The sequence below is a fragment of the Xyrauchen texanus genome, chromosome 35, assembly GCF_025860055.1.
Source record: "Xyrauchen texanus isolate HMW12.3.18 chromosome 35, RBS_HiC_50CHRs, whole genome shotgun sequence".
Classification (NCBI taxonomy): Eukaryota; Metazoa; Chordata; class Actinopteri; order Cypriniformes; family Catostomidae; genus Xyrauchen; species Xyrauchen texanus.
In genome coordinates this window covers 6,682,585-6,746,423 of record NC_068310.1, presented here as the reverse complement: position 1 = coordinate 6,746,423, position 63,839 = coordinate 6,682,585, and the positions used below count along the sequence as shown (strand labels likewise).

General features: G+C 40.2%; 1 protein-coding gene and 1 long non-coding RNA gene across 4 annotated transcripts; both read left to right on the top strand.

Moving 5' to 3' along the window:
- The first annotated feature begins 3,298 nt into the window (after window positions 1-3,298).
- On the top strand, window positions 3,299-7,275 carry LOC127628470 (uncharacterized). The gene is made up of 3 exons (XR_007968670.1): window positions 3,299-3,388; window positions 6,410-6,610; window positions 6,797-7,275. It is a non-coding gene; the product is annotated as an uncharacterized LOC127628470 (long non-coding RNA).
- A 7,054-nt stretch (window positions 7,276-14,329) lies between these two features.
- Window positions 14,330-37,656, top strand: LOC127628464 (cadherin-like protein 26). Of its 3 annotated transcripts, none has more exons than XM_052105219.1 (17): window positions 14,330-14,487; window positions 16,127-16,249; window positions 16,811-16,969; window positions 17,990-18,134; window positions 18,540-18,712; window positions 18,887-19,018; window positions 20,216-20,398; window positions 22,905-23,224; window positions 23,335-23,477; window positions 27,695-27,919; window positions 28,769-28,990; window positions 31,825-31,943; window positions 32,071-32,142; window positions 33,250-33,342; window positions 33,433-33,474; window positions 33,572-33,664; window positions 33,861-37,656. In XM_052105219.1, the coding sequence occupies exons 1-17, from the start codon at window positions 14,452-14,454 to the stop codon at window positions 34,065-34,067; spliced, it is 2,487 nt and encodes an 828-aa protein (XP_051961179.1). In that variant the 5' UTR covers window positions 14,330-14,451; the 3' UTR covers window positions 34,068-37,656. The 3 variants fall into 3 exon arrangements, with proteins under 3 accessions (XP_051961179.1, XP_051961180.1, XP_051961178.1); XM_052105220.1 differs by having other exon boundaries at window positions 32,071-32,172; window positions 33,292-33,342; XM_052105218.1 differs by having other exon boundaries at window positions 32,071-32,172; window positions 33,861-37,655.
- The last annotated feature ends 26,183 nt before the right edge of the window (window positions 37,657-63,839 follow it).

Below are 63,839 nucleotides of genomic sequence, written 5' to 3'. Positions count from 1 at the left end.
CACAAATGCTGTTGATTGATCTTAACTTGTATTGAACCCCAAATATTCCTTTAATAACTATGACATATTTAAAATAAAATGTCCTTTATTTTCGTCAACAATTCCATTTGAAAGGTTAAACAAGGGGTCAGAAATAGTTAAAATACATAAATTAAATAAACCTTTTACAATCATCTACTGATAGTATCAGATGATAATTGCATGGGAAAATGTTCAATATTAATTGCCATATTCATGTATTTGTATCATGCTATTTACATGGTACTCGAAGGCAATTCAAAGAATAGTATTGTACTACAAATATGTACTAGAGTATGTGTCATAAACAACATGGGATAATCTTGTTACTTCTTTAAGTATGTTTTAATTTCTATGTATTTATTTATTTAAATTTTTTGGAAATATGACATGTAGAGGCAATGTACATGTAGTGAATATATTAAAGGTATACCAAACTTGAATTTACCTACTAATTAATAAAAGTTTACTACAAATAAAATGAAAGTTACAAGTTAAAATAAAAGCAGAATTTTTGTATAGCCCTACTGACTACTAATTTATACTCAATTAATGAAAAAATAAGAAATAAATAAGGATTGCTGTGGCTTTGTTAGTCATGTCCATATTTTTAACAAATATTTAAATGATTAATTTTATTAACAGTTATTTCAATAACTCGTGATTAACTGTTATGGGCCAGAATATTTGGTGGGAATAGACAGACATGCATGTAGTCGAAACCAAGTGACATCAGTCATTTGCATCACATGCTCAGCACAATAACCTGTTAGGCTAGCAGTCATGTTGTGTTGTCTTGTTTGTTTTATTGGATATGCCCTCTCTATATCATTCCTCCGAACTGTTTTGTTGATCTGAGATTAGATTTAGGTAGAATATGAGACACTGAGTTGTATGTAGCCTTCTAGTTTGTGGAGAATGAACCTAATGGTTGGTCACATTTTCAAATGACCTTAATTAGGCGAGTAAGGACAAACATACTGTACTTTTAACTCTTGTTGAAAGAATTTGAACAGCTTGTGTCTGCAAATTGTATCTGGCAGCAGAGGGAGTGCTTGGCTCTCATGTAGATATGCATGGGGCTGCATATGGGGCGGAGCTACCATAAGTAAACAAGTGGGACAACAACAAAAAAATGTAATACTTGTCAAAGGTTTGTGCATTAAGCCTAGCAGTGTAAATATAGCATTGATGATTAGTTGAGTTTCTAACAGCACCTATAGGCTTACTCCGCATATGATTTAACACTGAGTTATGTTAAAGGTGCACTAACTATTTTTTTTTTTTTACCTTTTAGCTGTCACACATTTTTCTCCCCCACACTTCTGAATCATTTGTTGAAACCAGAGCAGAACAAATAGAACTTGTTAAAGAAAGGGCAAGTGAAAAAATAGTGAAATCCCAGAAAAAAACATATATAAAACGCTTGCAAAAAAATACAAGAACATCACTTTCAATGTTAGTAACAAGGTTTTACTCTTTAATGCACAAAAAAATGATGGAAGGGGTTGGACTCCAGCCAGACTTCTCTGGGCCCTACTCCATTTCCACTATCAGAGGGAAGACAGTTGAACTAAAAAAATCAGGAAGGACTTATTTTGAAAACTACATACAATTTAAAGGGGACACAAAAGAAATGTTAGCTGAACAGCGGCAAGCAGTGCAAGGCCAACTTGAGTTGCATGTTGACCAGGTGAGACTGGATGAGAAGTACAGTGAATTGGAAAGGTATCAGTCACATTCAGTGAAAGGGAAAGCTGTAGAGTTGGAAGTTGACTAGGTGACACTGGAAGATAAGTCCAAAACAGTGGAATGGGAATGAGGTCAACCTTTTAAGAAAGAAGAAAGTCTACCTCAGAAATGGAAAGAGAGGAAATAAAAAGACAACAGGACAAAAGACAAATGTCTCAGATTCTCAAGTTGTCAGAGAAGATGATCATGATTGTATATCCACAAGGCAAAGAAGATGCTGACAAAAGAAAGATGCATAGAAACTGGAGGTCATTGCTCACATTAAAAAAAAAATAATTTAAAACATATTACTTTTGATCAATTTAAGAGTGCACCAAATAATTTCATGGTTGTTTTACTGGCCAGTGCAGTGAAAAAATGACTTGGCACACCTTTAAGAAAACAAATCACTGACACTAATGTAGTAATCATGGCTGACAGTGAATAGAGCTGTACTTCAGTGACACTGGTAACCAACCAAAACTCTTTTTGTGTGATGCTCCACCCACACTTTGTAAGGGATAATGTACAGGCCTGTCGGGGTTTATTATGTGATAACAACCTGCTGTCTGTGCATAATCCTGCTTTTTACACAGCTATTAACCAGATAAATGAATACATGGACATAAAATATTGATTTACATTGAAATTATGTACCCATTAGGGTATAATTATATTATGTAAATAAATCGCTGAACAGCTTAAAGTATATCTGCCACAGGTTCGTGTCGGATTTCTTTTTGTGTTTTTTCTGTAAAAATGTCCATCTGGCTTTTATTCCGCATTTTACAAGACTACTTGCAAATAAAAAAATACATGTTCATGAAACATTGATCTGCGTTGAAATTATGTGAGAACAAATATGTAGTTGAACTGCTTGAATCCTGCTTGAGTTTTGTTGCTGTGAATTTTATAAAAATGACCATCTAACTTTCTGAGCCTGTCATAAGACTACTTGCCAAATTCATTAATAAATGCACATGAAACATTAATTTGAGTTGAAAATATCTGATTACCTTACTTGTTGAGAATGCAAAGATCCGAGAACCAGTAAAGATGGCAGGCAGTACCCGGGTGACCGGTCTGATATGTCTTTCTCAGGCTGTTACAAGGAGATATCAGACCACTAGATTGCCATTGACCAATCAGAATTTAGGATTCCAGACAGCCATGTAATAATAGGTGTTAGTTTAAGTATAAGACCGCTTTCATATTGGTCAGTGAAACCTAAACTGTTACTGATGCAAAAAAATGATTGCATCTTTAAGATTTACTTTTCATAAGCAGTAAAATCATTTATAGGTGTCTATCATAATTTACCTGTGCTCTCAAAAATTAAATATTTGCTTTTAAAGGTTCAGATCAGATGCTTGTGACTTGGACTACACATAGTTTACAACATGAGCAATGGATGAATGGGAGCAGCTGTGGAGACTTAGTTTTAAAAGTAGGGAAACAAAGTATTTAAAAATCAGCAAAGATTTGGTTTACATTATAAACCAAATAATGTTCTTGCTTAACTTTTTTTTGTTAGTTTGCAGAGGATTACCTAAAGGAACAGCTCTCAATGTCCAGACGGATCCAAAATCTATGGAAATGTCCAGAAATTGTATAGCATGCACATTAAGTGAGCATATCGGTAAGTTTATTTGCCGTAAAATTCACAATCGCATTTTAAAGTTATTTCTGGAGACTTGTATGATGGTCTGTAGAAGTCCTTTTTGTATTATTCATCAGCATATTCTTGGCATTGCTAATGTTTCTTTATTATCAAGGTTCCATAACCAAGCACAATGTATTGATAAAGTGGATCATAGTGATAAAGTATTTTTGTTAAATCCCCATCGCTTTATCCCACAAGGTAATGTTAATGCCCTCTGCACAGCCTGTAACAGAATAAACCCATGCAATGATATCTCTGACAGCTTTACCATGGTAAATGACACATAGATTCAAGTATAAACTTGATTTGTTTATATCCTCTGAGTGCTCAGAGGATGTGCAGACCAGCTGGCAGATGTTCTTACCGACATCTTCAACATCTCTCTGAGCAGCGCCGTTGTTCCAACGTGCTTCAAGGCCACCACCATCATCCCCATGCCAAAGAAGTCTTCAGTGTCCTGCCTCAACGACTACCGTCCCGTCGCACTTACACCCATCATCATGAAGTGCTTCGAGAGGCTCATCAGAGGCAGGTTAAGACCCAGCTGCCCCCCTCACTAGACCCACTGCAGTTTGCGTATCATTCAAACCGTTCAACGGACGATGCCATCACCACAACCCTCCATCTGGCCCTCACCCACCTAGACAATAAGGACTCATACGTTCGAATGCTGTTCATAGATTTCAGCTCAGCATTCAACACAATCATTCCCCAGCACCTGATTGGAAAGCTGAACCTGCTGGGCCTGGACACCTCCCTCTGCAACTGGATCCTGGACTTCCTGACTGGGAGACCTCAGTCAATCCGGATCGGGAACAGCATCTCCACCACCACCACACTGAGCACGGGGGCCCCCAGGGCTGTGTGCTCAGTCCACTGCTGTTCACTCTGCTGACTCACGACTGTGCAGCAATGCACAGCTCGAATCACATCATCGAAGTTCGCCGATGACATGACCGTGGTGGGTCTCATCAGCAAGAACAACGAGTCAGCATACAGAGAGGAGGTGCAGCGGCTGACGAACTGGTGTAGAGCCAACAACCTGTCCCTGAATGTCAACAAAACAAAAGAGATGGTTGTTGACTTTAGGAGAGCACAAGGTGAACACACTCCGCTGAACATCGACGGCTCCTCTGTGGAGATCATCAAGAGCACCAAATTCCTTGGTGTTCACCTGGCGGAGAACCTCACCTGGTCCCTCAACACCAGCTCTATCACCAAGAAAGCCCAGCAGCGTCTCTACTTTCTTCGAAGGCTGAGGAAAGCACATCTCCCAACCCCCATCCTCACTACATTCTATAGAGGGACTATTGAGAGCATCCTGAGCAGCTGCATCACTGCCTGGTTTGGGACTTGCACCGTTTCGGACCGCAAAGCCCTGCAGAGGATAGTGAGGACAGCTGAGAAGATCATTGGGGTCTCTTTTCCCTCCATCAAAGACATTTACAAAAAACACTGTATCCGCAAAGCAACCAGCATTGTGGACGACCCCACACACCCCTCACACAAACTCTTTACCCTCCTCCCTTCTGGCAAGAGGTACCGAAGCATTCGGGCCCTCACGGCCAGACTGTGTAACAGCTTCTTCCCCCAAGCCATCAGACTTCTCAATACTCAGAGACTGGTTTGACACACACGTGTCCTGAGTTGCACTTTAATAACTGTCACTTTATAACTGTCTGCTACCTCAATAACTGCTATGTGCATAGAACATTATCTCATAGTATGTTATGTTTACATTTTTAGAAACTGTCATCTTTTTGCACTACTGAGTACTGGTCGGCGCTGCACTGTCTATTGTCCTGTTCATTGTCAGTAATTTGTTGTACTGTCCTGTACTTTTTGCACATGTTTGCACGTGCACTTTATATAGGTATATATAGGTAGTTTATATAGGTATTTTATTTCGTTGTGTAGTCTCATGTGGTCCTATGTTGGTCCTTTGTTGTTTTTATGTAGCACCATGGTCCTGGAGGAACGTTGTCTCGTTTTGCTGTGTACTGTAATAACTGTATATGGTTGAAACGACAATAAAAACCACTTGACTTGACTTGACTTGACTTGTTGATTTAATTCACTTGACTCTTTATAGGTGCAGTGCAATCTGTGTTCAAGTTGGGAACACTTAACTTGCATCCCTAATGTCACGACTGCAGAGGAGCTGCTAATAGAATATAATTGCAGCCATTGCAAATTATAGTGTTTTATTTTTTCAGCTGATCTGTTGTTTCACTACTTGATTATTGGGTTGCTCTTTGTTACATCCCTAGATGTTTGTTTGTTTGTTTTTTGTGATTAACATGTTTTATTGATTAATCTATTAAACAAGAATAACAAAACATTAATAAACAGAATCGATATTTAACCATATTTGGTCACATAATTATAGACACAAAAAACAAAAACAAAAAAATATGATAATCACACACATCCACTACACCTCTCTCTCCACTGTCCCTCCCTGAGAGCCCTCCAAAAAAGACATTATTTGCCCCATTTCTCCACAAACAGGTCTAAATTCTCCAGTCTTCTGGATGCCCCTTCCTCAAAAGCTGCCACCCTGGCCATCTCCGAATACCACTCCTGGGGGTGGTGTTCGGAGATGGGGGTGCTCCAGCCGACTTACAACCCCTAAAAATTGTCTGTCTGGCAATCATAATACTAGTTAGGAACCTGTTTTTATGTGCTTATTCTCCAAATTAACAACCACTTTATCTCCTACAATACAGAGTCTGGGGGAACATAACATTTGAGAGCCCAATACCCCACACATAAAAATCTGTATCCTCAACCAAAATGTTTGGATCCCCAAAATTATGGAGGCCCAAACCTGCATAAATAATAAATTAATAAATGTAATAATAAAAAAATAAATAAAGGAATAAATGTCTTGATAAAACAAATATAATTAGTTTTTAATTAAATGTATTCCTGAATTTATTATTGTGTGACTTTATTCCTAGTTATGATCCATATGATTTTCACATTTATTTTCAGATACTGTCAAGGACTAAGATTAAGAGAGGTCGACATGATGCAGGATGGCATAGCTGGAAGTTCAGCAACCCTGAGTAAAATGAGTCAAAAGCTTAGATTGATCTATAAAGATGCTTTAAAGAGGTATAGAAAGAAGACTGGACAGAGCAAAGAACAGAGTTCATTGTTATAGATGAAAGCGACTTCCACCATAAAAGGAAGGTGGGATATCTTTTTTATTATTATAAATTTTATGTTTAACATTGCTAGGGACATTTCACAGTTGATGGTAACATTGAAATCACCACCAAAAAAATTTAGTTTGTTTAAACACATTCATTTTAAAGTACAAATCTTATGCATGAAATCAGAAAAAAGCAGTTGTTAACAGTATTTTTTTATTTCTAGTATGGACGTGGAAGAGTAGGTGAAACATGGAAAAGGAAAAAGTGGGTGTTCGGCATGCTTGCCATAAAGGCTCAAAGACGACGACCGATTTTGCGACTCGTAGAACGGCGTTCAAGACATCATCTCATTCCCATCATCAGAAGACATGTTTGCCCACGATCCACAATTATAAGTGATCAATGGAGACCCTATAGGGCTTTGACAAGGCTGGGCTACTCTCACTACTCTGTGAATCACGTACAAAATTCAGATCTGGAGATTGAGAGGCAACAAGACCGAGAAGCTCTTGAAGGAACACTTGGCTTGTATTGAGTGGTTTTATTGGATGGGGATGGAGCACAGATATGGTCCTCTGGGGCGTTTGATGAAGGACATTAGAAAGTATTACTGCATTTAAGGAATTACATCATATATTGTAATTCAAACATTACAACGCTCAGTAAAGTTGTTTGAGGATATAAAACTAATAAAAAAAAGTGAAACAGACACTTGTGTCAAACTTTACTAAAATGCTAAATCAGTATAATAACTCAGTTACTATGTACCATGCTTGTTAAAGTTTTTTTTTTTTTCAAAACAATCATTCATTAATGGGGTTCCCTGAATTTTCACTTTAGAATACTGTTCCATGTTGTAAGTAATATACTCATAATTATGTGGTAATTCTTTATTAATTACTCATGGGTTCCCTGTATTTTCACTTTAGAATATTGTTCCAGGTTGTAAGTAATTCCCTCATAATTACGTGGTAATTCTTTATTAATTACTCATGGGTTCCCTGTATTTTCACTTTAGAATATTGTTCCAGGTTGTAAGTAATTCCCTCATGATTACGTGGTAATTCTTTATTAATTACTCATGGGTTCCCTGTATTTTCACTTTAGAATATTGTTCCAGGTTGTAAGTAATTCCCTCATAATTACGTGGTAATTCTTATTAATTACTCATGGGTTCCCTGTATTTTCCCTTCCCCTCAGTCATTGCCTTACATACAGGAATAATTTACCCAAAGTTAATGAGATATGTGCTGAGGAAAACAAGAGACACACACTATACTGTATATAAATCATAAACCTACCTGAGGTAAGTTGGCTAGTCACTTATAGTGGGGATGGGGTACCATTCCGTTGTTGATTTCTGGTTACAGACCACACTCACAAAGCAATTGACCATACAGGCCAAAATTCTTAAATTTGCTGTGATGACTCATTTTGGGAGTGTAGTAATTCCACGAAATGCATATTGCATTTCCATAGTAATAATAACATTAGTAGTAAGGAAGAATAAAGGGCCACAACCTGATTATTGTAATGGCTAATTGTGTATGACTGTTCATTAGTAGATACTTAATAGTTATTTCTTCTGAAGCTGAATTTGTAGATAATTAAAAGTAGTTCATCAGGAGGCATGACTGATTAGTTAATTGTTACTTAACACAATTATACAATTATATTACATACTGGTTAGTTAACACATATTCCTTAGTAGTTAATAGTAGTGACTTAAGTGTTAATGAAGAATTACCTATTAGTTCTGCAGTAATTCCTAATTAGTTATGTATTAAGTAAGATACAGTATTCTAAAATGTTACCGAAAAGATTTTTGTTTGAATTTTCATTGTGCCTCTTTACTACTTTATTCTGTTTAATCCTTTACTTACTGTTAGTTTAAAAATGTGATTTATGTTATTTCATTAGATAGAATGGGAGAAAGAGTAAGGAAAGGGAGAAAGTAATCATAAGAGAGTTAGTCAACTCAAAAAATAAAGGCTAAGTTTGTGTTTTATAAAAGATTTGAAGGTTCTACAGTTTTTGATGTATGTTTGAATGGGAAAAAAGAAAGTAGGGGATGATAGAAGTAGGTTGAAAGTTCTAGAAGAGGTTTTATTCAAGATGGGAAAGTTTGATAGAAGCCTTTGGAGATGCTTTGTGAGAAAAGCATTTAATATATTGCATTATTATAATTATCACTATTTTCACTGTTGAAGAATAACTTAAATATAAAATTGTGAGATTCTAAAATGAAAAGAAGGAAAAAAGAAATGTTTTTATGATGAATAATTAAGATTGAAAGGTTATTTATTACTTTTACTTATGATTTTATTGAACTCATGTACATATTAATAGTAATGAAGAATGGAAAAAAAGGAAGCATGGTGGTGATTTAAGATTAAGATTGCTTGTCTTGATTGTTTATAACAATTACATTTTTTTTTTTTAAGAAATAGGATGCATGGTTGACAAAAATTGATATAATGATTGGAATAACAATCCTTTTGAGAGGAATAATATTCTGTTGTGTGTTACCATTGATCAAACCCTTGATCCGAGCAGCAACGAGGCAGATGACAAAGATCATTGTGAATAGTCCAATGATATACAATGACAACTATCCCGGATGGAAAGAAAGGAAGGAAATTGATTCCTCTAATGAAGATATATATAAAGAGATGAATGATGAGCCACGCCTAGTCAATTCTAGTCAAATTAATGCAGAAAGAAATTATAGTTAGTGAATATAAAATATGTAACTATATGAAGTGATCACAGTGTTTTTATGAATATAAAATGAAATAGTCATGCTTTTGCCAACATTGATGCAAAGTTGGACATGGATTACCTGCTAGCAGGGAGACGCTGATGACGAAACTAGGGAGGCATAAGATGATTTTATTGGATGAAGAGACCATCACTCAAAGAGATAAGGAGAACAGAAACTTCGGTTGAATGCAAGCCGCGACCGCAATGTTGTCATGGTCATGCTCTCGCAGTGAGAGCATGAGCCATCAACAAACGCAGCCTCAGTGTGATCGCTACCCAGACACACGAGACAACGCCTGTGGCCGTCTGAAGCGGAGAGAACTCTACTGCATCCAGGAACTGCACAGGGGCAAAAGGGCATCTTTATAAAGACGCGTCCTGAAAAGGACATTAACGCCGCCGTGTATTTTGCTCTTTTAGAGAAAATCACTTTTTTAGAGGAAATCACTCTTCGGTTCCATCATCTTTATTAAACAGTTATTTTGAAAAATGCCCCCTGACACTAAAAAAAATCAATTCGATAACTTTGTGAGGTTTGTTATGAAGACCAGCAAGAGCCAACTTGGGTGATAATTGAACCAAATTTGTAGTTTCCAGTTGTTTAATTTTAATAGAATTCTAAATGGTTTGATCTTGATAAATTGTGGACTATAACACAATATGATGCAATTAATAATAAGAGATGAAAAACTCCAAAAGTATTGGAAAGTTATGAATGTATTTGTCAAATTGAATGAATTTCTAACCATAGGTTGATGCTATCAGCAATCTTGTGTGACTGGTATGGTGACAAAATTAACAAAACAATAACCTTTTAAAAGTCACAGTGTAATTTAACAGCTTGGAACTTGCACACCCTTTGTTAAAAAATATTTGTTCAGATGACATTTCGAAATGTGATCGAAAGTTGGGGCAACATGTAGGTAAATATTGTTGTTGTAACTTGTTTTTATGCTAATTCAACTGCAATAATTCCTCTGATGCAATTACTTCAGTATCTTCAGATCTTCAGTCACAAATCCATCTGATACATTTTGTGAGGCTTGGATTGAAGATCATGTGAGCAAATTTCTTAGGTACAGTTGTAAAAAAAAAAAACTACATCCTGAATTAAAATAAATAAAGTGTAAAGGGATCAATGAAAAGGAGGATGCGAGAACCGGCTTGACGATATAAATAATGGTTTAATGATAAACTTAAAAGACAACATAAACACACACGACGGACATGTCCGTTAACGATCTCTCTCTCCTGCACGATCCTCTGCAGTCGACCTTTATTCCCTCACGGAGGCATAATTAGCCTAATACGGACCGGGTGTGTAGGATCACGACCCGGCCCCGCCCTCCGCCCTGCCACATTCCTCCCTCATTCTCTCAGGCTGGGGAGCCCCCGGCCTGACGTACACCCCCCCCCCCTTCCCTGGGGGACGGCGTGCTTTACGTCTAGTCTGCCGGCAGGTCATCCCCATCTACCTGGACGAGGGAGGGGACAAGGGGAGGGAAACAGAAATAATTAAAATGGGGGGTACTTCCTGTAACAGTGTAGTACCCCCCAAAAACACTGTAAAATTTAAAAGAGGGAAAAGGAAAACGCAGAGCGACAGTGAGAGAGAGAGAGGAGAGAGAGATGAAAAAAAAAACCTCTCACTCGCCAGTTCTCCGATACGCCGCGGCTTGTTCCTCGGCAACTCCTCCACCCCATATCGGACGACAGCCGCGCCTCTCCAGGTGGATCAGAGGCAGTCCTCCAGCCCCTGGCGGACTGAATGCCCCGCCACGTTCTCGGGGAACAGAAGGGGTCTCCCCCACCCCTGGCAGCGGTTCTCTCGCTCCAGGCGGTCGGCAGTCTTAAACCCCGCCGCGTTGCAGCAGCTGATAGGGAACTCCTCCGCCCCTGGCAGCGGCCCTGACAGCTCCAGGCAGTCGGTTAGGAGCCCCTTTTCCCCTCGCAGTCGGTGGCCATCGTCCTCTTTCAGGCGGCTGGGCTCCTCGTCCCCCGGCAGATGGCCGCGGCTGCTCCGTTGGGGTGGACAGTAGTGGCGAGAACTCTACTACGGCGTATCCCTCCTCCTTCCCGGGCTTTGGCACCAGTGTAAAGGGATCAATGGAAATGAGGAGGCGAGAACCGGCTTTTCAATATAAATAATAGTGTAATGATAAACTTAAAAGACAATATAAACACACACATGACGGACATGTCCGTAAATGAGCTCTCTCTCCCGCACAATCCTCTGCAGTCGACCTTTATTCCCTCACGGAGACATAATTAGCCTAATACGGACCGGGTGTGTAGGATCACGACCCGGCCCCGCCCTCCGCCCTGCCACATTCCTCCCTCATTCTCTCAGGCTGGGGAGCCCCCGGCCTGACGTACACCCCCCCCCCCTTCCCTGGGGGACGGCGTGCTTTACGTCTAGTCTGCCGGCAGGTCATCCCCATCTACCTGGACGAGGGAGGGGACATGGGGAGGGAAACAGAAATAATTAAAATGGGGGGTACTTCCTGTAACAGTGTAGTACCCCCCAAAACACTGTAAAATTTAAAAGAGGGAAAAGGAAAACGCAGAGCGACAGTGAGAGAGAGAGAGAGAGAGATGAAAAAAAAAAACTCTTACACGCCAGTTCTCCGATACGCCGCAGCTTGTTCCTCGGCCATTCCTCCACCCCCTATCGGACGACAGCCGCGCCTCTCCAGGTGGATCAGAGGCAGTCCTCCAGCCCCTGGCGGACTGAACGCCCCGCCACGTTCTCGGGGAACAGAAGGGGTCTCCCCCACCCCTGGCAGCGGTTCTCTCGCTCCAGGCGGTCGGCAGTCTTAAACCCCGCCGCGTTGCAGCAGCTGATAGGGAACTCCTCCGCCCCTGGCAGCGGCCCTGACAGCTCCAGGCAGTCGGTTAGGAGCCCCTTTTCCCTCGCGAGTCGGTGGCCATCGTCCTCTTTCAGGCGGCTGGGCTCCTTGTCCCCGGCAGATGGCAGCGGCTGCTCCGTTTGGGTGGACAGTAGTGGCGAGAACTCTACTACGGCGTATCCCTCCTCCTTCCCGGGCTTTGGCACCAGTGTAAAGGGATCAATGGAAATGAGGAGGCGAGAACCGGCTTTTCAATATAAATAATAGTTTAATGATAAACTTAAAAGACAATATAAACACACACATGACGGACATGTCCGTAAATGAGCTCTCTCTCCCGCACAATCCTCTGCAGTCGACCTTTATTCCCTCACGGAGGCATAATTAGCCTAATTCGGACCGGGTGTGTAGGATCACGACCCGGCCCTGCCCTCCACTCTGCCACAAAAGGCATCAACAGCTTGGAACTTGCACACCCTTTGTTAAAAAATATTTGTTCAGATGACATTTCGAAATGTGATCGAAAGTTGGGGCAACATGTAGGGAAATATTGTTGTTGTAACTTGTTTTTATGCTAATTCAACTGCAATAATTCCCCTGATGCAATTATTTCAGTATCTGAGTAAAGTCATCAAATTATTCTTTCCTTTTCCTATGTTTAGGTAGGTTTTTTTTTCTTTCAGATCATACAAAATAATATATGGACTCTTTGATCAAGCTACTTTTATTTTCTTGCGAGAACATTTAGCAATTTGGATTTTTAACAGTGCACATTTCAGCTTCAATAATTTGGGGCTTATTATATTATTAACAAAACACTAACATAAACACTGCAATACACTGAAATTTGTTTCATGTGGTGACATCTAAATGTGTTAATTTTATTCAAGTGAAAGTATATTAAAACTAAATCACCAAGACAACTTGAATATGTTAGGTTACACCGATCAAATAACCAAATCATTTGGTAACACTTTAAAATAAGGTTCCATTAGTTAACATGAACTATCAAAGAACAATACTTTTACAGCACAGAAGAAAAATATCTTGAATCTCTACTTGCAGGAGAGACCTCATGATGTAATCACAGAAGGTGCCCTTTGGGAGGGTTTCAATCATGAAAATTAGAGGTAAAAAAAGATATTGGATTTTTTTGTAATGTTCAATACTTTTAGATAATTTATTAATATTGGTTAATGTTAATTCCTTTTTTATTAAATTTTTTCCTTTTCTCCCCTTTCCTCCCCAGTTTGTCATGCCCAATTCCCAACAAGTCCTCTTGTTGGCGTAGTGACTCACCTCAATCCAGGTGGCGGAGGACGAATCTCAGTTGCCTCCACTTATGAGACAGTCTATCCACAGATCTTATCATGTGGCTTGTTGAGCACGTTACCACAGAGACGTACACATTATAGTGACCACGAGGAGGTTAACCCCACGTGACTCTACCACCCTAGCAATCAGGCCAATTGGTTGCTTAGGAAGCCAGACTGGAGTCAATCAGCACGCCATGGATTTTAACTTGCGACTCCAGGTGTGGTAGTCAGTGTCTTTGCTCGCTGGTAAATGTTAATTTCAACATTTACTAATAATTTTATTTGTAACACTTTCAAGTCATTATAATGCATTAGTAATGTCTCAAAATACGCCTTATAATATGTTATAACTTCTCATAAATAATTGTAACCACAATTATAATACATTATGCTTACCCATTCATAGTTATACCTTAGAATATAATGCATTATAACAACAGCAACATCCAATTTTATGTGCAGAAGTAATAATGTATTATGTATATTTGTAATATATAAAACCCATTCAATGTAAATTTTGAGATATTTCACAAAACACATGTAAAGGTACAATGCTAATATATATCAGAAACTCTCTTTTGAGAAAAAAGGTGTAGCCAATCTTCACTTAAGTATAAATAAATAAATACAAAATCATACTGATTCAATACTGGAGTCTATTCAAAAACTTTAAAGTTTGTTAATCTTATTTGGATAATAATTTTATAAATAACCATTGTATAAGTTTAACTTGTAATGTATTGTAAGTTTATGTTATGGCTATTTATTAATTATATTTATTTTAAACAGTGACAATGCTTTCACTGTAATTCCTGCTCACCCTCGTTTGACTATCCCATCCTCCACACCCCTCTCTGTCATATGAGCATTGTAGAATACTGTCAGCGAAAGGAAAACTGTCTCAGTCGTGTTGAACTGCAAATTGATCACATCAAACCGCATGCTTCAAGATGAGGACCCTCCATGACACTGTTTTCCTGACACTGGTGAGTTAAAGGAATGTGTGAGTGGTGTGTGTGTGGATGAGCTTGCCTGCTCATGTTTCTTTGTGTGGCCAGGTCATATTTCTAGACAGTAAACATTTATGTTTCAGGAACTAAGCTTAGGTGCATAACGCACTGTATAAACCCAGGTGAAATCGAGGTTAATTTACAGTGGATAACTTAATGTGAGTTTTCATTGAAAGATTTGCTCTAGTGATAGAGCCCAACAAAAGGTAAAGTTAGGACATGCTTCAGTTGCTTCTGTTGAGTTGGGTATATATAACACCAGAGGGGTGTGGAGGAATGTTTCCTTTAGTCTTTCATCACATAAGTACATTAGAAAGAATCTTTTCGTAACATTGCATCATTGCTTTATCATTTCACAAAACTTCTTTTTGTGAAACATTTACCTGAAAAATGTGCTATCTTTCTTGAAAATAAAGTAAAACAAAATGATTTTTTTTTATTTTGCTATCTAATTGCTACCATTCATACAAGTGTGGCTTCAGTGTTAAAATAGTTTTTGGGGCCACTCTATTTTTTTTTATAATATAATGCTGTATTGTTATGAACACAGTTAATGGCTTCATTTTAAAGTGTTTGATATAACTATATTAGGCAGTTTTTAGAGAAGGTTCATGTGTTTATGTTATCAAGGGTTCTCCAGACCCAACAACACAGATAGCTTGATTTGCTGCATGTGTATGCTAGCCAAATAATTTAGTGCACAATGAAAGGTGATTCAAATTTGATAAGATGCTCATTGAAAGACAAAGACAGAAGATGTGTGGTGCTTTGTTAACTAGATGATGGATGATATTTTGGCAATGACATATCATTATTAAAGCTAAAGTGAAAACAAATGAAGTCAAATTGAGAATAAATCCAATGAACTGAATGAAGGGACTTTTACAATGGCACTGACAGCAACGAATCCTTATTGCTAAACATTCTCCACATTACTTTTGGCAATGAAATGTAATAATTAACCTGAATATAATAATAAATTAAAATTAATTTAGTTAGCTTTTAAAATATTTAGAAAAGTTATACTTGAAATGTATGTATCATACAATTTAGGGGAGTACATTTTAATACAATCTACACTTTTTGCCAAATAACCATTGGAATTTTTACTTTCTAATTTCTTAAGTTTCACAAACAATTCGCCTAGAGCCACCTGGGGTTGATTGTCTTGCTGAAAGGTTTACGTTACTTTTTTTTTTGGTGTAAACTTATGTTAGGGCCATTTAGTCATGTAGATTAAAATGTCAAGTTGAATAAAACCAGCTATTTTCTTTTTTACATGAATAAATCAAAAATACCAAATAAAACTTTTTAAGTGTTGATTTTAACAGTCCTACATAATTGAAATAAATCTATTTGCATTACCGTAATGAGAATTTGGATACTGAGAATGTGTTTAATTGTAAAATCCGAAATCCCCAAAAATCCTAAACATAGTCTTCCCATTGTTTAAGCACAAGGCATCATATCTTGCTTGTGATTTTGGGGTGAAATATGACCTAGATGTGCTATTGACAGGTTTTTTTAAATTCGCTCAATTAAATATATTTAGGTTACATGGTTTAGATAATTCAACAAGATTGTCAATTATTATTGTCAATTCTCTTTAACTCAGTTTATCTGGACTTTGTGTTCATTGGCTGACACAAGAAAGATAAGACAGAAACGAGCATGGATCATTGATTCTTTCTCTATTGAAGAAGAAAACCCTGGTCCATTTCCATATAAACTTGGCATGGTGAGTGACAGCTAAAGATACATTAAGGAATATTCCGTGCTCAATACAAGCTAAACGCAATCAACAGGTTTGTGGCATAATGCCGAGTACCACAAAAATGTATATTAACTGGTCCCTCCTTTAACCTCACTTAAGTGCCTCACTCTAACCTCGATTTTTGCTTGTTTTAAAGAAAAGGAGGTACAAGTCTAAATTAAAAAAAAAATATTTTGTTGTGGTAATCAATATTATTCCACAAATACTGTCTATTGAGCTTAACTTGCATTGACCCGAAATTTTCCTTTAATCCAATTTTCTATGAAATTGTATTTGTATAGCGCATTACATATTGTATCTAGTTAGACTGACACAAAGATGTTGTTATACAGTAGCATGATGAAAACATTTTACAGAGTATTTATAGCATATACTGTATAAAATTGCATTTCCTATTGTATAGATGTGTTGTAGAAAATACTAGAACAGTACAAGCAGCACAGTTTTGACACCTCTGCCCATGAATGCTTCTTATAAACAATCAAGAATATGTATAGACGAGTGTAATATGTGTTTGTATTTCAGATTGAACTCGAGAAGACTTATTTAGTGAACTTCGAACTTAAAGGCGAGGGTGTTGATCAAGAGCCAAAGAATATTCTCTTGATTAATAAAGAAACAGGTGTAATTAACGTTTATGGGAAGGTGGACTATGAAGCTATAGACGTGACCAAGAAACTCAAAGTATGTGCTCCCATCACGTAATATCATTTATGGGGGTGGTCACACAGGATGCATTTTTGGCAAAATGTAACAAAGCACGTGTGTTTCGAGAAGCATATTTAATGGCTGAACTTTTTTTTTTTACTTGACACAATGTTTGAAAAAATCAGTGCTCATGGTTCGAGACAAAAAATATTCAAATAAACAGCAAGCCGCAACAGTCAAAGCAAAACAGTCATATACAAAATAATAACATTAACTTTATGTGCCTTCATTGAAATTCTTAACAGTTATAAACATTTTATGGTTAAGCAGTAATACATTTTAGTTCCTGAAAGTTCTGGAATCACAAAATTAATTGTGATTAATTGTTGTAATCTAATTATTTCTATACGCTTAGTTTCCTGGGGGGGTGTTACGATTCCTGGTTGTCTGCCCCGTGTTTCCTGGAGTAGGAGGAGGCAGACGAGGAGTGCGGATCTAAAATCGGGTTTTATTGATCAATAGTGGAAACAAATCAGACAGGAACAAAGGAAACGTCCACGATGGGAAAATGAAACCAAAACATGAAAACATCAAGGGAACACGAACAGGGTGAACAGGGAAAAACATCAACATCCAACATCCACAAACAATGATCGACTAGGAATGGAGGAACAGTAGGGTTTAAATACACAGACACGATAATGACAAAATTACATGCAGGTGAGAACAATAACAAAGTTCTGGCAGTGATGAGGGCCGGGAATCATGGGAATTGTAATTTGTGACGGTGACACGAGAAACACGGGGCAGACAACCAGGAATCGTAACAGGGGGATTGGGGGCTCCAATATTTTCTTGGACAATTAGGGGCCTTCAATTCAAAAATGTTGAGAACCACTGGTTAAGCACAGAGGCCATAAGTGTTTACATAGATCAACATTTAAAAAAGAGCAGCGGAACACAAGACTGCAACCTGTATGAACTGCCTCCAACTTTTCCAAATGCCATTTATTTACAGTAAATACATGTTTTGACGTTCACCTCACCCAATTACAGTTAGTGTTTGAAGCAAGAAATAGATCCAATAATTTAGTGGACACAAGGCTTGGGGTTCAAATCACGATACTGGACATAAATGACCACCCCCCAGTATTTCAGTCAGAGAAATATGAAGTATCTGTGGATGAGTCACATGCGCAAGGTAACATATTTTAGCTTGCACTCACAGAATTATTTTTTTACTATGTGAGGTACATAAGATGTCACTGTGTTCTACCTTTTCTAGTTAAAATGTATAACTTGTATTGGGTACATACTTGCATGCTAAGGACCTGTTGTGAGCCTTTAAATTGAACATTTATATGTTTCGTTCCTCTCTGGGGACCAAAAAAAATCTTTTTGCACCTATATGCACCCAAAACAAGGGTACCAAACCAGTGATTGCCATTGTACTTTAAACAGTACCCTTTTTTTCTGAGAGTAAACTTCACTACATTTTATGTATGAAATGATATAAAGTAAAAGGAACAGTTTACCTAAAAATAAACAAATTCAGTCAACATTAACTTATTCCTTTAACATTTACAATTCTTTTACATTTATTTAGATAAAGAGTTTCTGACAGTGTTGGCAGCTGATAAAGATGATATTAACACAAAAAATGGCACCTTCTCTTACACTATCAAGTCTGTCATGCCAAAGACAGACAATGTGGAGTTCTATATACGACAGCATGAACAATCAGGGACAGTTTATTTTAAAGGGTGTTTGGACTATCAGGTATGAGCTTATTTTGTCTTTCACAATGATCCATGACTTATTCCATTCAAAAAAGCACTTCTCAAATACTTCCTAATTCCCAGCTGAAAAATATTTTTAAGTACAATTTTTTCAAATTTTGATTCTACTAATTATATTTTGTATTATTATTATTATTATAATAATTTCTTGCAGAAAGCTCAGAAATATGAAATCCTGGTTGAAGCAAAGGATCATGGAGAAAAGATTCAGCTTTCTAGTACAAGTACACTTATAGTCAACATCTTGGACAAAAACAACCACCTTCCAGAATTCTCAGGCAAAACAGTGAGTTTCTCAATGGATTCGAAGACACATTTTTACTTGTGATGTTCTTAGTTATTGTTTTTTTATGACATGGCTTTCTGGAACTCTTTTGTGTGTGTGTGTGTGTGTGTGAGCGAGCAGATTAAAACTTGGTTTACGAGGACATTTTTAGTTTTACAAACAAAATTTTAGGTTACAAACTGGTAATTACAAGGGTATTATGTAATAAATATGTTTTAAGAGGACATTTCTAGCGTCATCATAATTCAAATCGCTTAAAAAACATACTAAACTATGTTTTTTTATGTGAAAAGTTTTCTGTGAGGTTTAGGGGTAGGGTTAGGTATAGGGCAGGGGTGCCCAATACATCGATCGCGGTCTACCAGTCGATCGCAAAGGCAATGCTGGAAGATCGCACAAAATTTAAATGTACTTTCGTACTTAAATTTTAATAAAAATAAATATAACGTCTTTCCCTTTTAGTTTCTGTCTGACTTGCACTTGACGAGTAACTATTGACCAGGCGAGGTTTTGTTTATTCAGTTGCCATGACAACTAGGTTTGCGCATACCCGCCTTCCAAGGACTTCTGAGAACAGAGCGCGAAATTGCGATGCTACTGCCCGGATTAGCTACTGTCTGATTCCTTTCAGTGCAAGTCATCAGAATAAGGTAAATGCCCTGGCTATTGTAATCTATTGTGCTGTATGTGTTTTGGGTTTAGTTTTAAAACTGAATGATATCAACATTGAACATTATTATATTTTTTTATTAAATAGAAGATGAATTCCATGTAGGGATACATGCAGTAGTCCCAACAAGCATTTTCTTTTTTTAAATGAAACTGTGTTTTTTTAGTTGGTAGATCTTATTGAGTTGGTCATTTAAAAGTAGATCATCACACAGTAAAGTGTGTGTGTGTGTGTGTGTGTGTGTGTGTGTATAATGAGCACTAAACTGTATATTTGAGTGTTCAATCACCTACACTGTGCTAGCTGTAGCACTAAGTGGTCTATTTTCTTCTTGCATAATATTATAGTTTTATGTTTCTCTACAAGTAAGTTTATAAAATACAATTCCATCTCAAATGAATATTTCATGTTCCTGTATGTATTTATTTGGTAAGCTGCAGTGTAATAATGTACAATCGCCCTTTGATATTCTGTTGTTTTGCAATATATTCTGAGTAAATTCTGATGATATATATTTTTGTTTTCAGGGACCTGGGAAAGTTAAGGAGCGAGAGACTGGTATTGAAGTTTTGCGACTGCAAGTAACAGACAAAGACAAACCTGGTTCAAACGCCTGGAAAGCCAAATACACAATCATTGGAGATCCAAAGCAGTTTTTTAAAATAGAAACAGACCCTGTTACAAATGAAGGAATTTTAACAATTGTTAAGGTAGGTAGATACCAATATTTAAAGTGATTTTGGGATCTTCTTTTTTTACATTTTTTTAGGTTCACTTATTATGCTTTTAAATCTTTTTGCACACAAAAAAACAGTCATAATATAGTATGAATGGCCTTTTTTCATATTGTCTTTGGCCCTCTGTCTGAGACGCTCCAGTTTCTGTGCTGTCCTCCTAAGAGCACCTAGGCAATCCTTTATAGCTACAGTATGTTCATTAATGTCGAAATGTATGTGAAGCATGTAATCAAACTAATACAGTTGTTCTGAAAATAACAATCAAACACTGAACAAAGTTGGAATACTGTTGTTGTCACTTTTAGGCCTTCCCTATTTAAGTCAAGGTTTTTTTTTCTTCTCTTTTTTTCTACTCACCCTCAAACATTTATGACTTTTTTTAATACAATTAGGTTTGTAATCACTATTTCTCTTTTTATGTGATTGTGTTCACAGTCTGCACAGTTTTCAATCAAATTACTGTGTAATTTAACAATTATTTTACAAAAACTTCAGATAAATATACAAATAAATATTTACATTCCAGCCCATGTAATAATATTATCAATTCCATTTATGATAATATTTTGCCAATAACCATGTTGTTCACTGCAATCTCCCATTCATTCTAATTGGGAGATCCACAGAGCTTGTCAGAGCGAGTGACCGTAACCAAGGGGAGCGGAGATTAGAAAAGGGTCAATTGTTCAGTACGACTCATGTGCTTTAATCATAGTCTTCCATACTATAGCTTTGTGTTTTGTGAACCTTTGTGAACCAGATCAACCAATTAATTGAAAATATCAACTCAAATCATAGATTGGATAGATTGCAAGAATGTTATTTTTTTTTTTTTTTTGGTGTTTTCACTCCGTGACTGTTAGATCTACTGTCATTTTTATTTTATTAAAGGAATAGTTCACCCAAAAAATTCAAATTCTCTCATCATTTACTCATGCCATTGCAGATATGGATTACTTTTTTCATCTGCTGAACTCAAATGAAGATTTTTTTTAGAATTTCTCAGCTCTTTTGGTCTACACAATGCAAGTGAATGGGTGCATAAAAGTATCTCCAGAATCAATAGGTGCATTCCAATCCGCAGGGTCCCTACGCTGTGTTCACTACTCCCAACTCACTGAGCACGGTTTAATCTGTCCACTTCACTTAACAAAATGTATCCATTTGGAATAACCTGCAACGTCATCAAACACAGATGATGCTTGAATCGTGCTGATCATGGGGTTTAAGTAAGATGACACAAAATACTTGTGTAAATACATATAAATGTACAATAAATAATCTTGCATTCATATATATACATTTATATAATACATTCATGTGTAAACAAACACATTTATTGTTATACATTTAAATTCATATATTTCTCCATACTTGTAGCCTGTAAGTTAAATGACTGTTGCTGATTAATTAATAAAATAATGTTGTTTGTCTTTTTTTATATAATACTGTGTGTCATTTTAACTGATATATGACCAATTGTCATGATAATGGATGTATCGGTCACATCTTGTGTGATTTGCACTCGAGCACAATTGCATAGAAATCACACCTGAGGTGAGTTAAGCTTAATTTAAATGTCAGCGTCTCAAACTCCTTTAGTTTATTTGATTTTAGCATTTATTTTAGCCACACTATGTCAGTACTGGTTCTCAATGACTGGTGGGTAAATATCCCTCTCCACTTCCTGTGAAGTGATGTATCGATGTACACTTATTCCCTATGCCATTTGAGGTGCCCTTCCAACTGAACATAAATGTTTCCTTCAGATTGTAATCTCCCTTTAAATGGCTGAACACCATGGGAAGTCCACTTCGGAGGACCCTAATGGTCGATTGGAATGCACCCAAAATGTTCTGAAGTGATATGATGAGAAACAGATCACTTTCAAATTCTTCTTGTATTTTTGGTGATTCACGTTCTTCATGCATACTTCACCCTACTGGGCAGGAAGAAGAATTTAAAGCAAAAAAATTCTCACCCACACCTATCATATCACTTCTGAAAATATGGATTAATAATACACTGGAGTCATATGGATAATTTTTATGATGCCTTTATGTGCTTTTTGAAGTGTAATCATTTTGGCACCCATTCACTTGCATTGTATGGACCTACAGAGCTGAAGTATTTTTATAAAAATTATAATTTGTGTCCTGCAAAAGAAAGAAAGTCATACACATCTGGGATGGTATGATTGTGAGTAAACGATGAGGGAAATTTCATTTTTGGGTGACCTGTCCCTTTAAGAAAGGCAGATTGTAAATGCTTCACTTTTTAATATGTTGTTACAAAAACCAAAATGGAAATTAATCAGTTAGATTGTTAGATTTTTTTTTTTTGCCATGTTTGTCTTTATTATTTATTTATTTTAGCTAACAAAATTTTTTTTTTTATTATATTTTGTTTACATTTGTTTTCATGATAATTCACTGCTTCTGACTTCTCTTTTTATTATTTGGCTTGTTCCCGAACACAGCCCATGGACTATGAGGAGCAAAGATACCAAAATCTGTCCATCCGCGTGCAAAATGAGGCTCCCTACTTCTATTGTAAGGTTACTAAGCGTGTGCCTAATGCCAAGTGGGAGCTGGATAACTTCAATGAAAACTCTGCCACAAGTTTTCCAAACCTCTATAACATCATTCCAGTGTCCATTAATGTTGAAGACATCAACGACCCTCCAGTTTTTATACCCCCTGTTAAAGAGATTGTAGTGATGGAAAATATAGAAGTAGGGACATTTCTAACAACATTCACTGCTAAAGACCTGGATGGAAGCCACATTAACACATTTAAGTAAGAAATGCTGAAGTTTTATGATACTAATAACACTGTAATTTATGGTTGGGGGCCATTAATCACGTAAAATCATGGTTGAATTTATCAGGTCTTTCTTGCACTCTCAGATTTGTTAAAGGAGAAGATATCGGTGAGTGGATAACTGTTGATGCCAAGACTGCCCGAGTATCCACAGCTAAAATACTGGATAGAGAGTCACCCATTCTTGTAAACAGCACCTATAGAGCAACATTGTATGCCGTGGATGATGGTAAGAAGTGACATGTAGCAATAATCATTGTTGACATTGTGATACCCTGAAGTGTACCTAGCTATGTAATACATTTTCGTTTTAATTACAAACTATGATTATTTTGAAATAAATACAAGCAACATCCAAAATTTACATTCGCCAAGTGCCAAATGCACTTTGTTAAAAAGATAGCTTTGTTGAGTTAAGGCAGTGGTTCTCAAATTTATTTGGTCACAGCGTCCTTTGAAACAACAAAAACGTCTAAGTTAATGTTGTAACCTCTGTTCCCTGATGGAGGAAACAATAAGTTGTGTCGAAAGAAGAAAGTAGTGGTCTTTCTTGAAGGTCTCGGTTACCTCTGAAATTGAGAAAAGGCCAATGAGAAATCCAGAATTTCATGTCCCTCCCCCAGACATACGGGTATAAAAGGAGGGAATCGTGCATCTGTCCATTCAGGTTTTGCACTGAGGAGCCGAGAAAAAGGTTTGGCCGTTACAGTGTACAGCGTCGTGACCGGGGAGACACAACGTCTCGTTCCCTCCATCAGGGAACGGAGGTTAAAACAGTAACCTTGATGTTCCCCGTCAGACGCTCAATCGACTTTGTGTCGAATTAAATGACACTAGGGGTTCCTATTCAATCACACAATGCGCTGCACCGTGTATGTGAGCTACTGATGCAGGTGTGGGCAGGCAGTTGTGTGCCAAAGCAGCAGGCTGCATTAGACTGCACGTACACTTCCTCAAAGCCCCATAAAACCGTCATAACATTTTTTAGGTTCCCGGCATCCACAAAGGGGAGGAAAAAGTGACGTGCCATGCATGGTAGCTGGCCGTGCCAGCCACACCTTTTCTCTCTCTATGTTTCTTGCATAGAGATAAAGCAGCTGGGGCCATTTAACGCTATAACACGCATCGGGTAAGGCGTTCTTTTCCAACTCCTATTCTTTCAGGGGGAAAAGACCCTGAGGAGACCACATTCTGCTCAGGCTGGGGAGGTTAAATGTGGCAAATACGTCACATGGGTTTTCAGGCCACCAGCAGGGGGACCGTACTGCGGAATATACACACAGGGGGATTAATCCGTGAAGGCCAACCCTGTGGAGCACCTATTCCAGTACAGAGTAGTTAGTACCCGTTGTGGTCTGGTTGGGAATTTCTCCGCTGAATTTGAGGAGCAGAGGGCTAGGGAGTAAAGACATCCAGGGAGCACAAGTTTAGTGGACTCTCCTGGGAGAAAGAGCACACGTGATCGCCTCAGTGGAGGGGAAGGGAACTATGTGCAAGCGATACACCCAGTCAGTCATTCTGTAATCCCGAGTTCTACGTGCTCGGACCTGAGAGAATACGGGACAAAACCTAAATTCTGAGGTTGTAGAATCTCGTAAAGGTATTGGGTGTTGCCCGGCCCGCCACTCTGCTGATGTCTGCTAGGGAGGTACTGTTGGCCAATACCCACGAGGATGCCACACTTCTCGTCTAGTGTGCTTGAACCCGCATGGCATGGGTCTGATAGGCCAAGGTGATGCCGTTGACGACCCAGTGGGCTGTTTGGAGACAGCGTTCCCTTTCTGTTGTCCACCAAATATACAAAGAGCTGCTCAGAACATCTAAAGCTCTGTGTGCGGTCCACATAGGTACGCAAAGCACGTATCGGACACAGCAACAAAAAGGCTGGGACTGCCTCCTCCCGGGGCAGCGCTTGCAGGTTCACTACCTGGTCCCTGAAGGGATCGTAGGAACCTTGGGCACGTAGCCCGGTCGAGGTCTTAGAACAACATGGGCATCTGCTGGAACAAACTCCAGGCAAGTGTTGCTGACAGAGAACGCTTGCAGGTCCTCAACCCTCTTGATGGAAGCAAGAGCGATCAGGAGGGCCGTCTTCAAGGAGAGGGATCTGAGCTCAACTGATTCTAGCGGCTCGAAGGGGGGTCTGTGGAGGCCTGAGAGGACCACGGAGAGATCCCATGAGGAGAACAGACATTGCATGGGAGGGTTCAGCCTCCGGGTGCCTCTAAGGAACCTGATGATCAGGTCGTGCTTCCCTAAGGACTTACCATCCAGGACTTACCAGCATTATGGTGAGCTGATATAACAGCTACATAAACCTTCAAGGTTGAGGGGGACAGCCTCCCCACCAGCCACTTCAGGGCATAAAGTTGCCTGGTAGAGGGAGCTCTGGCTTGGTTGATTGTGTCTATGACAGCAGGTGGTAGACCACTTAGATCTTCCGCATCCCGTCCAGGGGCCAGATGTGGAGGTTCCAGAGGTCTGGGCGCAGGTCCCAGACGGTGCCCCGTCCCTGAGAAAAAAGGTCCTTCCTCAGGGGAATTCACCAGGGAGGGGCTGTCGCGAGGAGCGTGAGATCTGAGAACCAAGTCTGCGTGGGCCACTTGGGGGCCACAAGAGTGACTTGATACTCGTCCACCCTGACCTTGCACAGTACCCGTGCAATACTATGAATACTGAATGAAAAGTTACACTTCACTGAAAAAGAATCTGAATGAATACATTTTTTTTCACAATACCAACATTGTACTGTTCTGTTATTTTTTGTATAAGTTCTGTATTACATAAAAACATAAATCATTTTAATTATGCCTATATACTTTCAAATAATACAAAAACAGAAGGAAAAATACATTTAAAAAAGTGATACTGCTGCAGGAGCAACCCCTGGGAATGAACACATTGTAAACTGAATCCTCCATTCATCTGCAGAAATAGCAGAATGTTTTTCTCTCAATGGAGACATTTACACTGGATAATTATTATCATTAAGATAATAATAATAATTCCAAGGATTCATACCTGTGAATGTTAATCTTCCTCAGCAGTATCTATAAAAGCATTTTTAAACTCCAGTAAACTTCCAGTAAGAATAAAAGACTGTGATTGGCCCATCCTGGCCAGCGCGAGAAAAGGCGCTGGCCAGGCACTATGTGTCAACAAGACTGAGGGATGAGAAGATGGTGATAGGCTGTCCAAGTTCCAAAAGCACCATACAAGTCATCCTGAACTCTTGTGCCCTATATATAAATTCATCTGAAGCCATTCGATAGAGTAGTGTGAGGGACTGACCGAAATATCAGTGTTAATTCATCGTTTAACCCATTTGAAACTGCCGTGCGAGACATCTTTGTTTACATGCGCACCTGACACAATTACATGCTTTGTGCAGTTCAGACTGCGGTGCCTGCCAAAAGTTTAATCAAAGCAGGAATAAAAGCAGAGGTGTAGAAATTGAGCATATTGGTTCTTGCATGAATTGTCTCTATTTTTTGCTGAATGTGTGAAAGTGATTTGAGAACAGGTCAGTCTTCCGAGCCCCAATTACAATACCTTAATACCTTTGAGAACCACTGAGTTAAGGAAATGTTATTGGCTTCTATCAAAATTGTAAAATAATTAATGTTTGAATGGCAATGTAAGAAAGATAGTTTGACCCTCATATTTATCTGACAAGTAATGAATCAAATCAAGATACTGATGGCCTACTGAACTTTTACTTTTGTATTTTACTATACAGTATATTCAGGGGTTTAGTGTCATTCATTCTGGAAGTATTCTTCCCATTCAATTTCTCCATAGGCATTTCACTGAAATTCATCAATAAAGATATCTAGGTCATGAACCAAGCCAACCAGCAGACATCAAAACATTACAAACTTTGATTTGAACAACTTTTTATGTACTTTAAACTGTGTACTTCTTAAAAGGTGGACTAATTTGAAAGGTTTTATGCCTAAAGAAGTGAAAGTTAGTTATAAATATGTTTAAAATAATTTACACTTACACAGGGGCGCAACTACCAATTTACGGGGGTGAATGCAACTTCAACATTGGTGTCTCATTGAATGTTTCATTGACCAAACACCCTCTTTGGGGTTTATACGGTGCCCCCATTTTGTGTGTGCCGCTATGAGTTGCATATGTTTTTTGCCCCATGTACTGACAAGGGAAGCTACTGGACACTTTCCCAAGCAAAACCTCCAGAACTAACACTTCCAGAACTCTACATAACTTCCAGAAACTTTTTCTTTCAGAACCCTACACTTCCAATATATTCCCAAACTCTTTTAATTTTGGACCTTGTCCATATGTACATATATCATATGATAGGGTATTCAAATGCCCTACAACACCTCATAGTTCATATAGGCCATGCTTCATTTCAATGTTTTGGATTTTAGTTAGATCTCTGTTCATTTCTGTTTCTGTGCCTCTGAATGGCAGGTGTACCACCGCTGACCGGAACAGGAACTCTGATTATTCACATAAACGATCAGAATGATAACGTACCAATGCTGCAGGAAAAACACATCAATATGTGTCTGTCGAAAGAACACACAATGGCCAACATAACAGCTGTAGATCTCGACCTCCCTCCATATAGCTCACCCTTCTACTTTGAGCTTTTGGGAGATGTTAAGGGCAAATGGAGGACTGATCCAACTCATGGTAACACAGCCTTCTGCTGACTTCACTAATTTAGCAGACTGACAGCGAGACTTTGAGAAGTTTAAAAGTCAGCATGAAATAATATTTGAAAAGGATTACTTTTTAAAGTCAGCCCATTTTACTTCTGTATTGTGACGTATTTCCAGGTGAAACAGAAAATTAAACTAGTATAAGTTTGGGGTGGCATGTGAATTTATTCTTTAGAAATTGGTTGGATCATGACAAGGGGCTATTACTAGAATGGAACTTGGTGGTTGGAAGGGAAGGGTTGAAAATTAATGGTTGTAAAGAGGGATTAGTGATGTCATCCATAATAGAAAGCTGTTTCAGAGGTAGAGCAAATTGTAACATTTTAACAGAAGATAAATACAAATTTGGCTGACGTCACCAAGCCTACTTTATTTTCAAGTTCTCTCCTCCAACCACCTTATATAGAGCACACCCAGTGAGTAGCATTTCCAACCACCATATAAAGACCACACCCAGTGAGTAGCATGTCCATCCTAATATGGAAAGCCTACTGTTTACGATTCAATACATTTCCAGTAAATAAAAAGTCCCACACGTCATTTGTTTCTCATCAGGTATCCCATTTCATTTTGAAATATTTAAATTAATACAAAAATAAAATGGGTTGTGAGTGCTGTTTCATGTGGTGTTTTATGTTGACAAAAAATAACATTTAAAAAAAAAAAAGTATTACTTTAAGTTCAGAACTTTTAAGGCCATTTTTTTAAATTTACTTCAAAGAGTACTTTCAGTTAGTATTGCTATCCTTGAAGTTGTTTTCTTTGTAGCTTGCAAGGACTTGCTCTCATTTTATCATATCTATATATCTCTCTATTTAAGGGACCACTGTGAATCTTGTAAAAGAAAGTAGTGTATATTCAGGCCACCATCGTCTCCAGATCAGGATTTTAGATCAGCAGGGATTTTATGCCATGCAGAATCTGTCCGTCACAGTGTGCGACTGCTCTACTGTTCCCAATTGCCATCTCAGGATGGTGTTGAAGGTCCAGATGCATGCTGGTGCCACCTTGATTGTGGTCATTGCAGTTCTGACCCTCATAGGTAAGATGATTTACAACTGATAATCTGGGTAATATATCTTGGCACAAATTCACTCAAACAGTTGCACCACTTTTGTGATTTGTATCTCAGCACAAAAACCTTCATATTACGCACAAACCACCTTCATACCAACTTAACCAGGTGCTGGTTACCCACTGAAGCTAAGCAGAGTTGAGTCTGGTCAGTGAATGAGAAACCCTGAGGCTCACCATGCAGTCTGTGTGGGTACTAACACCCCATTATAATAACGGGGACACTATCCTGTACAAAAAGGAACCGTCCTACAGATGAGATGTTTGGCCAAGGTCCTGACTCCCTGTGGTCATTAAAAATCACAGGACACTTCTTGTAAACGAGTAGGGGTCTAACCAGAGGTAGGTAGAGTAGCCAAAAACTGTACTCAAGTAAAAGTACAATTACTTAAAAAAAATAATTACTCAAGTAAAAGTGTTAACATACATAATTACTTGAGTAAAAGTAAGAAAGTATCCAATTAAAAGAGTACTCAAATGACTTCCTTTCTTCTGCAGAACACACATTAAGAGTTTTAGAAGAAAATTTCAGCTCTGTTGGTCAGTACAATGCAAGTGAATGGGTGCCAAATTTCTTATGCTCCAAAAGCAAATTCAGGCACCATAAAAGTAATCCATACCACTCCAGTGGTTAAATCCATATCTTTAGAAGTGATATGCTAGGTGTGGGTGAGAAACAGATTTATATTTAAGAAATTTTTGCTTGAAGATCTTCACCCAGCCCAGCAGGGGGTGATATGCAAAGATGAATGTGAATCACCAATAACACAAGAAAAGAATATGAAAGTGAACTGTTTCTCATCCACACATTCTCATATCCCATCGCTTCTGAAAATATGGATGTAACCACTGGAGTTTTATAGATTACTATTATGCTGATTTTTTTTACATTTTGGCACCCATACACTTGCACTTTATGGACTAATAGAGAACTCCTTCTAAAAAATATTTATTAGTGTTCTGCAGAAGAAAGGAAATCATACACATCTGGGATGGCATAAGGGTGAGTATATGTTAAGATATATTTTTGGGTGAACTATCCCTTTAAGGGCTCTTGTCAGATCTGGATGAATTTGTCAATAAGAAGAGAAGTTTGGAAACCTTTCTAGTAATTATTACAATGAAAATGTGAACAATGTCCCACAGGGTAATATAAACCATAGCAAGTGTAGTTTTTGACGATCGTTTTTGAAGTACCTGGTGAGGCTTCGCAGTGGGGCGGAGAAGATAATGTGGTGGCAGGGGGTGGGTTAGTGACTGAGGAGGAGGTACCATGTAGGCGTCCTCTGGACTCGTCAGAACCGGCCGGCCAGGGGGTAGTAGTCGTGGGTCCGGATGCGAGAGGTCTGCGTCCGGGGTGCCAGGACTGCTGGAGTGTGGCACCGGGTTGCCGGGAGAATGGCATTTGCAGGCCCAGGGAAAGAGGAAATTGCTCTATTATTGAGAATGTGGGTACCACAGCCTGAAGGGGGTGCGGCAAATAAAATAGCTTTAACTGAAGATTCTCCTCCCGGCCCTCCACCAGTGGACGGAGTGGTCTGCTTACCAGCTCCAGGGCAAACGTCTTGTTCTCTGGGTCGTCTGTCTCAGGAATGCTTAGAAGCCTTCCGGGTCCTCGAGGACGTTCAGGAGACTGTGGGGCACTCAATGCTGGAGCTGAGAGCTGGGCCAAGGTTGAGTTGGAGCTACCTGACGTTTGGAAGCCGCAAGAGAACGCCCTCAGCGAGCAGACGGAGCACATCGCATCCCGCATCTCGACCAGGTTCAGCCATAGATGACGCTCCTGGACCACGAGGGACTTGGACCCAAGTGCAGATCTTTGAGTACCTTGGCCTGGTGAACTTGCAGGAGGGCCATGGCATGCAGGGAGGAGGCGGCCTGTCCAGTGGCGCTGTAGGCTTTGGAGGTCAATGATGACGTCATCCTACAGGCCTTGGAGGGGATCACTGGGCAATCCTGTCAGGTAGCGGTGTTCTCGGGACACAGGTGGATCGCAACTGCTCTGTCCACCTGGGGGACCTCCGAGTACCCGGCTGTGAGTGGTGCCCAGACCTGAGGAACCAATCGTCTAGCCATGAAGACTGTGGGGAGGATGGAGGGTTTCAGTCCAGCCCCATGCTGACGGAGGCCTGGGCAAGCATGTCTGCCATCTGGGCATCAGCCTCAGACTGGGCGTGCCGACCCGAAGCAGCAGTCCAGGCGAGTCTTTCACGTCAGATGCCGGAACGAACTCCGATGCAGGTCGGGGGTTCGAGGGAGTAAACAGACTGGCCGTGAGGCGAGCCGCTCTCACCTCGAGCTTAGATAGAAGTCAACGAGTGTGCCAGGGGGCGGGTGGCTCGTGGGGATCTACCCAGCGAAACCGAGCACGCTGCCATCCCCAAAAGGAGAAGGAGAAAACCGCTGATATGCGCCGTAGGATCCAACAACATAAGCCCTGCAGAGGTGTGTGGAACAGTAAGTGATCTCAGCTCACTGATCTTACAACCTCTCGGCTCCGAAGAAGAAATCTGAATGGACAGATGCACGATTCCCTCCATTTCTACCTGTATGTCCGGGGGAGGGACATGCAAATTCTGTCTGCCAATTTCTCATTGGCCTTTTCTCAAGTTCACAGGTAACCGAGGCCTACCAAATACTACAAAATTCTGAAATGCATGTTTTGTTTTGCTTTGTTTGTTTTTCAATTGAACTTTTCACTCAAATTGTTATGCTGAGTATAATTTGAAATGATTTTTTTAAAAAAAATGTTGGACCCCATTGTATGGATATCCAAGGTTAAAAGATTTTTTCTTTTTTCAGTAATGTTCTTGATGACTTTACTGATTTCCTGTAAGGCGGAGAAAAATATGATTTTAATGGATGAGGGCCTTGGACATCTAATCACAAAGAATACTGAAAATCCTGGAACAGACTGCATGGTAATTTCATCACATAATTAAGAGTAGCAGTTTATCAGTTAACTTCTTGACTTATTTCTATGCAACACCCACTGTTGCCTTGACAAGTATATGATGACTGTCTATATCTCTCAAACTCTTCATTAAGGTGCCAGCCAATGTAGGGGTCCATCAGACTGATTCTTCCAAAGAACGGAACAACACCAATATGTCTAACCAAGTAAATGCAGTACAGACCATACCATCAATCGTAAGATACAACTCAAATCTTTGGTTAAGAAGAAATATTTTTCGTATTCATATTCATTTCCTGGGTTTGCGCTTTTGGCAAGTGTGAAGGGTAAACAAGTTCCTGGAAAATCCTTACATACCAATATGTGCAAAAATTCTGCCCTTTCGGGAATCTAGCAGAAGATAAATTCTGTAAATAATAGCATGACAGCAACTTTACTTAAGCTAAAGCATAATAATTTGAGTTATTATTAAAAAGCAAGGTTGGCCAAAATTCAGGGCCCATTTGCAAGAAAAGAAAAGTTAAGAAAACTTTTAGTGATAATACACTTACAGTTACTAAGAGCTTTCTTAACTTAAATTTAAGAACTGACTCCCTTAATGAGTTTTAACTTGAACTGAATTTGCCACACACCACTGATTGTTGAAATGGTGAGGAATTTAATGAATCATAATGTAAAGAAATGAGAAAAAATTGTGGCTCAATAAAATGGGAAAAAGCAGATACATCTGGGTTAGTTTTGGGGTAAATTAGAGCATGTGGTGTTTCAAACAATGATTAGCAATATTGTGAAATATTTATATAAATGCCAATACTGTATGTTGTGTGTTTGATTTTGTGTTTAAGGGTGAGTCATACTAAACAATGAAATGCATTTATAACTACATTTACAGTGGTTATATTATACATCCACCATCCTCAATTCAAATTGAATTTATATCTAGAAATGTACAAATTTAGTCAGAATGGCACTCAACCACATTAATATGGTTAGGAATACTTAACAAATTAGCAAATTACACTAATTATAGATCTGTAAGTTACTAAAAAAGTAATCTACTACTCATGATTAATTCTCTAAAATTGTAATCAGTTTACTAATTCATGAAGTGATCATATTATTACAGTAATTACTTGACTTGTATGACTAAAGTAATGGACTTAAAATATTTCAAATCAGTAACTGTAATCAGAGAATTTAAATGTAATGCATTACACGCCTTTTTGACTAAATAAAATGTATTAGATAACAGTAACTATAGGAACAGTAATCAGATTACACTGATAATAATGATAATTTTGTTACTGCTTCAGAATGTTCAGGTTGTGTATAAAGGACAGCAGGCTGTTTTGCAGGTTCCTAAACAAGTATACACTGGTCAGACGTTCCAAAGGTCAATATACAGGGTGAGTATGTACTGCCTTTGCTGCTTCAATAGTTGTCATTGGTTTTTAGTACATATTGTTGTGATGTACTGATTCTTGTGCATCTTTCAGAGTTCCACAAGGCGTTCATACAGAGAACTGAAAAATGTTCAGGTAACAATACAATGACAGTAATGAGCTTTTGCTACACCACTAATTTTATGTTCAGCACAGCTTTTCTGACACCATCAACTGTGCTGTTTTTATACAGGGATCCAGTATGAGATCAAGTTTTAGAAGCTTCTCTTCCAACAATGGCAATATTCCTTACATGAGAGAAAAACTCTCATTTCTCATCAACCAGGTGATTATATGTCCCTCGTTATAATTTTGACACTTTGTCAATGTACATTACAAGTCAAAAGGTTTTGAAGATCATAAGAAACATAGATTCATTCAAGTCTGTCTAAAATTTTGACTGGTAGTGTGTATGAAGCAAAAAGTGTGATGGATAATTTTCACAGCACCTTTCTCCATTTTTGATGCATTTATCTCTGTAGCAATTGCTGGCTGTCCAAACTCATGATGAGGAGCTTAATGTTTATGAGCCACACTGTTACGCGGATGAAGGCACATTTACGGCCTCTGCCGAACTGGATGCAATCTCAATTCCAGAGAATGACTTTCATCCAAATATGCTCAGAAATCTGGACAACAAATTCAATAACCTAGCAAACATCTCCAGACCTGACCTGATGGAAAAGTGACAACTGTCTGTGAGGAAATATAGTGTTTTTCTTTTTTCTTTTTATTTTTGAGTATGACAATGAGATGTTGTATGAGAACTTGGATGAGTGTCGGGTGCAAAAATACAGGACAAACGGAGTGAGGGTTTTCAATGTTTTCTCAATGTTATATGAGTGATAATCGCATTTAGATCAAATGATTGCAATTTTAATTTCTTTTTTTTGCTTTTCAACTGCATATTCAGTGAAAATTTACTGAAATTTACTTACAGGCAATTGCACCAACTGCCATTGACACAAATTACACAAGTATAATATGATTATTTGTTATATTTCACTGCAAAAATAAAGAAAAGGTAGCACGAAATCAAGTTTTTGCTAAGCTGTAATACTTAGAACAAACCATAACCAGTATGTTTTTATGCATGTCAATACAGTGCTGCCTTGCAAGCACTGTAATGATTTTATTTTATTTTATAAAAACGGATAGCACATCAGATCATTAGAACAGTTACAAAGACACCAACACAACTTGGACAGTTTTGTGCAAACTTGTCTGTTGTCGCCTTGGGGGAGATATGTGAACTGTTGTTTCTGTTTGCTATCTTTGTATCTTCGGTTGGCATATGGGAACAGATGAATCTTTAATAAAAAGCAGTTTTTAATCTACTGAAAACAGCACGCTTGTATGAGTGGGTTAATTTCCATGAAACTGCAAATGTTGTTAGAGTTTTAAGTTGACACATCCCACAACCTGCTCAACCTGTTTTACATGCTCAATGCAAAGCTCTTGAAATAGTTTGCTTACACAAAATGCTTCACATCAACACCAACTACCAGCCATTAATTTGGACACCTACTCATCATTGTTACTATTTAACCCCATTTAAAAATAATTTATGAAAATGATGAAAAGTCATCAAACCTATGAAATAATAATAATGGAAATGTGGGAATTATGTAGTGACCAAAAATGTTTTCTTCAATATCCACTCCATTTAAAAAATTTAGTTTTGTAAAGAAATTTGTACCTAGGCTTCACAATTTATATTTGTCTACAAAACTAATAAAAATTTGTATTTAACCACAAGCCTTTAGATACAGAGTTTAAGTTCATGAAACACAGGCATTCTGAAAAGTGTGTTCAAACCATTGTCTAGTCGTGTACTTTTTAAAGTTCTACTGAACCAGGTTAAATCCAGCCTAATACTAAAGCATACAACCAAAATGTATTGTGTGTCTTTTTCTACCTCAAGTCAAGATTGATATCTTGGCAATGAAATAGCTTTCAACAAGGCGTGCCACACCGTTACATACCACCTAGGGGAAAGTACGCAACATAAATGACACTTTTTTTTCTTTGTAAGAGTGAAGCAATGACTTCACAAATGAGTGTGGCCAAAATAACAAGCAAAAAGTAATTCTACCTCCCAGCTGAAAAATAACTTCACTAATCAAAAAAGAACAAAATTAAATTCCCTACCTCCCTAACTAACCCAGAACAAGAGAAAACTCAACACACAATAAAAGAAACAGGCCCCCATTCCCTATTTGTCACTCACTTGATGTTGTGTAATAACACTAGGGGTCACACCTGCGAGCACTGGGGGCGATTTGGGGACCACAATAGGACCATCTCCGCTGGTTAAATCCCAGCAGACCTCCCATTTCCCAGCACACTCGTTTCCTCTGGTTAGGCATTCAGATGAGTGCGCCGAGTTCCAGGGCGAGTTCGACATCTTATTCTGTGCCTGTGAGGGCGATGAGCTCTCGAGTGCAGCATCGGAGAGCGGGCTCGTCCTGTCTGATGCGGAAATCTCCACTGGGCTTCCCCCCTCGGGTGTGGTCGCCCAGTCACAGGCGGACACTCACGTGATCCTGAGATCCCTACCAGGCTATGTGTCCAAGGTTCCCACGACCCTTTTCAGTGACCAAGAGGTGAACAAGTGACTAAATGGTGCAAGCGCTGCCCCAGGAGGAGGCAGACCCAGCCTTAGCATTGCTGATATATTTGGATCGCACGCAGAGCTTTAGGATCTCTGAGCAGCTCTTTGTCTGCTTTGGTGGACAGCAGAAAGGAAGCGCTGTCTCCAAACAGAGGATCGCCCACTGGATCATCGATGCCATAGCTGTTGCCTACCAGGCTCAGCAGGTACCACCCCCTTCAGGGCTACGAGCCCATTCCACCAGGAGTGTGGCGGCCACCTTGGCTCTGACCAGTGGTGCCTCTCTAGCTGACATTTGCAGAGCAGCGGACTGGGCTACACCCAACACCTTTGCGAGATTCTACAATCTCCGGTTTGAGCCGGTCTCATCCCGTGTCTTAGCAGAAACGAACGGGTAAGTCCGGGTCGACCGGCCGGGTATACAGCTTGCACCTAGCACCTTTCACCTCCCTTGAGCTGAGATGTGCGTTGTTGATTCTCAGCAGTGTTCACAGATGTGTTCCCTTGTTGATTCCTCCTAGTCCTGCAGCAGATGAGTTCGTGGAGAAACTCACTGCCAGCTCAGTACTTGTGCTAACTACGCCCCGTACTGCCAGTACTGCCATCATGTGCTGGTTCCCCATAGGCAACCCCTTGCGATGTATATTCCGCTGAAAAACCTTTCCCGGTAGGCAAACTGTGTCTTCCTAGGGCAGAGACCCCTCTGGCCCAGTCTCCATGCTCATAGAGCCTCCTCCCCCATTGGGCAGGACCTACCATGGGACTTCTCCACAGGACATACTTCCGACTAGACTCGGCAAGACCATGTAACATATTTCCACTTAATTAGTTAAGTGGAAATATGTTAGTTATATTATATATTAGTTAAGTGGAAATATGTTTCAATTAATTGAAACAAAATTAGTTTCACCCAAAACTTTGTCACATATTAGTTTTTGAGCCATCCACCTCTGGTCAACACCGTCACCCCTAAGCAGGCAGTCCTCTCCACATACACCAGTCCCCAGGACTAGCTGATTTTCTCCATGGTTCAACCCTGTCAGAGAGGTAGAGAGAGAGACAAAACAAAAAGGAAGGGAAGAACCTGCTGCACAATACGTCAAAGGACATAACAACATGCAACCAGACTTTTTAATAAAACCACACTCAATCCAAATGTATGCTTTTCTTGTTAAATTTTTAGTTATTTTAGTTATTTAACCACATCCCATGGGGTTGGTTGTTACAAATGCACAACATAATCATTAATTAACAAAAGTCAATAATTGTTTTTGTTTTTTTTACCCAAGATTGTTACCTTTAATCTGCACCTATTCGGGGCACCTTTTGTTCCACCTGAGATACCAAAGACTATAAAAGTGTGCTAGTAACCCCAGTTTTCCCTTCTCACAATTTGCACAAAGCATACTGTAGGATTCCATCCCAAACATAACTAAGTTCTTCTTAAAACATCAGATCAGCATGTGAAGTAGTCGGTTCATCTGGCTAGGCTTCATTTCTAGAAGTGGCCTAAATACTAATTGTGACACTGTACACTAGGCCTTTGTGCTGTTTATCTGACACTGTAGCTAAATATGATATTTTATCATGATGTAGGCATCTCATCATTCAACATTCAAAAACCTGTTGTGTTTTTATGGCACAAATAAACACCTGAGAAAATATTTGTGTAATGTGTTTGACAGTCTCTTGTGTCTGTAATGAATCCTGCTGTATCATTTGTTGCGTCATCTCTGTTATTAAAACAATATACATTTAGCTGTTACCTAAATAAATTAAGAATAGATCCATTGAAGTCCTGGAAAATGTCTTACAGGATATTTAAAACTTAGACTTCAGTCTTTATTTTACAGTTGAATGTATTTTGTCTACATACGATTGATGTTGATGAGAAAGTTGATGTTAATAATACACTGATGTCAGTGGATCATTTGTGTATCTTATGTTTATATAAATAACTTTTTTAATGTCCAGAAGAATGGTTTATATATTTAACACATTTTACCATCACACATTACCTTACACTATAGTACATATACATATATATAAACTCAGCAAACAAAGAAACGTCCCTTATTCAGGACACTGTATTTTAAAGATAATTTGGTAAAAATACAAATATCTTTTCAGATCTTTATTGTAAATGGTTTAAACAATGTTTCCCATGCTTGTTCAATGAACCCAATTAATGAACATGCGCCTGTGGAACGGTCATTAAGATGCAAACAGCTTACAGACGGTAGGCAAGGTCACAGTTATAAAAACTTGGGACTCTAAAGAGGCCTTTTCTACTGACTCTGAAAAACAGCAAAAGAAAGCTGCCCAGGGTCCTTGCTCATCTGCGTGAACGTGCCTTAGGCATGTTGCATGGAGGCAAGAGGACTGCAGATGTGGTCAGGGCAATAAATTGCAATGTCCATACTGTGAGACATGCTATGGGGAGACAGGAAGGGCAGCTGATCGCCTGCAATCAGCCAGTGAAGATCGTAACATCACCTGCAAAGGATCGTACATCCGAATATCACACCTGCGGGACAGGTACAGGATGGCAACAACAACTGCCCGAGTTACATCAGTAATGCACAATCACTCCATCAGTGCTCAGACTGTCCGCAATAGGCTGAGGGAGGCTGGACTGAGGGCTTTGATGCCTGTTGTAAGGCAGGTCCTTACCAGATATCACTGGCAACAACGTCGCCTATGGGCACAAACCCACCTTCACTGGACCAGACAGGACTGGCAAAAGTGCTCTTCACTGATGAGTCGTGGTTTTGTCCCACCAGGTGTGATGGTTGGACTTGTGTTTATCGTCGAAGGAATGAGTGTTACACTGAGGCCTGTACTCTGGAGCGGGATCGATTTGGAGGTGGATTGTCCATCATGGTCTGGGGTGGTGTGTAACAGCATCAACGAACTGAGCTTGCTGGCATTGCAGGCAATCTCAACACAGTGCGTTACAGGGAAGACATCCTCCTCCCTCATGTTTTAACCTTCCTGCATGACAATGCCGCCAGCAATACTGGAGTGGGGTAACATCTCACAGCAAAAACTGGCAAATCTGGTGTAGTCCATGAGGAGGGTGGGTGGCTTCCTTGGCTCTTAAAAATTATTTAGAAGAGAATGATATATCTTACGGAGATACATGACATTTTCATATAAAAAGGCTCTGACAGCATAAAGACATTCATTATGGTTTTGAAGGAATAGCTCATCCAATAATTATAATTTATTCTGCATTTACTCACCCTTAATGTTCTCAAACTTGTACAACTTTCTTCCACGGAGCACAAATAAGATATTTTACAGATATGATCTGTTTATCTACATAAAATGAAAGGCATAAAGGGGGCAAAAAGTTTATGTGTAAGACTAATAGCTTTTTGATTAGAACAGACAAAAACATTTTTTAGTTCTTTTTCACTATAAATCTTGACAAAAGTAATCTCCTATCCCTAGATTTCATGCTCAGGTCTCCAAAATTTCAAGTTTGAATACATTTCCTGGCACCATCTAGCATTCTGGCATGCATTAAGCACTATGAAGTGTAATTTAGCTTGAAATCATGATCGGCTAGGAGACTACTAATGTCAAGATAGATAGCGAGTTACAGTTTGGTCTGTTCTCACACAAAACTGATTGGATTGATTCAGAAGACAGTCATATGTATTACCTTAATGTTGCCTTTATGTCCTTTTTGGAGATAAAAGATTTGGTCACCATTCACCTGCATTGTGTGAACAAACGGACGTCATATTTCCATTAAAATATCTTTGTTTGAATTCTGTGGAAGAAAGTCATAGGAGATTGAGATGACATAAGGGTGAGGAAATAATGAGAGAATTACTAAAGATTATTATTTTTGGGTGAACTATTTCTGTAATTCAATGCATGATAGTGAGTATACTACTATAGTCTTAAATGTATATTTCCAATTAAAACTAAGCAGAATAAAATAACTTGTCTTATGTTTTTGTGAAGCACCTAATGTGCCTAAGACTTTTGAACAGCGCTGAATAAAAATAATGTATAGGTGTGCTCAAAGTTTACATACCCTTGTATGTTTTTCTTTAAAATGAGCAAAAACAAAAATGTGTTTTGTTTTTTATTCAGTACTGTATAACAGATATTGAAGAAAATAGTTAGAAAATAATAATTCAATATTTAAAAAAATCTCTTATTATTATTTTTTTGCTTCTTTAAGCATAAATTATCATTTGTAGCCTTTTGTAATAGTTAAGTATGAGCCCCTTAATTGTCCTGAGTGGCAAAGCTGGATCAACCACTGTGGTTGAGAGATCAAATGAGAAGTGCTATGCACAAACATCACAAAAGGCCACAGTCATTGACCCTGAAGGAGGACACATGATATTAAGAACCAAGGGCTTGTAAACTTTTCAAAAGGATCATTTGTAAATTTAGATGTGATCTGGATTTGTAAAATGTATGTACATATCTGTAATATCAAATAGCTACATTAATGCAGTACTAAAAAAATGTACTTTTATGCATCATTAAAAAAACATCTTGCAGATGCTGCAAATGATGTACATTTACAAGCAGAAATGTATATATTATTAAGATGAATTTACCTTGTAGGTTCTTCAATTTTTCCCACTTTTTGGCAGGGGTTACCACACCAAGCAACCCCATCTTTTTCAGTACAGTTCTGTAGTGCATGTACGTAATGTTCTTCATATTGTGGGCGAAGAAGCCATTAAAGTGTACAACACATACCAGTTCACGGAGCAAGAAGTGAATAAAATTGATGCACTAAAAAGGAAATTCAAAGAACTGCCGTACATTCGCCATATGTTTTTTACGAGAGCGCAAAGCTCAGAAGAAACAACTGATGCATAAGTCACAGATATTAAACACAAGGCGAAAGACTGTGAATTTGGCGATCTGACTGATTCAATTATCAGGGATAGAATCGTATGCGGGATAAGAGACGACAATTGGAAAAAGCAATTGACACCAGCCGGGCCAACGAGTTAACGTCAAATCAGATGAAAATGCTAGTTGAAGAAATAGACGTGAACAAAATAAGCAGTGTAAAAAAACAAAGAAAAGAGGAGGCAAAACAGGGCAAAGTGAACAGAAAAGTTAACAGCATGCAATGGAAAGTCACCACAAAGCAAACATTAAATATTTAAAATGTGGCTACCAACATGAATACAAAAAGTGCCCAGCTTATGGGCAAATTTGCAAAGCATGCAACAAAAGAAACCACTTTGCGAAAATGTGCAGAACGCATGTCTCCACCAAGAAAATACAGGCTGTAGAACAAGGTGAACAAAGTGATGAGCAAGATGATTTCTTTGTTGGAACCATTGATGTGCAAACAATGAAAAATGTGCACACAGTCACCACTGAAACACAAAATGAAAAAGACAAATGGACTGAAAGCCTGAAAATAAACAACAAGAATGTTACATTTAAATTAGACACAGGGGCAGCATGTAATATAATACTCAACAATGCGTTCAGGTCACTGGAAACTCAAAGAAAACTAAAAAAATCCACCTGTCACTTAATTACATATTCTGGCCTTAAGATGTCACCTGTGGGACAAGTTCAACTTACCTTCACCAACAGAAACCAAAAGCATAATATTCAATTTCATGTGGTCGATGGCAACGTACCTGCACTTCTAGGATGCACAACCTGTGAAAAATTAGGGATGGTGAAAAGAATATATGAAATAAAGATTAAAGATGACCCTTTGAAAAACTTTGATGGCCTGTTTTCTGGCCTTGGTTGTTTACCAATTGAGCATCACATCAAAACAGACCCCAATGTCTCAGCAGTGATTCATCCACCTGAAAGGTTCCTGTATCACTCAAGGACAAGATTGTTGAAGAACTACACAAGATGGAAAGCATGGGTGTAATAGAAAAGAAAACAGAACCAACAGAGTGGGTAAACAGCATGGTAACAGTGGTGAAACCAAACAAGATACGCATATGTATAGATCCACAAGACCTTAACAAAGCAATAAAGCGTGAACATTACCCTCTACTGAAAGTGGAAGAAGTAGTATCCAGCATGCTAAGTGCAAAGATATTCTCAGTCCTGGACGCTAATCAAGGATTCTGGCAAATAAAACTGGATGATGAGAGCTCAAAACTCTGCACGTTCAACACGCCAATAGGGAGGTATAGATTTCTTCGCTTACCATTTGGTGTGTCTTCAGCCAGTGAAGTCTTCCACCATGCGGTTGCACAGATGCTAGAAGGTCTTGAAGGTGTGATCAATGTCATTGATGACATCATAGTATGGGGAGAGACAAAAGAAGAACATGATCAAAGACTCATCAAGCTGCTGGAAAGAGCAAGAGAATGGAATTTAAAACTAAACAAGATCAAGTGCCAGATAAGAACATCAAAAATAAGATATCTTGAACACATCATCTCAGAAGAAGGTCTTAAGCCAGATAACGAAAAGGTGAGAACAATCGTGCAAATGCCACCACCTGAAAACAAACAAGCACTCATGAGATGAATGGGTATGTTGCAATACCTATCCAAATTCATTCCAAATGTATCTGATGTCAGTGCTCCTCTTCGAAAGCTGTTAGAAGATGATGTTCAGTGGCACTGGGAGGAAGAGCAAAGTGAAAGCTTCACAAAAATGAAGAATCTGCTGACAAATGCTCCAACACTGAAATTCTTTAATGTACAGAAACCAGTGACACTTTCAGTTGACGCCAGCTCAGAAGGCATCGGGGCAGTCATTCTGCACGATAAAAACCAGTGGCTTATGGATCACGTGCACTCACGGATGCTCAAAAAGATATCGCAAATTGAGAAAGAGTTACTTGCCATAGTTTATGGATGCGAAAAATTTCATCAATATATCTCACGGCAAGGAAGTGGAAGTTGAAAATGATCACAAACCACTGGAAAGTATTTTTAAGAAATCACTGCACCAAGCTCCACCCAGAATATAGCGCATGCTTTTCAGACTTCAAAGATACAGCCTGAAGGTAGCCTACAAACCAGGTAAAGAGATGCACATCACTGATGCACTAAGTCGTGCATACCTGAATGAGCATACAGAAGACTTGCTTGGTCAAGAGCTAGAGCTGTGCTGGATAACAACGTATCTGCCGGTGTCTGAAGAAAAGCGAAGTGTTTTTCGCAGTACAACAGCTGCTGATCAAGAAATGCAACTGCTGCGTAAAATGACCATGGATGGATGGCCTAAGGAAAGAAATGATGTTCATTTCGGACAATGGTCCACAGTATGCCAGCATAGAGTTCAGCAAGTTTTCAAAAGTGTGGGAATTCGAACATGTGATGTCCAGCGCAGGACACGCACAGTCGAATGGACAAGCTGAACGAGCAGTCCAAACCATAAAAAACTTGTTAAAGAAAGCTCCGAGTGGCAAAAGTGACCCCTACATTGCTTTGTTGGAATACCGAATTACGCCGTTGGATGGTATTGGGTACTCACCAGTGTTACTAATGGGACGTCGGTTGAAATCCAAAATACCTACCTCAGTCACCTTATTGTCGCCCGAGAGCAACACACAGATCCAAGACAACCTGAAACTAAGACAAGACAAGCAAAAAGCCTACTTTGACAGGCAAACGAAACTGCTTCCAGATGTCTACATAGGAGAAAGAGTGAGAGTGCAACGAGGAGATGTCTGGCAACCTGCAGTAATCATAAAAAGACATGAGCAACCAAGATCCTTCATCATACAAACTCCAGATGGAAAAATATACAGGAGAAACAGAAAACATCTTCTAAAGACTGGAGAAAAAATTCTCACAACAGCAACAGACAACACAGTCAATGAAACTAATAGTGAGATGGACTCACAGGTCAGTGACACTCAATCATCTACAATTGACAAGGACACACAAAACACAGAAGAGTCTCAGCCACATGGATACATTACCAGGTCAGGTAGACAAGTGAAAATACCCTCAAGGTACAAGGACTGAACAGTGGTTTGCACTATACATGTACACTGCAGTAACCTGAGTTTTGTTTTTGTTTGAATAATTTGTGCAGTTAAAAGAATGAGCTCAAATGTTCACAAGATTGCTCATAAACAAAGAGATTATATTTAGGTTGTATAATTGTTTAATTCAGATATGTAATAACAGTTACAAGCTGGATAGTTCTAAACTTAAGAGGGGGGATGTCATGTATTTTGTATGGTTTTGCTACCCGTACATGTGTGACGTCATGAACAGTCGAGTTAAGTAAAACACTAGACCCTGCTGTGAAAGTCATCTTGTGTCTGTGTTGTATTATTCTTCACCTTAAGTATATAAAATACATAACAATTACACATATCAAATGTAACTGAAGTCTACTAATTTCTGAGGAAAAGTAATCTACAAACTCACATCCAAACTGGGCTGCGTTCCTGCACCCAGAGAAGAGATGCCCATTGGCCATCCTGCTCATTATGAGACGCGTTACGTATTCACCCATCCCTACAACAATAGAAAAAGGCGTATGCGAATACAGTAGTTACATCTGATAAATAATATGTGTGAACAATCCAACAAATTATCGTTTGTTGTGTGAAAGTAGTAAGTACCCTTGCTAGTTTCGAGTCACAATTGCATTTAAGCGGTGTTAGAGGCCAATTAAAAATGTATGCATCAATATGTATAATTTTCTCCAGGAACCAGCACCTTATCCTGGTGGAGAGGTTTGTGTGCCCTTATGATCCTAAGGGTTGTGTTGTCTGGAGCCATGTGCTCCTGGTAGGGTCTCCCAAGGCAAAGTGGTCTCAGGTGAGGGGCCAGACTAAGAATGGTTCAAAATGACTCATGGATAAAACGGCAAGAGGAGGAGTTACCCTGCCCGGAGGAAGCCCGGGACCCCTGTCTGGAGCCAGGCCCAGATGGAGGGCTCGTCGGCGAGCGCCTGGTGGCCGGGCTTGTCACGGAGCCCGGCCGGGCACAGCCAGGAGGAAGCCCGGGGCCCCTGTCTGGAGCCAGGCCCAGATGGAGGGCTCGTCGGCGAGCGCCTGGTGGCCGGGCTTGTCACGGAGCCCGGCCGGGCACAGCCCGAAGAAGCAACGTGGAACCCCCCTCTACATCCCTTGGGCCCACCACCTCTACATCGCAGGAGTCGGGTGCGCTGCCATATGGGCGGCAGTGAAGGCCGTGGGCCTCGACGGACCAGACCCGGGCAGCAAAGGCTTGCTCTGGGGACGTGGAATGTCACCTCACTGGGGGGGAAGGAGCCGGAACTAGTGAGGGAGGTGGAGCGTTACCAGTTGGATCTGGTGGGGCTTACATCGACGCACAGTTTTGGCTCTGGATCCGTACTCCTGGATAGGGGATGGACTCTATTCTTCTCTGGAGTTTCCCAGGGTGTGAGGTGACGGGCGGGTGTGGGGATACTCACGAGTCCCCGGCTGAGCGCCACTACGTTGGAGTTTACCCCGGTGGACAAGAGGGTCGCCTCCCTACGCCTACGGGTTGTGGGGGGGAAAACTCTGACTGTTGTCTGTGCATATGCACCGAACAGCAGTTCAGAGTATTCGGCCTTCTTGGAGACCCTGAATGGAGTCCTGAATAGGGCCCCAGTAGGGGACTCCATAGTGATGCTGGGTGACTTCAACGCACACGTGGGAAATTACAGGGACACCTGGAAAGGCGTGATTGGGAGGAACGGCCTCCCTGATCTGAACTCAAGTGGATGTTTGTTATTGGATTTCTGTGCTAGTCATGGATTATCTATAACAAACACCATGTTCGAACATAAGGATGCTCATAAGTGTACGTGGTACCAGAGCACCCTAGGCCGAAGGTCGATGATCGATTTTGTAATCGTGTCGTCGGATCTGAGGCCATATGTTTTGGACACTCGGGTAAAGAGAGGGGCAGAGCTGTCAACCGATCACCATCTGGTGGTGAGTTGGGTCAGGGGTGGGGAAAGACTCTGGACAGACCTGGGAAGCCCAAGCGAGTAGTGCTGGGTGAACTGGGAACGTTTGGAGGAGGTCCCTGTCTGCGAGATCTTCAACTCACACCTCCGGCGGAGCTTTTCAGGCATCCCTGCGGAGGTTGGGGACATTGAACCGGAGTGGGCAATGTTCAAAGCTTCCATTGCCGAAGCCGCGGTGGAGAGCTGCGGCCTCAAGGTTTTAGGTGCCGCAAGGGGTGGTAACCCTCGAACACCGTGGTGGACACTGGTGGTCAGGGAAGCCGTCCGACTGAAGAAAGAGGCCTTCCAGGATTTGTTGTCCCAGAGGTCTCCGGAGGCAGTTGCAAGGTACCGACAGGCCCGAAGGGCTGCGGCCTCGGCCGTGAGGGAGGCAAAGCAGTGGGTGTGGGAAAAGTTCAGAGAAGCCATGGAGAAGGACTTTCGGTCCGCACCAAAGTGCTTCTGGAAAACCGTCCGCCACCTTAGGAGGGGAAGCGGGGAACCATTCAAGCTGTATACAGCAAAGATGGGACGCTGTTGACCTCAACTGAGGAGGTTATTAGGCGGTGGAAGGAACACTTTGAAGAACTCCTAAATCCCAACACGCCCTCTATGGTAGAGGCAGAGCCGGAGGATGGGGATCAGATTCTATTTCCCTGGGGGAGGTCACTGAGGTAGTCAAACAACTCCGAGTGGCAAAGCCCCGGGATTGATGAGATCCGACCAGAAATGCTGAAAGCTCTGGATGTGGAGGGGTGTCATGGATGACACGCCTCTTCAACATTGGCGTGGAAATCTGGGACAGTGCCTAAGGAGTGGCAGAACGGGGTGGTGGTTCCCCTCTTCAAAAGGGGATCAGAGAGTGTGTGCCAACTACAGGGGTATCACACTTCTCAGCCTCCCTGGTAAAGTTTACTCCAAGGTGCTGGAGAGGAGGGTTCGGCCGATTGTCGAACCTCAGATTGAAGAGGAACAATGCGGTTTTCGTCCTGGCCGTGGAGCGACGGACCAGATCTTTACTCTGCAAGGATCCTGGAGGGGGCCTGGGAGTATGCCCATCCGGTCTACATGTGTTTTGTGGATCTGGAGAAGGCGTATGACCGGGTCCCCGGAGAGACTGTGGGAGGTGCTGCTTGAGAGTACGGGGTGGGGGGTCCCTTCTTAGGGCGATCCAATCCCTGTACGTCCAAAGCGAGGGCTGTGTCTGGGTCCTCGGCACAAAGTCGAGTTCATTCCATGTGGGGTTGGTCTCCGCCAAGGCTGCGCTTTGTCACCAATCCTGTTTGTGATATTCATGGACAGGATATCGAGGCGTAGTCGGGGTGGGGAAGGTGTGCTGGTTCGGTGGGCTGGGGATCTCATCGCTGCTTTTTGCAGATGATGTTGTCTTCATGTCATCATCGGTCCGTGACCTTCAGCTCTCACTGGATCGTTTGGCAGTCGAGTGTGAAGCAGCTGGGATGAGGATTAGCACCTCTAAATCTGAGGCCATGGTTCTCAGCAGGAAACCGATGGAGTGCGTACTCCAGGGAATGAGGTTTGCCCAAGTGAAGGGTTCAACTCGGGGTCTTGTTCACGAGTGAGGGGACAATGGAGCGGGAGGTTGGCCGGAGAGTCGGGGCAGCAGGGGCGGTATTGCACTCGCTCTATCGCACCGTTGTCACGAAAAGAGAGCTGAGCCGAAGGCAAAGCTCTCGATCTACCGGTCAATTTTTGTTCCTACCCTCACCTATGGTCATGAAGGTTGGGTCATGACTGAAAGAACTAGGTCGTGAGTACAAGCGGCCGAAATGGGCTTCCTCAGAAGGGTGGCGGGCTTCTCCCTTAGAGATAGGGTGAGGAGCTCAGTCATCCGTGAGGAGCTCGGAGTAGAGCCGCTGCTCCTTTGCGTTGAAAGGAGTCAGTTGAGGTGGTTTGGGCATCTGGTAAGGATGCCCCCTGGCCGCCTCCCTAGGGAGGTGTTTCAGGCACGTCCAGCTAGGAGGAGGCCTCGGGGAAGACCCCAGGACTAGGTGGAGAGATTACATCTCCACACTGGCCTGGGAACGCCTCGGGGTCACCCAGTCAGAGCTGGTTAATGTGGCTCGAGATAGGGAAGATGGGGGCCCCCTGCTGGAGCTGCTGCCCCCGCGACCCGACTTCGGATAAGCGGTTGAAGATGGATGGATGGATGGATGTATAATTTTACATAGATACAATTATTTATTTGTATTAATAAAATACTTACATTTGTAAAAGTTGCCGCCTCTGGTGTTTGCGTCCGCTATTTGCAAATTTAATTTAATTGTATTTTTGTATTTTTTTTGTATTCTGACATGCTGCATCTTCTTGTTTTACGAAGGCTCGCAGCCATATAAGACATATGAGTGCATAACCGCCACCTATAACCCAAAATGGACCATTGCCACTCTACTTATAATCTTCTAATTACCTTACTCCACCAATCTACAAACAATCACCCTTAATTCTTAAACCCCCATGGAGGGGTAAAATAAATGGAAATAAATAAATTACTTAATAAAATAAAACAAAATTTTTTTTTTTACTTACTTCTATACGTTTGAGCAATCCATTACTTCCCAAATACTGTAACAATAATGTAGTTATGTTTCTACCAAGATTTAATAAATGTTTAATAGTAAACTGCTCACCCTTATTTACTAGTTCATCCTTCAAATCATTTCAACAGTATATTTCCTACAGTGCATTAAAACATGTTCAACTGTTTCATTAACACCATATATCTCACATAGACCCACTGGATGTTTGCCTAGTAAGTGCACTGTGCTGTTCAACCTTGTGTGCCCCAATCTTAATCTTGAAATGATGTTCTCCTCAAATGTTCTCCCACCAGATACTCTTCCTGTATCCACTTCTGACTGTATAAGATAAAAATGTCTACCTTTTGTGTCAGTGTCCCAATACTGTTGCCTTAATTTCAGAATATACTTTTTGATTATTTACTTTATTTCTGACCTACTAAAAGGAATCTGGATATCAACTATCTCTCTCTCTATTAACCTCTCCAGGTTAATCTCTCTCTATGGCCTTTTTTTCTAAAACATCAGCCTCTTCATTACCTCTCACCCCAATATGAGCCGGTACCCACAAAAACTGTACCTTTATACTATTTTGCTGCAGAGAATATAATTCTTGAGACATCTCTATTATCATATCTTATCTCATTTCTGGCTTCTGCTTATTCAAATTTATTAGAGCTGAACTAGAATCTGAGCATATTATTGCTTTAGATACTTTAACTTCATTAATCCACCTTATTGCCATAATTATTGCAAACATCTCTCCAGTATACACTGATAGGTAATCTGATATCCTGTTATTTTTATACACTATTAACTTTGGTATGAATGCAGCACCCACATTACCTGTTTTGGGGTCTTTCGAAGCATCTGTATAAATGTGTATTTAATCCCCACATCTTGACCCCACATAGTCCCTTACATCATATACCTCAGCATCATATGGACCTTCCTCTTGCCTTCTTTCTAATAATTTTAGATCAACTTCTAGTTGGGGCATAACCCAAAATGGCACTGGAGATAAAGGAATTATTGGAGCATATAAATACTTCCTGTCTCATACCTTTTACAAATTTCCCCACACTCCATCCAAAACTATTGCACTCTTTCTTCTCATATTCCCAACTAGGCATCAATACCTTTTTGGAGGGTGATTCCCACTCTGACCTCTTAGATTTACCCAATAAGACACAATTAATTGTTGTCTTCTTATCTGCAAAGGCATTTCACCCATCTCTACTTGAAGAGCTGAAACTGGAGAAGTCAAATATGCTCCTTAACAAATTCTTAGGGCTTGAGACTGACTTCTATCCAATTTAATTAAATTAGATTAATTTGCAGAGCTATACACTATGCAACCATAATCCAATATAGATCTTATCATGTATATATAGTTTTTAAAGCCAACCTATCTGCACCCCATTCCTGTCCTGAAATACATCTCATTACATTCACTACTTGCTTACATCTTCACACCATCTTTCATATATGATCTCTCCAGGTTAATCTACTATCTAACCATACTCCTAGAAATCTTATTATATCATTTTAATTTAACATCCACCTTCCTCTTCATATTTGTAAAAATTATTATTTTGTCTTTTCCACTGAAAACTTGACTCCGTTGTCCCTGACCCATTTTCTACTTCATTTAACGCACATTGCATTTTCTTTATATTCTATTCTATATTCTTTCCTTTAAACCAGAGAGCCCCATCATCAGCAAACAATGATTTCCCCATACTTGTTTGTATTCTTGAGAAAACATCATTAATCATGATGATGACTCATTACACTGACCTGGGGTGTTCCATTATCAATCATACCACTAGAGGATATAAAATTTAATTCTTCTCCCAATTTAAAAACTCTTTAACCCAATTATACATTCTTCCTTTTATATTCATCTTTCCTATCTTTATTTATAATCCCTCCTTCCACAGCATATCATACGCCTTTTCTATATCAAAGAAAACAGCGATGACAATTTCCTTTTAAATGCCTTCCTTATATCAGCTTCTAAAGATACTATTGGATCCAAAGTCCATCTTCCACACCTAAATCCACTTTGATAAGGAGAAAAACAGATCCCTTTTTCCAAACGATCAGTTATCATTCTCTCCATTACCTTGCATAAATGAGAGGTTGGACGATAATTTATGGGATTACTTGGGTCATTCCCTGGATTTTTAATGGGTATTATTAATGCTTCCTTCCAACTTTGAGGAAGTATACCTTCTTTCCATATTCTATTATAAAATGCTAAAATCACCTTTATTGAAACTTCACTTAAATACTTCATTATACAATAACTAACTTCATCCAAACCTGGAGTAGATCATTTCATTCTTCTCACTGCCTTCTTTAATTCACTCATAGAGAATGGTGCATCCAACAGATGATTAACGGTCTCTTTTTACCCCCCATTAAATCGGGATATTATTTCAACACATCCTCTCTTATTTTCTTACTTCTGAACTATTTACTTTAATAAATGCCTTTTAGAAACATTTCCCCTTTCTCTCCATCCTCCACAGTTGTTTCTCCATTCATGCTTAACTGGATATCCATTATTCTTTAGAATTCCCTTCATTTTCTTAATCATGATCCACACCTCCTCTACTGATGTATTTTCCCCTATTTTACTACAGTATGACATCCAATACACCTTCTTGGCTTTCCTAACTGTTCTTCTTACAACTGCTTGTGCTTGTTTATATTCTATCACATTTTTATAATTATGTGACTTCCTGACTCTCCTAAATACTTTTGAAGGGTGAGGGTCAGAAATCCCTTGTCTTTTCAGATATATCAATACATATATATATATATATATATCCTTTTATATAAATATCTATCTATATTCTGTTGCTTAACTTCTTTAATAAAATGATGAATTAACTATATGCATGATCACATAATCAATTTTATTTTTCTTATGCATAACTCATTAAGAAAATGGTCAGTCAGGGGTTTGATTCTTATTGGAACGTCATGCAGCAGATTGACTGGCTGCAGAACGAAAAAGACGCTGATAGGGCCAAATATCTATCCGTGTTTGCCTATTCATGGATTTGTAAACTGGGTGGTATACCCTTAAACCATGAAAAGGCAATTCCAAATATGATGGACGGATGGTCTAGTTTGATTGCCCAGCGTGATAGAGTGGCAAAAATTATTGGGCAGGAAGTCGGCTGTGATTTGTGTAGTTTGAGTAAGGGTTTTGAGGCTGTTTGTGAAAAAGCAGAAAGTGCTGTGAAAGATGAGACAGTTCTCCGTCCTCCCTTGGCCCCCACCTTCCCTTCTCAGACTGCTCAGGCAGCGGCTGCTTTCAGCGCTGTTGATCATACTGATAATCAGAACGATGGGCCATATGCTGAGGCGCGCAGATTGTTGAATGTGGCTGTTTCACCTTATAACATTTCAGAGATTCCTGCCGTGTAAGCAAAGCAGATTAAGCAAAAACCGGGGGCCAGAAATCTTAACTTGTCCCCCAGAGAAATGTCTAAACCCATTGAGACGGCATTCGCCACCCCAATCTGACATCAGGATAGGGGAGGATTGAATGCTGAGATGGGGGCTGGCTGTGAGGATGGTCAATGGATCAGACTCACGGGTGCTGAGAAAAACAGTTTGCTTGCAGGGTTGGAACCGTTTAAGTTGTATAACCCAAACAAAATTCTATGGGACAGGCTAGAGGCCGTTGCTAGGCAACAGAATCTGGGGATGGCAGATATACAGTCTTTGGTTGAGGGTTTGGTTCCCCCCAGCAAATTAAGGGCGGTTCAGATTGCTCCTTTCCACCCCAGAGTCCCCACAGATTGGCCTGAGTTTTGTGAAGCTTACTCAGATTACAAGATACTGCGTGAAAGATATTTTTGGGTCGGGGGTCTTTTCCCTGGACCAGTGTAACACAGATTAAACAGAGGGCTGGCGAAAACCCCTTAGAATACATTGAGCTTTCAGCATAGCCTATGAAACGTACTGTGCTGCAAACAACAACATAGAAGATCTTGATTCTGCCATAGTGATAGAATCCGCTACAGGCGGATTGAATAAACAATACCGAGACATGTTGTTGAACAGTGCCATTGACATTAGATATTGGGAGGATTTGCTTCGTTGGTGCTCTGTAAGCTAGAGCCATTTACAAACACGTGAGGATGATGTTAATGTGGGTAAAGTATCTGCTGTGTCAGTTGAAGTGGAAATGAGCCCCCGCCATAACATAACCTGCTATAATTGTGACGAAAAAGGTCATACCTCTAGAGATTGTACCAAGCCTGTTGACAGATGCAGGAATTGTAACAGAGAGGGCCACATTGCTAGACATTGTCGAAGTGGTAAACAAAAACAAAAATCACAGAAAATGAGAGTGTGAAATTTTAGAAGATTTTCTGGGCAGAAAATGTGTGTGCTCAGCTTGCCTGACAGAAAAACAAATGCAGTTCTATTTTGATAGCAGGGAACACTGAGACATTTTATCAGTGATCAAGGCCAAAGAGCGTTCAGCCTCAGTCACCATTCACTTTCATTGAAAAAAAAAAAAAACACAATGAAACTGAATGTGGTCTGCTGTGAGCAGATGTGGGCCCCTGTGTGAGAGGATGCATTAAAGCAACAGATTGGGCTAAATAAATGCAGGCGTGAAACACAGCAAAAGTATAGGAGCATTTATGAAGATGAATGTGGTCTGAGGTGTTCAGTCTCTAGCAAGCTTCTTAACATTTCATTTTGTATTCCAGCTAGCCGATGATGAGTGTGAAGGATGCCTTATTTTGATTGACACAGGCGCGACTGTATCAATTACAGATCTCGATCTTGAGATCACTTCTAACACTGTGTAAAAAGCCACTGTATTGCATACTTTGCAGATGATAAGTGCAGATTTAACAATTTGGCTCATTGTTTCTTTAATTATGAATATTGACTGGAGGCATTTTGAGTTTATTTCTCTTTATTATTCTCTGTGGGTGCTTGGCTGCAATGAAACAATTTGCTTATCTCAGAGTGGCCCCCACCATGAGCTGAAAATGTGCAGTGGCAGGATCTGTTAGTCTAACTGAGACTCGCTCTGAGTGGAAGTTTATAATTTCCAAATTCCCTGATGTATGGGCCAAAGATAAATATGATTGTGGTTTAGCACAGATTCAGCCACTGAGCATCCGGGCCCTTTGCATGAGGCTAAAAGACAATATCCTTTGAAAAATGAGGCTCGGGAGGGTGCTGAAACTGTTGTTGATGAGTTATGCAAACGGGAATTGTGATCCCCTGTGCTTCTCCCACTAACTCTCCTATGTGGCCTGTCAAAAGCCAGATGGGAGCTGGCGTTTGACCATTGATTACACTTCTCTGAATGCAGTGTCTGAGAAAATGCACCCTCTGGTGGCCAACCCCACAACTATCCTACACGAGATAGGATCTGAACATTGTCTTTTTACTGCTTTAGACATTTCTAATGGTTTTTGGACTTGTCCCCTAGCCAAGGAGGATCAAGGCAGATTTGCTTTCACCAGCAGGGGTCGCCAATGGACATGGAGTCGTTTGCCACAAGGTTTCTGCAAGTCACCCACACTGTTTCACCAGGTACTAGCATCCTTCATCGATCCGGTAAGAAAACAAATTGAGTGTGACGGATCTGTTGTCCTACAATATGTGGATGACATTTTAATTGCTAGTCCAACCAAGTTCAAACATTTGACTGCTGTACAGACTGTTTTGAATGCCCTCCAAAACGGGGGATTCAAGGTTAACTTGAAGAAGGCACAGCTAGCACTGCCTGAAGTGACTTATTTGGGGCAAATTGTGGGTGTGCACAGCAGACGCATCACTCCTGAACGAGTTAAAGCTATCATTGAACTTCCAAAACCAAACACGGTTACTGGTCTAAGGCAAGTAATGGGTCTTTTGAATTATTGCCGCCAGTATGTTTCTGAATACACTGAACTTTCTAAACCACTCACAGAGGCTGAAAGGAGGAAAACCTGGATCGGAGCTGATCGACTGGACTGAGGAGATGGAGGAGGCGTTTGTGAGTATCAAAGAAACTCTTGCTTCCTCCCCAGCATTACGTCATGCCGATGCCAGCAGGCCGTTCCATCTATGGACATGGGTGGGAACTCGATCCTATTCAGCGGCCCTGGGTCAAAGGGTTCCAGGAAGAAACTCCTATGGGATGGTAGGCTATTACTCAGCTCCTATTCCTGTTTCAATGGCAGGACAGCATCCGTGCCTGTTGATATGCGACTGTGCAGAGTGGGCTGTAAAGGTTACAGAGGACATTGTGACTCATCAGAAGGTGATACTGCACACTAGACACCAGATTCTGAAACTGTTCTGTGAAATCTCTAATCAAAGACGAGCTAAATGGGAGGCCACTCTCTTGAGTAAAAATGTGGATATAAATATTGACATTGAATCTGCTATCAACCCTGCCTCCTTACTTCCAGAAGAAGGAACTGCACACAACTGTGCCCGACTGATCGAGATGGACAGCCAAAGCCCTCTTGAATCTGAACCACTTTCTGATGCCATGACGTTGTTCGTGGATGGTTCCAGCTTTCATGAACAGGGAAAACGCTTCACTGGCTGGGCTGTTGTAAATGAACATGGTGAAACTGTTGACTGTGGTTCTCTTTCAGGAGGAGGGGCTCAAGTGGCCGAGCTGGTCGCATTGACACGAGCATTGCAGTATGGCCAGGGAAACGAGTCAATGTTTACACTGACAGCCGTTATGCATATGGTGCTGTTCATGACTTCGGCCCTGTGTGGAGACGCAGAGGATTTCTAACCACTGCCGGTCTGCCGATCTCTCATCAACAGCAGGTAAAAGAACTTATGAATGCCTGTGATCTTCCTGCAACAGGAGCAGTTATCAAAGTCACTGGACATGCAATGGACAAATCTCCTGAGGCTGCAGGAAACCGAGCTGCTGACACAGCTGCCAGAGAGGCTGCAACACGGACTGAGACTTGCGTGAGTGTTATGGCTCTTGCTCCTCAGGAGAGTGAGACCCCCAGAGACATTTTTAAACTCTATGATGAGGATGACCCTGAAGAGATAGAACAATGGACAAAATTAGGAGCTCAGAAAAATGCAGAAGGACTGTGGAAATTTCATGAGCGTTTTGTTTGTCCTGTTTCTGCTAGAACTGAATTAATGTCTTTGTATCATGGTTTGGCACATGCAGGTCCTGAAAAACTACATGCAATGATTTCCAAAACCTGGTGGTGGCCCCGACTGAGGGCTTCTTGCAATGATTTTTGTAAGAGATGTCTAGTATGCCTTAAGGTTAATTCTTCTTCTAAGCTGAAAATTCCCTTAGGACATTCCCCTCGACCTCAAGAGCCGTGGACACACCTCCAAATTGATTTCATAGGTCCACTGCCCCCTAGTGGAGGTTTTACATACATTCTAATGATTTTTGATCTGTTTTCCAGATGGGTTGAGGCATTTCCACTGAGAAACTGCACCGCAGATGCAACCGCCAAGATTATGTTGAATGAAGTTTTCCCAAGATGGGGTTTGCCCTTACAAACTGATTCAGATCAGGGTACACATTTTACTGGTAAGGTGATGAAAAATGTCATGAAGTTGATGGGGGTGAGGCAACACTTTCACATTCCATTTAGGCCCCAATCTAGCGGATCTATTGAATGCACTAGTCGTACACTTAAAACTTCATTGAGAAAGAGATTGTTGGAGTGGGGGAAAGGGTGGCATGCGGCTGTCCCAGCGATTTTGTTAAGCATGAGAGCCAGCCCTAACAAGACTACACAGCTCAGCCCTTTTGAGGTAATGACAGGTCGCTACATGCGGCTGCCCTGGGATGCCCCTTGCAACATGAGGGACCATCCGGGCCTTTGAAAGACGCTTTACAAAATTATCTGAAAGCTTTGGATGACAGTCTGCGAGACACACGGGTTAGTGTTAGCACACGACAAGCAGATCGAGATAATTTTGAGCAAAAAGACATGCCTGCTTTGCCTGAAATAGGTGACAATGTAATGCTACGGCGGGAGATAGTTTCCCCTTTAGGTCCGAAATTTGATGGGCCTTATCAGGTGGTATTGACCACTAACACCTCTGTTCTACTGGACAGGGGTGTTTTGGGTACAGTATGGAGACATTGGTCACAGGAGAATCCACTTGAAAAGTGTAACAACTTACTACCACGGGATCATTAAATGTCTGTCGTGTATGTTAAAATTCTAGAATTGTAGAACAAATGTTTTATCATTACAGATGGCTGAATCCGACGACATACTGAAGCTGCTAATTCTTCAAGAAGAAGTGCGTAGTGAGAGACGACTGAAAGTGAAACGAGCTTTCATCCGATTGGTACTTCCGCTCTCGTTGGTATTTTTAATTCTGATCGCTTTATCATTTTTGATGTGGATTCAAATTTCAATTTGGACAGGGAGATTCCATGCATTTTCAACTCATTGGGATTGCGAGGATATCGATAACCGTCCATCATGGGTACAATACCCATGTCTAAATTCAACTGAGGGTCTAAATTTAATTCCGACTATGTACCAAAAGGTAAATGATCGTTGTTATCGTTTGGACGGAAATGAGACAGTGACCTATTGGCTTGGTCACTCCCCAAATTATCCCGATACTACCCTCATTATGCAGAAAGTTCGGTGGATGAGGAGTGGAGGCGTTGACCTGTTTGAAGGAGATTTCAGTTCAATGAGCTGGATCCCTGACCACATAGCTCGTGAAAACATGAGTGCATGCTCTATACGAATGGATATGGTTAATCGATATTTGTTAAAATCTAGAAAAGGTGAGAGTAGAGCAGAACGAAGGAGGCGTCAGGTAGCAGATGTGAATGACTCCCACATGATTTTAGGTGGAAAAGCAGTGAAACTTCCGTTCTACCCAAGTGCTCCTGATCCTCGCCACATCATGTCATACTATCTTCCCAAAGCTAAGAATGAACTTGGTTACAACAAAGTAGTTAAAGATGTAGCCCTAAGCTATATACTGTATATAGCAATATTGTGATTAGAGAAGAACCTGGGTCTGATGAGTATCAAACCGCAATAAATGATAAGGATTTGATGAGATGGGGAGTGTTAGTCCCAACTAAATGCCACATGATCCGATGGGACACTAATAGGGCTTACGGTGCAGTCTGTGATAGGTTAGGACGGATAGATAAAACTGACAAGGACAAGTTCGATCTGAATGGCAGTAAAAATGGTTTGCCTGCTATTAATGCTTTGTCCCTCTCTTGGCCCAGGTACACTAGATTCGATGACCCTTGGAAGGAGACTGCACATGTTGAGCGTTGTTTAGGTAAAGAAATTCAAAAGTGGTTTGTTAAGATGTTTCCTCCTGGAGATGTTGATAAATGTAGAGAAATTTCTGAGCTCACCGGTGTGAAGATGATGGAGATACCCTGGGAGGTGTGTAATGCTTCTTTTGTTAAGTCAGGTTACACTTGGGCTAGTTTTTCTGATGTGTTACACCAGTATGAGTTTGCTAGGAACCTTGCTAACAAAACTGTTTTCAACATGGATCACTTGCATGATTACCTTGAAGATAAATGTTATAGTCCTACATCGATGGCTTATAATGTGACAGCCTGGATGCATTTGCAAGTGGTAAACTGAATATTGAAACGATGTACACTCGAGCAAAGACTAGTCTGGTACCTTTAAAGTATGAGGAGCTGTTGTGGGACAATTATAAATCATTTCAGGTGAGGATGTGGCCTCAGTTGTCCGATGTATCTATTGGAGATGAGTGGTTTGACAGGGCAAAACAATTTAGACAATTTCTGAGTCCAATTCCTTCAGTACAGGAAATCAGAGATCTAGAGTCTAAGACTCCATCAAAGGACTGTGCTAAACACAGGTTGACACACCCCATGGGTCCTGCATGGCATCCAGTTGATAAGAGTAAGAAAGCTAACGAAGCAGAGCTGTCTCTTTGTGTTGCAGAGTTGAAGCAGAAGACTGAATATTTTCCTCGGTTGAAGGCGCAAACAGCTCGGCAGAAATTTATCACTGCATTTCTGGAACAGATAAAAACTAATGATCCATTTGCAGGTTACGAGTATTTGAATTCTGTATGGCTTAAATCTAAGGGCACTCCATGGTATACCGATTCGGAACCTCCGTCTGCTATAGCAGTAGCATTGGTTTTGGCTTTTTCGTTAGGAGCAATATTTACTGACATGAAGGAAACAGTGGAGGAATATGTGGAGGAAGCCTGGGAGGAGTTTGTGGCTGCGTCAGAGGATTTGGTCATGGGAGCTGTTAAATATGTGTTATATGCTTTCGGAGCTCTTTTGGGGAGTGGGTGTCCTATGTCTGTGTGTGTGTGGATGTGTGTTCGTTTCTGTTTTTCTTATGTATGCAGGTCTGCTTGCAGTAACTTGAACCCTTCCGAGGAGGAGAACCGACTGAGAAAACTGACGACACGCTTGGAAGAGAAACTTAAGAAGGATAACATCAATGCCCTGTTGTGAGTGGAAGGGGGAGAGCCTTTGCGTGGGGACTGGGAATTTTTAGTATCCAGCATGTCCGCAATGAGGCGAAGAGACAAGTGTGACCCGTCAGGGGAGCATGCGTCACCACTCCACCTTCCGTAGTGACCTCACTTGGTAGACCAGATGTGGCGGTATTGGACCCCACATTGGTCTAAAACGGGGGACTGAAGGGTGAGGGTCAGAAATCCCTTGTCTCTTCAGATATATCAATACATATATATATATATATCCTTTTATATCAATATCTATCTATATTCTGTTGCTTAACTTCTTTAATAAAATGATGAATTAACTATATGCATGATCACATAATCAATTTTATTTTTCTTATGCATAACTGAAATATACGCTGAATCATATGTGTGTTAAGAGTTCATTTTTGATTTCATGCACATTCCTTGAAGCCTCTCTCTCTGTTCTGCACGGAGGCTGACTTGAAGGTCGTCTTGGGAATAAGCTTGAGATGGGGGGGGGATGTTAAACATATGTTCCAGATGTATTCTGTGGTTGATTTTTACCTGTCCATGACTAATTATATGATTTAAAATCCTATGTAATAGCACTTGAATAAGTAGAAGTGTACATTTTCTCTTATTATCTCTTTAAGGGAAGGAATGCATGTTATTTCTTTCTTCTCCTTTGCCTGAGGGGTGAATATTTCTTATCTCACTGTTTTGGTTAAAATGACCTGATAAATGTGTGCTCTGGTTCCCTTGTGCGCAGAGAAACACTGTCGTTCATCAGTGTTTCGTGTGTGCGTATTGACCTTCTACCCAGGTTTTGAACCCAGGGAGACACAGCAGGCAGACTCGAAGACGCCCGAGACCATCTGCGAGGTCACTTCAGATGTAAATCTCGGGCCAGGACGACAATTGCGCTGATTAATGTTGATGTGCTATAGCTATCTATATGTTGTGACTTTATGCTCTGTTAGCCAATCAGGAGTGAAATAATAGAAAGTACTCCTTGCAAATGGTGTAATTGATGTAAGATTTTGTGTAATGTATGAGTTAGCTTTCGATCTCCTCGTGAGACTTTGCCGCTGGCTGTACCAATTTCACTGCAAACTATTCTTCAGTAAATTTTGGATTCTTTGATTGAACTTCTTGACTCCTGGTTTTTCTTTCTCCTTATCTGATCCGGATCATAACTGTTATACCCCTAACACTTTCCTTTTTCTTCTTATGGCACATGCACACTTCATTACACCAGGAAACTATCTTCATATTTCTACCCCCTTTACTTTTTGGTATAGGCTATATTTATTTGCTGCTATTTGAATTGTTTGTACTATTTCTCTACTGATCATCTCTACCGATCTCTCCATTTCTATTATAATGTTCTTTAATCCCTCCTCACTCAAACTCATAAATTCTTCCCAACTCACTTTATAAATACCTCCATTTACCCGTATTTCCCTGATTCACGTCACTTCTTCCTGTATTTACTTGCACTGTTGTGAATATAGGATAGTGATCACTTCCTATAGTGTCTTGTTGCATTATTTCCCATTCAGTACTCCCTGCAATTGAATAAGATGTTAATGTTAAATCTGTAACAGATTCTTTCCTGTATCCACATTTACCCTTGTGTAACCTCCATCATTCAAACACACCAAATTATTAATTTCCATTAGATCTTCCACCACCCGACCATTACCATCTGTCACTGAACCTCCCCATAACATAGTTTGTGCAAGTCCCCGCACCAAATCACCCTATCTCCATTTTGGCCCTCTATTTGTTCTAACTCATTCAACATTAATTACTTTATATTATAAAAGTTTATTATTACATAGTTTAATCCATTCATCCACACCTCCACTACCACATACTCTATTGTTATATCTTTACCTAATGTCCTATAATGTAGACCTTCCTTGATCAGAATTATACACCCTCCAACAAAATACAATTTGGGTTTAAGCCACGTCTCTTGTATACATATCAGATCAGGCTTAATTTCCATCTCATTAATAATACTTTAAAATTCCAATCCATTAGCCACAAGACTTCTTGCATTCCAATGTATTATTAAAATCATCACTCCTATCCAAACCAAGCTGCCTGACTTGACTGTGTCTCATTCACCAGCCCATCCCTAATCATTACCCATGATATACCTTCTACTCCTAAGAATCTCTCTGCTGCCCTGACTATAATTTGAATCTTAAATGTCTTCTTTTCTGTTTGCGCAGTACAATTAATTACTTCAGCTATGAACAGCAAGAAATGTACTTTGTTCACAATCATCGTATCCTCTGTGATTCTACCCTCCATCTCTGAACTTAACTCATTCTTTCCTCCATTTGCACATCTCTCTCTTTACCTTTCTCTTTATTCTTTTCATCAACCATTTTAATTGCTTCTGCATATGTAATGTTCTTCTTAGCTCTCTCGTTCTGCACTTCAATAGCAGAAGTCAAACCCCAAACACAACACTATGTTCTCCTCCACAGTTACAACATTTATATCTCATTAACATTTGCCATAATCATATATATATATATATATATATATATATATATATATATATATATATATCTTTCTTTCTTTCTTTCTTTCTTATATTTTAACTAAATTATCTTGTTTACTGTGTGTAGGGTCCGACAAATAATGTTCTGAACACTGTAAACAAATTCAAATGATTGAGCTTTAAATTGCTGTTACGTTAAACACATACCCCCCTAACCCTTATTACAAAACAGGCCACAGCCAATCAAAAATTGACCTATCATAATTACAGTAGCTCTTCTGTGAGATTGGACCAGACGGACTAGCCTTCGCTCCCCACGCACCAAGAACAATGTGATTGTTGGTGCAGTAGTGCATGTATGAGCTTTTGCTATTTTTTATTTTTTTTTACTCATCTATGAGCCTCGGGTGCCTATGATCGTGTCACCGGTTCACCGGTATCCTTCCTTGGAACACTTTTGTTAGGCACTAACCAATGCATACCGGGAATACCCCACAAGACCTGCCGTTTTGGAGATGCTCTGACGCATTCATCTAGCCATCACAATTTTGCCCTGGTCAAAGTCGCTCAGATCCTTATAGCCCATATTTCATGCTTCCAACACGTGAAATTCAAGAACTAACGGTTCACTTGTTGCCTAATATATATATACTAATATATATATATATATATATACAATAAGTCAATGTTTTTCACTTCACCTGTCATTGGTTTTAGTGTTGTGGCTGATAAGTGTATATATGTACAGTAGATACATACTGTACATACATATATAAGCTGTCAGCCAAAAGTTTGGAATAATGTGCAGATTTTGCTCTTATGGAAAGAAATTGGTACTTTTATTCACCAAAGTGGCATTCAACTGATCACAATGGATGGTCAGGAAAATAATAATGTGAAAAATTACAATTGCAATTTGAAAAAAATATTCAGAACTTCTTAAACTACTTCAAAGTTCACATCAAAAAATCCCCCATGTGCAGCAGTGACAACTATGCAGATCCTTGGCATTCTAGCTGTCAGTTTGTCCAGATTCTCAGGTGACATTTCACCCCACACTTCTGGTATCACTTGCCATAGATGTGGCTGTCTTTTGCATACACTTCTCACACACCTCACAGTCTAGCTGCTCCCACAAAAGCTCAGTAGAGTTAAGATCCAAAACACTCTTTTCTGATTATCTGTTGTCCAATGTCTGTGTTTCTTTGCCCACTCTAAACTTTCTTTTTGTTTTTCTGTTTCAAAAGTGGCTTTTTCTTTGCAATTCTTCAATAAGGCCTGCACCCCTGAGCCTTCTATTTACTGTTGTTCATGAAACTGGTGTTGAGCAGGTAGAATTCAATGAAGCTGTCAGCTGAGGACATGTGAGGCATATATTTCTCAAACTAGAGTCTATGATATACTTATCCTCTTGTTTAATTGTGTTCACCTTTTTGAAATCTTCAGTTTTTGGGCTATTTCAAGCATTCCTCAAAACAATGTTGGACTGATGAGTTTCTAGAGAAAGTTGTTTCTTTTTTGCCATTTTTGACCTAACATTGACCTTAAGACATGCCAGTCTTAAGACATTGCATACTGTGGCAACTGAAAAAAAGTGGAAGTGTGTACTGCTGCAAAGCCCTTTTTGAGTTATTCTTAAAAATCATACCATTGAGTTGTATAACCTGGTTCCTGTGTCCTCCTTTCCCATACTATGTCAAGACCTTTACACTGGTGTTGAAACCCAGGAAATTGGTGGAAAGAACACCATCATGGATTCCACACAGTTGGCTGAAGTCCTCAAGTCCCTCGCCGGTCTGCACCACACCCACCATCAGGCCCTGCTTGAGCTATGCCAAGACCAAGATCGTCCCTTTAATGAGATCCTCAAGCTCAAGCAGAGAACTGGGTCTAGTGCCACCACTCGGCGTCACTGAAGGAGGCCGTCCAACTGGCAGAGGACCATTTGTCGGTGTACCAGAGGGCGGAAGAGCCCTCCCACTCTCTCCCGGCCCCTTGTGTTTTCCCTGATCTCTTACACCCCCCCCCCTCCTCTCTCCTCTCACTCTGCTCTCTCCCAACAGCCCATCCCAGTACCCCAGAGGCATGGAATAGTAGAGGAGTAGCCGTCCCTACTGACTGCCAGAACACAAAAAAAAATTGTTCAGAAAGAATTGGACGCAATGCTCGATATGGGGGTAATAGAGGAATTCCACAGCGATTGGTCCAGCCTGGTTGGTCTAGTCCCTAAGAGCGACAGGTCTGTACGATTCTGTGTGGATTATAGGAAAGTCAACGCGGTGTCTGAATTTGACACCTACCCAATGCCTCGTGTTGATGAGTTGCTCAATCGGTTGGGCACTGCTCGCTTTTATTCGACACTGGATCTGACAAAGGGTTATTGGCAGATCCCCTTAACGCAAATATCCCGTGAAATAAATTGCCT

Coding starts and splice junctions, on each gene's coding strand:
- LOC127628464 (XM_052105218.1), top strand. CDS start 14,452: ATGAGGACCCTCCATGACACTGTTTTCCTGACACTG. Junction 27,920..28,768: donor GAGGACTGATCCAACTCATG/GTAACACAGCCT, acceptor TCTCTATTTAAG/GGACCACTGTGAATCTTGTA. Junction 33,475..33,571: donor GAGAACTGAAAAATGTTCAG/GTAACAATACAA, acceptor GTTTTTATACAG/GGATCCAGTATGAGATCAAG.